Consider the following 72,089-nt stretch of genomic DNA (forward strand, 5'->3'; position numbering starts at 1 on the left):
TTCCTAGCCTCTCCCCAAGTCACCTTGTATGCTCTTCCAAGCTTGAAAAAAGAGGGGACCAGAAAATTGAACCTGCACTCCTCAGGCCCCTCTGCACGCCTCACCAAAACCCTCCCACTCCTAGAGTTTGTCTGAGACTGGACGGCTAGGGGAATGCCAGAACTCGGGAAGTGCAGGGTTTGGGGAACACAGGCCTGGAAGAATTCAGGCTTGGGGTATATGCATTTGGGGAATGTGGGTTACAGGGAATGTGGCGTTCAGGGAACATGGGTTCAGGGATCAAGCATTTGGGTAACATGGGGCTCAGGAATGGTGCCATGCAACTGGCGTTATTCATGGAATGTTGTGGCTTTCAGCCCTAGGGGAGGGGTTTTGCCTTCCTACAGCTTCAAAACCCACGGTTTTACCTTGAGCAAGCACTACCTTTGTCTCAGTATCTCCAGATTAACATCCAGACACCTCCTGCTTTGTAGGTTTCCAAAACTGTCTACTCAGGCAGGATTCTGTCCCCACTCAGCCAGCTTTTTGCAGGAGAGATGAGGAGGGCACACACACTGGGACATCTTCTTGCCCCTCCTCCTCGGTACAAAGCTATTGATATGCAGGAAATGGAAGGCCAAGAATGTGCCTCTTGGGCAGGGAGGCTGGAGGTCTCCCTGCCTTATGGGACTTCACAGTGAGAAAGACATCCTCTCTGATCATTTTTGCAGTACTATCCTCTGGCATGGAGGCAATTCTGGGCTCAAATTTTGGTCTATAAGGCAATTCTGGGCTCAAATTCCTGTTCCTGCCTCAAACGTGTACTTCTTTTTCTAGATCCTTATCCCCTCTAGGCCTCAGTCTTCCCTTTCTGTAGGATGTGCTCCCACCCACTCTGGGCATCTCACCATGATGGTGATGTATGAAAGGAGAAGATTTAAAAACAACTTCCAGGGTCAGGAAAGGTACCCAAGATTAATGCTTAGAAATCATGATCAATCACCAAAAAGGAAATAAAGTTATCCCTTAGGCACAGGGACATATTATGTGCTTTCAGATTGTTTTCCTCATCCATTGGGGATGAGAAACAGACATGGAGGTCATATGTAATTTCTCCATGGACCCAGGCCCTAGAAAACCTGGCCTCATGTCTCTGCTGTGAATACTGATTTGGCACATCAGAGATTCCAAAGGGAATTGAGGTGATTTTGCTTTGCTTTTAGCATCATACATGCATGGACATTAATATTTGTTATTTCTATCCACAGAAGTAATGATAACTGTGGATACAAAACACATCATATTCTGGCCAGAGGATGTTCTGTCAAAGAAGCCTGTGGGCTTGGTCTTGTGACCAATGGCCAAGTAGAGAAGGCCTTTTTCTTGACTCCTGAAAGAAGGAAGCTCTCAAATAGGTTTCTCATTGTCTAGGTCACCTCCATGGAGGGTTCAGCTATGGGAGATGGAGTCTGAAAGAGGAATTCATTGAAGACAGTAAGGACTTCCTCAGGACAGGAGTAGATGTGTGCAAGATGCTGACTACAACACCTTTCACAGATTTCGTGTGGCAGATGGCCTCAGCCCTGGCTGCTGTGATGTGGTGCTGGGGCCACTGCTCTCCCTGATGTTTTCTCCATCATGTTTCTCAAGACTTACTTCAATCCTCAAAATCAATTGCTCTAGCTTGGAGTCCTCTGGATTGTCCTTTAGGTTATGCTCCTCCATGGCCCCATGGATCATGGCTGAAGCCCTATATTGGCAGGTCAGCTGGGAGTGTCAGAGGACAGACCATCAGGAGTTGGAACCTGGAGCAGTGTCCCTAAAGACCAGCAGCCAGAATGCCTTTGGAACTGTGTCAGCAATAAGAACAGGGCTCTGAGTTTCCAGGAAGTTCTGGGTGAACAGGGGACTCACTGACTTCTTATGCTCCCCTGGGAGACCTCCAAAGAAGGAGGTAGGTCTACTCCAATACTTTGAGACTCCATCTCCTATAAAAAATTCCTCTATCCCACAGACCCTTCTCCTAAATGCTGAGCCCTCTCCCTTGGGTCCTCAACTTGCCCAGCTCCTATGGCCTCCAGGGAGTCCCAAGGACACACGGACACCATAAAAGAGTGTTGGAGGTGGATGTAGATGTCCTGGACAGTATCTGATCTCACTTCAGCCCCTGATCACCACACCTTCACCTCTGGTCTCCTTACTACACCTCAGATAGTCTAGTCACATACTGTGCTTGGGGCTTTCTAGCCTGTCCCTCTTCCTTCCTTTTAGAGGTTGTCCAAGTGAGGTGATCCCAGGCTGTGTGACCTCAAGACAAACTACAAATCTCCATCTACCATCCTTATCCCTGATCGCTTTTGATACCCATTCTTTGTTCCTTCCAGATATGATTGATAGTCTATCCTTCCCAACCCACTAGCCATGGCCACCCTGTGAGGGTATGTATCAATCATCCCTCAATCACTGCCTGAACCAGTGAGGAGCATGAGGGCAATGCCACCTTCCCAGATCACCAGGATGCTTTTGTAATTGTTGCCATTGCATATCTTCAGGCTAATGCAGATGAAGCAGGAGTCACTTGCTTGTTAGTGTGGTCCTGGACCAGAGGTTCTAGGGTGCACAGTGTGGCTATAGGCATGGGGTTGGCCAAAGAGTGGGAAGTACTGCTGGAGACTGGGTTGGATCTGGGCAATGCAAGGCATGAAGTGGGAGTTGATACACCAAAATGTGGTGTATCAGCAAGATCAGGAGAATCCCTGGAGCTTAGAGGAAACCCCAGGCTGGTGTTGGTCTCCAGGGGGCTTCAAGAGGCTGTCTTTGAAGGTAGGGCTACTCCATCCCATTTGTGGATGTGGAGAAAGGAATGCAGGTACTGGGAAGGGAGGAACAGGGAATAATCCTTCAGGGAGAATCTGTAGGCAAGCACCTTCTTCTCCTGGCCATCAGGGGATTCAGGATAAAGATCATGTGGATTTATTGATCATGGTTGGAGGAACTGACAACATAACAGTAAAGTGAGGTGGTTTCTTCCCCACTGCTGAGGTCAGACCCATGCTGGATCTGAACACTGGAATGGAAGATACCACTACTGCTGGATTTGTTGCTGGGTCTCTGGTGTCTGGGAGGAAGGGTAGCACACTGGAATCCTCCACAAGACCTCATCCACACTGTCATGCTCCCACTGCCCTCTGGGCTCCAGGCACCCTGCCATGTGCTCCCTCAGTCCACAGTAGCCATGTGTTGGGAGCAGTCAATACGAGTATACACTGCATTCAGCAATGCCGGCAACATGGCCACCAGAGCAGAGCCCACTTCCTTGTTCTTCTCCCTCCCTGCTCCTTTGTTCTCCGTTTCCCACCACTGCCCAGACCGATAAGATAGTGCGCAGGCGCAAGATGTGAAACTGAAGTCTGCCTTCTACCTCAGCAACAGAAATAGCCAATCCCTAGCTTCCACCTCCACCCACCGCCCTTCCCCTTCCCAAGAGTATATATGCTCAGTCCCCTCAATAAAATGTTGCAGCTTGATCAGAACACTGTCTTGCTGTCATTCTTCGTGTCTCTTGTCCCACCATTCTTTCTCGGCAGGTTTCGAGCCCTTGTTGCCGTCCCGCGGGCCGGGGCAGTCTGGCGCCCAATGTGGGGCTTGACAATTCCCTGTAATCGAGAAAAGAACATCGCTCCACCCAGGAAGGGAGTACTCCCAGCATATCAGCTGACGAAAGGCTCCCAGCGGCGGAAAGGGAACAGCTCTGCACCAACCCGTAAATCCTTCAGTCATTGGCGGTGGCCAAGTGGGTAAGTAAAATACTTCATTTCACTTCATTTCTTTATAATCATGGGACAAGCAGAATCTTCACATTCATTGTTTATTTGCCAGGTAAAAGAGGCACTCAAGACACGAGGAGTTAAGGTTAAAAAGAAAAGTTCAACTGAGTTTTTCAAGTTTATTATCAAAATCTGTCCATGGTTTCCCGAGGAGGGCACAATAAACGCAAAGTGTTGGAGTAGAGTAGGTGACTGTTTAACTGACTATTATAAAACTTTTGGACCTGAAAGGGTCCCCGTCACTGCCTTTAGCTACTGGCGGCTAGTACAAGATGTACTAGGAATCACCCCCAACCTCCTGATAAAAAGAATTTAGTTACAGAAGGGGAGACTGCTTTAAAATTTGATTCTCAACCCCCTTCGGGTTGCAGTAAAAAGTCTGAGCATCACTCACAACCCCATCACTTACATTCAAACTCACCCCTCAGCTTAATTTCCCTTGATGATAAACCCTCCACACCTTCTGCCCCCTCCCCTGAGGATGAGGTCTGTGAAAATAACCCAGAAACTCCCAATGAAGATGTAAGTTGTAATCTTGAGCCGCTCTCACTTCCCCCATTTAACCCCCCCCTTATGTAACCTCTTCCAGCCGAGATCCCCCGCTTGTATATCCAATGTAGTAGGCAGATTGTGCAAGGCTGCAGAAAGACTGTTTGGTGATACCAACACAGAAACAGACTTTGTAAAGCAAATTGCCTTTGTAAATGCAAATGTGGCTTATCAGGCTGCAGTTAGACCTTACAGAAAGTAGGAGAACTTGTCTGGTTACATCAGGCTTTGTTCTAAAATTGGCCCCACCTATCAACAAGACCAGCCACAAGCCCCAAAATCCAAACAAGCTTATAAGGCAATCAACTCTGTTCCAGCAAATGCCCACCCCTTTCACAACTCCTCGGGCTCCCTACTATCTACATGACAATGTAGCTCTGGGCTAGTGAAGGCTAATACAGTTAATCCACTGGTATGAGAGAAAAACGTGGCAACATTTGTGTTTTGTTTTATTTCCATGCTAATTCTGATTGGGTTTATTTAACCAAGATAATAAAATGAGTACAAAATTTTTATCAAGGTCTAAAAGGAATTTTCAGTTTTAAATCAATTATTATCTCCAGAACTTCAAGTCTCAGTATAGTCTTACAGTAATTATCCAAAAATGTGTACTAATGATCTGCCTAACTGCTGCTCAAGTTATTTTAACTGATTGCTGATAACTAATAAAAATGTTTCCAAGCACAAGCTTTCATATTACAGGCAACATGAATTCCAGAAGAAATCTTGAAAGGTACAATCTAAGATGTGCTATATAACAGAGGATTTAAAAGCAGCTATACCAAGAAAGTAAAGAATTATGAGTCGATTGTAAATAAACTGTATGTTTCTGTTAATGTGTTGTAATTGTTTTGTGTTTGTCTGTTCATTCAATGTCAATGTATATTGTGATACCTCCGGTTGGTAAATATAAATTACTAGAAATTTTTAAAAGAGCTCTATTCAAATGGCCAAAAATTAAATAAGTGCTTATATCAAAACTTAAGTTTATTATATTAATACATAAGTTTAAATGTTAATAAGATATCTACAATAATAAAAATTGTAAGTCTTGATTAACAAAATTAACTGTACGTCTTCAAAAAAGGTTGTTCTTGCCCAGATTAAAATGAATAACTTATTTTTCTTCACAGGATAATATAAAGAATGTAAAGCTTAAATGAATATTAAAAAGGTTAAAAGTTTGTGAAAATGCTAACTGAAATGTAATAAGTTTTGCAAAAAGGCGTATTTTGTCCTAAAGTAGGATGGCTAATTTTTCATAAACTCTTGAAATTTAATTTGCATGTGGCAAGTTGTAAAAGGTATTGTAATAACTTTAAGTAAGGGAATGTGTTCTGTAAAAATAAAATTTGTCTTCAATAGTCTATATAGTTATAAATAATTATAAAACGTTTAATAAAGCATTGTTTACATTAAGGTATTAAATGGCTAATTCCAAAAGGTCATTCTTAAATATATATAAAACTGAATTGATGATAATAATAATAAAAGGTAATTTTATAACAGGAAAGATTGGCAGCAACCAGCCTCCCCTGCCAACTTGCTTCTAGGAAACTGTTTCTAATATTGCATGCTACTAAGTATTTAAAGAAAAGTTCATTATTTTAACAAGCTTGTTTAGTGTTCACAGTATTATACAAGTTTGCTTAATAACTTTGTATGTAGGCTATATAGAATTTGTTTTTGCGGCAGCTTGCTCGGTCGGTAGAGGTGGGGTCTGGCTGCGGACGAGGGGTCAGTCCAGCTCTGGACGAGGGGTCGGTCCCGCTTGGGATGAGGGGTCGGTCCCACTTGGAACGAGGGGTCGGTCCGGCAGCAGACGAGGGATCGGTCTCACAAGGGGTTGCGCGGTTCGGCTGACAGGGTCGCCCGGTGAAGCCGGTGACGAAGGGGTCACCCGGAGAAGCAGGCGACGAACTGGGGACAAGGGAGGCCAGGCCCTTGTCGGGGGCTCTCAGGACTGGAGGGCACACGGCAGAAGAACTACCGCGGAGACAAGGTAAACATGCAAGTCCACTTTATTGAGGGAGAGGCAACAGTTTTATAGGGGCTGGGGAAGGCTGATTGGTCGAAGCCATGCCCTGTTCTGATTGGTTGCCGGCGAAAGGTCAGTGGGCGGTACTGGACGGGGGAGGGGTGGTGGTTAGGGATTGGCTGTTGCTGTTGCTGGGGGAAGGGGCAGGGTTTAGGGATTGGTGGCTGCTGTTGCTGGGGTGGAGGGCAGACTGGATTTTTCCGCCCACGCCTGGCTGTTGCTGCTGTCGGGGGAAGGGAAAAGGGCAGACTGGATTTTTCCGCCCACGCCTGGCTGTTGCTGCTGTCGGGGGAGGGGAAAAGGGCAGACTGGATTTCTCCACCCACGCCTGGCTGTTGCTGCTGTTGGGGGAGGGGAAAAGGGCAGACTGGAATTTTCCGCCCTGCACCTGCGCAGGGAGAAAAAAGAAGAAGGGTGCCGCCCCACAGGCAACGTGTGGCGCCATCCGGGAGGAGGGGCAGCCACGGAAGCATGGCTGCCGAGAAGGGGAGACCCGAGGGCACTCTGAGCCCATGCCGAGTTCCCTTCAGGGGTGGCGGTGGGCCCGACCAACCACCGTATTAAGGGGGCAGCAGCTTGGCCTACCGTGGCCGCTCCCCTGCCAGGCCAGCAAACCACGCTTCAGCCCGAGGGGTGACCGCATTTCCCCCTTCTTTTCAAATAAGGGCCAGGATGGCAGCAGCAACAAGTAGCCAAGGCCCAAGAGGCAGTAAGCAATGAGGGAAGCGGGGCTGAAGAGGGAGGTGAGTATGACGGGGATATAAATGTACAATTTAGGGGGTGGTATCTTGCCATTGCAAGCAAGGGTGGCCAATGTCCAATTCTTGTTGATCTCGGCGGCTATAAGATCCATCTGTTGTTAAAAGTCCAGGATGACAGTGCGTTGCAGGTAGTTGATCTCTCCTTGGCAGCGAAGACATTGTAGGAGAGGATTACTTTTTCCTGCCAGAGGCTTACTGTCCAATTAAAAGGCTGATGGCTGGTTGGTGAGTGCAATGGGGAGTGTGAGGAAAAGAAGGGTGACGGTTTTGGACAAGAGGAGGCTTGGTGAAGTCATTATGGGAGGAAGATAAGGAGTAAAGCATAAAAGAGGATAATAAACAGAAAGGCGATGGAGAGTAGAATTCATTGGCTGAGGTTCCAATCTTCTGGTGCGGTAGCGGCTAGACAGATGGTGGAAAATATTATCAAGAAAGCAAAGGTTATGAGGAAGAAATAAAGTATTAAAGGCTGTGGGGGAAGTGAGAAGATCATTTAGAGGATAGGGTTGAGAATGGTATGTTTAAGACAGAAGCTTTGTGGTTTGTAGGAGACTGCTTTATAAATGAAGGAGAATGAGGGCAGTAAATATAGTAACGATAGATAGGAAGATGACAGTGAGGAGGAGTCTTTGTTTAAGGTTCCAATCATCCGGCGCAACAGTGGCTAGGCCGATAGCGAGGGGTGTTGCTAAATAGACAATGGCTGCAAAGACAAAATCATCTTCTGTTTCCTTAAGAATAACTTTTCTTTAAATACTTAGTAGCATGCAATATTAGAAACCGTTTCCTAAAAGCAAGTTAGCAGGGGAGCTTGGTTGCTGTTAATCTTTCCTGTTATAAAATTACCTTTTATTATTATTATCATCAATTTAGTTTTATATATATATATTTAAGAATGACCTTTTGGAATTAGCCATTTAATACCTTAATGTAAACTATTGAAGATAAATTTTATCTTTACAGAACACATTCCCCCATGTAAAGTTATCACAATACCTTTTACACTTGCCGCATGCAAATTAAGTTTCAAGAGTTTATGAAAAATTAGCCATCTTACTTTAGGACAAAATACGTCTTTTTGCAAAACTTATTACATTTCCGTTAGCATTTTTACAAACTTTTAACCTTTTTAATATTCATATAAGTTTTACATTCTTTATATTATCCTGTGAAGAAAAATAAGTTATTCATTTTAATCTAGGCAAGAACAACTTTTTATGAAGATGTACAGTTAATTTTGTTAATTAAGACTTACAATTTTTTTAAAATTGTAGATATCTTATTAACATTTAAACTTATGTATTAATATAATAAACTTAAGTATTAATATAAGCGCTTATTTAATTTTTGGCCATTTGAATAGAGCTCTTTTAAAGATTTCTAGTAATTTATATTTACCATCCGGAGGTATCACAATATATGTTGACATTGAACGAATTGACAGACAAACACAGAACAATTACAACACATTAACAGAAATATATTATTTATTTACAGTTGACTCATAATTCTTACTTTCTGGTATAGCTGCTTTTAAATCCTTTTTTATATAGCATATCATAGATTATACCCTTCAAGATTTCTTCTGGACTTCATGTTGCCTGTAATAAGCCAGGAGGGAATCTTTTACCTTCCTGCTCCACAGCAAAAGTGATCCTATCTATAAGGCGAGTATAGGTGTCCAGGTCCCAAAGCTGACACGTGGTAAGCCACGGATTAAAGGGGAGAAGAAGGTCCCAATATACTTGAAGCTGTTTGAAAGAGATCTTACACCGGTGATTGTCTAGGAGACCGGCAAGGGCCTGAACTTGTGGGGCTTGCTCAGCAGATAGGATGTTACCCATTGCTAATGGCCTTTTGGAGCCGATAAGAAAAGGGGCCCTTACCTTGAGAGCGCGGCGATGGGAGCCGAGGTGCGCGGTGAGATGAGGGGTCGGAGCCGATGGGACTCCGACGGTGGTCGCGGGCCAAGAGAAGGCCCCGACGAGGGGAGGGTGGGACGACGAGCAGTGGAGCAAGGCAAATGGGAGCAAGCGCAGAGGGGAGGAGGCAAAGGTGAAGGCAGGGGTGGAGGTGCTCAGGCACGTGCTCCTGAGAGTTTTATTGGCACCTCTTAATCATAGCGGGTCGGTATAAGCCCCCGACATGGAAGGAGAAAGCCATCCAGCGATTCTCCCAGACCGCCGTGGATCGTATGAGGTCACCAAGGTTCAGGAGCAGCAATGCAGAGCGAAAAGATAGGGGTGAGAAGAGAGGAGGGCGTAGGGCTATGGTAGGGTTACTTCAGACGTGCAAGTGCGTGCTCCTGAGAAATCCAAGGCTCCTCTTAATCATAGCGGGTCGGTATAAGTCCCCGACATGGAAGGAGAAAGCCATCCAGCGATTCTCCCAGACCGCCGTGGATCGTATGAGGTAGCCAAGGCTCAGGTAGCAGCAATGTTGCATGAGAGAAGTCCCAAGGTGAGAAGAGAGGAGGGCGTAGGGCTGTGGTAGGATTACTTCAGACGTGCAAGCGCGCACTCCCGAGAAATCCAAGGCTCCTCTTAATCATAGCGGGTCGGTATAAGCCCCCGACATGGAAGGAGAAAGCCATCCAGCGATTCTCCCAGACCGCCGTGGATCATATGAGGCAGCCAAGGCTCAGGTAGCAGCAATGTTGCACGAGAGAAGTCCCAAGGTGAGAAGAGAGGAGGTGGGGGGCCGCCAGGTTATGGAGTGAGGCTGTGGTGGAGTTGTCTTGCCCCACGTTGTGCTGTGGTGGGGTTGCTTTGCCCCACGTTGGGCGCCAACTGCGGCAGCTTGCTCGGTCGGTAGAGGTGGGGTTGCACTGCCCCACGTTGGGCGCCAACTGCGGCGGCTTGCTCAGTCGGTAGAGGTGGGGTCTGGCTGCGGACGAGGGGTCGGTCCAGCTCTGGACGAGGGGTCGGTCCCGCTTGGGACGAGGGGTCGGTCCCACTTGGGACGAGGGGTCGGTCCGGCAGCAGACGAGGGATCGGTCTCACAAGGGGTTGCGCGGTTCGGCTGACGGGGTTGCCCGGTGAAGCCGGCGATGAAGGGGTCGCCCGGAGAAGCAGGCGACGAACTGGGGACAAGGGAGGCCAGGCCCTTGTCGGGGGCTCTCAGGACTGGAGGGCGCACGGCAGAAGAACTACCGCGGAGACAAGGTAAACACGCAAGTCCACTTTATTGAGGGAGAGGCAACAGTTTTATAGGGGCTGGGGAAGGCTGATTGGTCGAAGCCACGCCCTGTTCTGATTGGTTGCCGGCGAAAGGTCAGTGGGCGGTACTAGACAGGGGAGGGGTGGTGGTTAGGGATTGGCTGTCGCTGTTGCTGGGGGAAGGGGCAGGGTTTAGGGATTGGTGGCTGCTGTTGCTGGGGTGGAGGGCAGACTGGATTTTTCCGCCCACGCCTGGCTGTTGCTGCTGTCGGGGGAGGGGAAAAGGGCAGACTGGATTTCTCCGCCCACGCCTGGCTGTTGCTGCTGTTGGGGGAGGGGAAAAGGGCAGACTGGAATTTTCCGCCCTGCACCTGCGCAGGGAGAAGGAAGAAGAAGGGTGCCGCCCCACAGGCATTGTGTGGCGCCATCCGGGAGGAGGGGCGGCCGCGGAAGCATGGCTGCTGAGAAGGGGAGACCCGAGGGCTCTCTGCGCCCATGCCGAGCTTCCTTCAGGGGTGGCGGTGGGCCCGACCAACCACCCTATTATGGGCGCAGCGGAATTAGGCCTACCGCGGCTGCTCCCCCGCCAGGCCAGCAAACCACACTTCAGCCCTAGGGGTGACCGCATGTTTTTATTATTTAAGAAACAGAAAATGATTTTGTCCTGAAATAAAATGATTAATTATTGGAAAGAGTAGAGTATAGGACGAAACCTGAGTGAATGCTGAAACTGCAGAAGGTTAGAAGAAAAGGAATTTTTACAGTTAAAGTTAAATAAAATTTAATGGGTCTATCTATAAAATTTTACAGGCTTTGGTGTCGGGTAGTATGCTGATGCAAAGTTAAAAATTTTTGTTCTTTCTTAAAGCCTCTCACCATTAATCTGTTTTGGTAAAAGTTCTTATCCTCAGTCAGTATACAAAGAAAGTCTGTCTTGTGTTTCTTGTGCTTATCGTTTCCTAGGTATTCCAAGAAGGAAAGCTTTATCTCTTAAAGGAACATAACGTTCAAAACTGCTTTCTCAAAACCTAATCCTGAACTGTAGCCTTTTATTCCAAACTAATTATAAGAGATTTGTTCTTTTACCTTGAAAGAAAAATTAAAGTAATAATTAAGTTCATTTGATATGTTATAAGTCAAACAAAAGGTGTTTTAAGGTGTTATAAAATTAATAAGTTTTTTCTTTCCTTTAACCCTCTGTTAATTAAAGTTGTCTGAGTGAAAGTTTTCTATAAATGCTTAAGAGTGTATAAAGTTACCAATATTTCAGCATAATATTTTTAAAAAAGGGTACAATGTGGTTGATTATGGTTTTAATTATTATAAAAGAGTATATGTCACAAAAACAACCTCTTATCATAGATTAAAGTAACAACACTAGTATGCAGCAATCCCAAATACTGCTAGTTTGTTGCAAAAAGTTAAAGTCCGGCTGTATGGCTATCACTTTGTTTTAAAACTTGCTAAGACTTTCTTTAGTGTCTTCTTAGACAAATCAAGCCAGCTGCATTCCTCTATCTGTAAAAAACCCAACAATAAACTTTTGCAGTGCTTTTCAAGGCTGTGTGCATAGCCCAACCATCCTGTACAGTATTTACTGATAGTAATAGTAATGGAAAAGCAGCATATGTTACTTTTCAAAAAGAACAGGTTTAGCCAACTCCTTATTCATCTGCTCAGTGCACAGAGCTTTGAGCCATCATTAAAGTTTTACAAATGTTTTAAGAGCCCTTGAATATTGTCTCTGATTCTGAATATGTATGCCTTACTGTCAAGCATATTGAAACAGCTCATATCTTTGCTACTGATGAGTTATCTCAACTTTGCGCTGACTTGCAACATCTCATTAGGTTAAAATCTATTTACATTATTCATATATCTCTCATGCCTCTTTGCCTAGTCCTATGACATCAAATAATGCTCGAGCTGATTTATTGATAAGGTGTTTACAAAGTGCTCATAATTGCCATGCTTTAACTCATATTAATGCTAAAGGCCTGTGAAATAAATATCAAAAGTTAACAAGACTACAGGCACAAGGAATTATCTGTACCTGTCCCACCTGTGGACCCTTAACTACAGTGTCTTTTCAGGCTGGAACTAATCCCAGAGGCCTGACTCCTAATCAATTAAGGTAGATGGATGTTACTCACATACCATCCCCTAGTAAACTATAATCTGTTCACGTTTATATTAACACTTATTCTCATTTTATGTGGGCTACTGCTCAAAGTGGGGAACAGTTTCATCATGTTCACTCACACCTCTGTTCTGCTTTTGCTATAATGGAATGCCCTCTGAAAATTAAAACTAATAATAAACCTTCTTACAATTAGTAAATCCTTCAAATCTTTCTGTTTAAAATATGGTATTGAACATGTTACCGGCATTCCTTATAATCCTACAAGTCAAGCCATAGTTAAATGCAGCCATCATACTCTAAAAACTATGATTTTAAAACAAAAAGGGGGAGATAATGGTATTATGACACCAAAAGATTAATTAGCAAAAGCTTTATTTACTTTACATTCTCTTAATGTTTATAATTCATTAACACCTGTGGAATGTCACTTAGAAAATGTCAAAAATCTACAGTAGGCACAGGAAATGAAGATCAACCAATATTCTGGAAAGATATTTTAAGCAATGTGTGGAAAAAAGGCAGGATTATAGTAAGGGGGTGAGGCTATGCTCTTATCATTTCAGAAAATGGAGAACAAATTTAGTTATCTGCGAAAAGGATTAAACTCCAGAATGAAGAGATGGAGTCTTCTACAACTTCTGATGATGGTGATCATAAGTAATAAGGAAGCTGCCAGTAATTACACTTATTAGGCCTATGTACCTAACCCCCCATTACTTAGTGTTAACCTGGAAAAGTCCATTCTTTCATATATATCTGAATAAAACCCATATATTCCCTATACCAATTGATAATCGATTGCCAATTAAACCCTATTAAGAAAAAGAATCAATAATCTCATATTACCATTTGATTATCAACGCTTATGCATTGGTAATCATCCTTCCTGTATGTATGTTAAAAATTGAGCCATAGCTATCTTCAAAAATAATAATACTCAGTTTATTGTGACTTTATTTCCCTCTTACGATTTAATCATGACTAAAAATCCTACTTATGATTGTCCACAAAAAGACAGTAGGGATAAAAAAGGATGGCAAGAATGCCATATAGGAAGAAAATCTGTCATTTTTAATGATTCCTATGGAATAGTGTGGGAAAGTACCCCTATGGGGAGTCCCATTGAATATAATGACAGATTTATTTGGCATGGTCTAAATAGTAAAGGACAACAAAAATTAATTTTTACTAAAAATAATAGTGTTTGGAAACAGAAGGGGAAATGAATCCCTTCTCCATGGTGTAATATCACATCTATACACAAGCAGAAGTATCTGTGGAAAGTTTTTCTAGGAATAGCTCCTACTATAGAATGGATTGGGAATAATAGTAAGAATAGTCAATATCTGCATTTAAATCAAATTCATCTTGAGGCATGTGTAAGAAATCCTTATGTGTTTGTGGTTGGAAAATTACTATAACACAAAAATGTACTATTCTATAAAAATGAGGCCTTGCATCCTAGTAGCCATTACCCCACAACTAACATACTATGGAGAAGGCAAACTAAAAAATTTTACTATCCCCATCTGTGTCAAAGAGAGCCGCCTTCCTCCCTATATTGGTAAAAAATTAGCCTCACAGGTTCAGTCGCTGCAGCTGCCACAGCACGTGGTGCTCTTGGTCATGGCCTCATCAGCTTGCAATACTTTGAACAACAACAACAAATTAGCCTAGAATCCAGTGTGCAGTCTCTTAAACTCTATGCAGCAGCAACTAACATCCCTCACCCAAGTAGCTTTACAAAACCGCAAGGCCCTTAACTTACAGCTGAAAAAGGGGGAACCTGCCTTTTCTCCAGGAAGAATGTTGCTACTATATAAATCTGGTATTGTTGAGCAAAATGTTAAAATACGAGAATTGCGGGAAGGGATACTGCCCTCCCAGTCATCCTCCTCCCTGATGTTAGTGTTATTAATGGAACTGAACCTGTACCTATCCCCAGCATGAACTACATTGCCGGCCACTCTAGAAGAGCTGTGCAACTTATCCCACTTTTTGTTACCTTAGGCATTTCTGGAGCCCTAGCCACTGGTACTGCGGGGTTAGGACTCGCTCTTACCCAATATACAAAATTATCTAAGCAATTAATAATGTCCAGGCTTTGTCGAGCACTATACAAGATATTCAAGATCAAATAGACTCTCTAGCTGAGGTAGTGTTACAGAAGAGGGTTAAATCTGCTTACAGCAGAACATGGAGGAATATGTCTAGCTCTGCAGCAACAGTGCTGCCTTTATGCCAACAAGTCTGGCATTGTTCGAAATAAAGTTAAAAGGCTTCAAGTGCAACATTCTTAATACCCCATAATAATACAAAATGACTGTATTCCTCCACTGGCCTCACCCCATGTCTTAGCATCCAAGCCCTCAACACCACCCATGAAACCTGCATGCTTGCTATTATACTCCCCCACATTTATTTTTATAATGATAACCACTTCTTTAACTCCTGGCAGCACCACCTCCTACCAGCCTATGTACAAAAAAGAGAAATCATCACTGCCATCACAATCGCTTCACTTTTAGGTCTCGCTGGAGCTGGTACTGGAGTAGCAGCCCTAACTACACAACAAACTTCTTTCTCCTCTATCAGGCGAGCCATCGATGAAGATAGAGCCTGCATCGAAACCTCCATTTCCCATCTAGAAAAGTCCCTAAATTCATTATCTGAGGTTGTCCTCCAAAATCGCAGAGGGCTCCTGTTCCTTAAGGAGGGAGGGATTTATGCGGCATTAGGAGAGGAATGCTGCTTTTATGCTAATCATTCCGGCCTTATTAGAAATAACATGGCTCAGCTCAGAAATGGACTAGCAAAGCGTAATAAAGAGAAGCCCAAGGAAACTTCTCCTGGGGATTCAATGGAATCCTTCCTTACATCCTCCCTATACTAGGCCCATTAATAACCATACTTCTCATACTGTCTCTCGAACCTTGAGTCATAAAAAGAATTATCCAGTTATCAAGGACCAAATTGACTCCGCTCTTGGCAGGCCTATCCAGGTGCATTACCACCGGCTCCATCTCACTGACCAGGGTGTGTCTATGGACCATCCAGATCTGCCTCCCCTCCTGGATGAACTCCCTGCCAATAAGCTGCTGAGTGCAAGGCACAGCACTGCAGGAGACAGTTAGAGGTAAGCACAACCTAACTGATCTCTGAGAAGTATGCCTCATTGTTACAGGGGTGCGCTCTGTTTGCCAAGGCCACTAGGCAGGGTGCTTCGACCACATTCAGCCTGCATAGACAGGCAGGATGCGCCGATAGCATTCTGACTGCTCAGGGAGCTGGGCTGGCTAGCCAATGACGGGCAACTGAACCGACCTAACAGTCAACCTAAGACAGGGACATGGCCTTTTGCTGCCATGCCTCCCCATGACGTAAGAGTGGTCACATGTGTGAGTGAGCTGAAACAGCTCACCGGGTGTGGTTCTGACCTAAATCAGGCACAGCCCCCCCCTCATTTCATTGGCCTCCACTGCACAATCTATAATACCCCTTCCTGAAAAAATCAGAGCCGTCTACATCAGGGAAATGAGGCCTCTACTTCCCTCAGCTAGACGTACGAAAAATACTGTGCTAATAAAAGAAAAAGGGAGGAGATGTTGGGAGCAGTCAATACGAGTATACACTGAGTTCAGCAATGCCAGCAACATGGCCACCAGAGCAGAGCCCACTTCCTTGTTCTTCTCCCTCCCTGCTCCTTTGTTCTCCGTTTCCCGCCACTGCCCAGACTGATAAGATAGTGTGCAGGCGCAAGACGTGAAACTGAAGTCCGCCTTCTACCTCAGCAACAGAAATAGCCAATCCCTAGCTTCCACCTCCACCCACCGCCCTTCCCCTTCCCAAGAGTATATATGCTCAGTCCCCTCAATAAAATGTTGCAGCTTGATCAGAACACTGTCTTGCTGTCATTCTTCGTGTCTCTTGTCCCACCATTCTTTCTCGGCAGGTTTCGAGCCCTTGTTGCCAGCCCGTGGGCCGGGGCAGCCATGGACACCAGCCTCTAGAGAGATCACTCAGTAACATCCATTTTCTTGAAGGGAAAACAAAGTCCAGCACAATGGGGTACTCATCCTTATCACAAAGCTGGTCAGAAGTGGAGAAGGGACTCTGACAGTAAACTTTCAATTCTCTGAAACCTATCCTAACCCAAAGCAACACTGAGCCCCAAGGCATCTGCAATTACTTGCCCTGAATTTGGCATCTAGGTGGTTTTGGTCTGAAGTTTGCTATTGGTTGTCAGGGATGGGAGCCCAATTCACAAGACAGGTGGTAGTTACAGAGCTGGTGTCTGCTATGAGTCTACTCAAAGACACACCTCAGGATTCCCTCCCAGAGCCTCACCTGAAAGAGTATTTCTGAAGTGATAGGGGAAGCCACAGGACTGATGACAACCAAGGACCTGGCTGCACTCAGATGACCTCTCACAGGCTGGAAGATGCTGATGCCAAGGGAATCCTCAAGAGTACAACTTAGACCTAGCAAATGACACTCACTGGGAGGAGGACTTTATCTCAACCTAAGGATGAAACATGTAGGAAGGAAGTGCACTGTTCTGGGACATGCCAGGAAAGGACTGTGCCACTAGATAGGAAGAGTCCGGGGACAGTGCAAGAGACATGAGCACAGATTCCAATTCTAAGGACTGATTAAAACATAAGACTGAGATCCAGAACCTGGGATGGGGACTGCCCTTGGGTGACCAACTCTGGCCACCTCAATCCAATGCTTCACAACACTGGCTCTATTTATGTACTTCAGACTCCGGTTGAAGGCAGGTGATGACGGTGCAGATAGCCACATGATTGAACTGAGTGGCAGTGATGTGGATGGAGGGTAACAGGGGCTCCTTGTCCTTCTTGTGGTGCTGGAACCAGATGAAGCACAGACAATTAAAGGACACCACCTTCTCGGACAGCTTTGGGGAGGATGGGAGTGTCACCCAGTCATATAACACCCAGATGCAGATTGCAATCCCCAAGCCATGGAACAGTGTTCTCATTTGCAGTTCTGCAGGAGAGGGTGTGGCTTTAGCCTGGTGGGGTTTTCTGAGTTTGGTTCTCTGCCCCTCAAGTTGACCAGTACATATGAGAACAGGATACTTTGCTGGCAGGGAAGTGAGTTCTGTATCTCCATCAAGTACATTCTAACTCCTTATAGGCATCAGAGAGGGGTCCACACCCCACATGAGGAGGAAGCAGCCTCTACCACTCCTGATATTTCCTTTGGTGCCTCACATTTGTTCAGATGTCCATCCCCTCTTGGGGCTAAAGCCAAGTTCTTCATTTGTATGCCTACCCTCATGTCCAGTATCCATCAGTGTCTAATACGTTTTGAGGCTCTGGAGATCTCCTGAATGGATGGATGGGTTAGTCATGGACCAGGTTGCAGCTCTAAAGACTCCCCTGTTCTTCCCAATTGGCCAGACCCCTGACAAGCCTTCATTTGTTCTATCTCTATCATTAGTTTCCTATGATCTACTCAAAGAAAAAGCCTTCAGAATTAGAAATTTGCCACTTCCATCAGGATGGAGAATGGTGGATTTGTGATTTAGACTCAGGTCACTGGACCCCAGTTCAGGGAATGGCAAGTCTAGGAGAGAAAATTCCAGAGAAATTCCTTCCATCTCCATTCTGCTGAACCCAGCTGCTCACCACATCCATCAGTATCATCTATTCTGCCACCAACTTGGGAGGGAATGTCAGGAAGTGAGACATCACCTAACTCAGTCCAATCTCCAGGGTCTCAGGTGAGAAGCAAGATGGCTCTTGAGGTGAATACAGGACTGGCACAGATTTCAGACCCAGAGGTGGCAGTGGAAGTGGCATCATATCTACTGCCAGCTCTGGCACTGGTGCTACTACTGGTGAAGTATCTGCCTCCTCACTGTAGTTGGCAATGACACAACTTTTGGAGTTGACAGTGGAGGTGGAAATGAAGCTGCCTCCAGCCCTGGACATGGTGCTTCTGCTGTTGAAGTGGATGGCTCCAGATTAGAAGCTGTTAATAACTGTACCTCTAGAGGTGGCAGTAGAGATGGCATCAGAGCATCTGCCAGTTTTTTTTTAATATTTATTTATTATTATTTTTTAATTACATTAAAAAAAATATATGAGGTCCCATTCAACCCCACCGCCCCCGCCCCCCACTCCCCCCACAGCAACACTCTCTCCCATCATCGTGATACATCCATTGCACCTGGTAAGTTCATCTCTGAGCATCACTGCACCCCATAGTCAATGGTCCACATCATAGCCCAGACTCTCTCACGTTCCATCCAGTGGGCCCTGGGGGGATCTACAGTGTCCCGTAATTGTCCGTGAAGCACTATCCAGGACAACTCCACGTCCTGAAAACGCCTCCACATCTCATCTCTTCCTCCCGTTCCCCACACCCAGCAGCCCCCATGGCTACCGTTCCCACACCCATTCCACATTTTCTCTGTGGACATTGGATTGGTTGTGTCCATTGCACACCTATGTCAAGTGAGGGCTTAGATTGCACATGGGTACTGGATGCACTCTTCCCGCTTCTAGTTGTAGACACTCTAGGCTCCATGTTGTGGTGGTTGACCTTCTTCAACTCCATGTTAGCTGAGTGGAGTAAGTCCAATAAGTCAAAGTGTAGGAGCTGAAGTCTGTTGAGGCTCTGGGCCTGGGTGTCATATTATCAGTCCAGAGATTCAAATCCCCTACATATATCTTAAACCCAGCACCAACTACAATTCCAATAAAGTAGCATGCAAGTCTTGTGAAAAGAGATCCCCTCTGAGTCCATTTCCATCACGCAGAAACACCAGCTCCAAAGAAGGGCCATCTGTCATGGCAGTGAACCCCTTCTGCCATGACCATAGAACCCGTGGGTCTCTTTATCCCTCAAAAGAACCAATACCTGGGGTTGTATCTACCTTATCTGTCTCTTAGACTCTGTTCAGTTGTACATAGGGGTATTCCTTCTGACAACCTCCAGACTCTTTTTTAGAGACTCACAGCCTTATAATCTCATTTCTCCTTTCCATTTCCCCCTTACATTAGGTCAAACCGCTTCCCGAAGTCATGTTATTATATGTAGACAGGTATATTCTGCTGTTCCGCATTGAATCTTTAATTCAAGGTCATTTTCTAGTTGCTTCTTCAGCTGGTATGTGGTAGTGATCCCTCGGTGCCAGGGAGGCTCATCCCCGGGTGTCGTGTCCCACGCTGGGGGGAATGCATCACATCTACACGCTGAGTTTGGCTGTGAGAGCGCGTCTGCCAGTTTTGTATGTGATGTTACAGCTGGTGATGTTACAGGCTCCAGCTCTGAAGTCAGCAATGATGCAACCTCTGGAGGTAGCACTGGAATCAGTGCCAGAGGTGCCTGCAGCTCTAGAGTAGGAATGATGTCTTGTGCCACTGATGGAAATAGTGCTGGAGGTGTCACTGAATTGGTTTGTAACCCTAGGTCTGACATATAGCAGGAAAAGGAAGAAAATACATCAACAGGACTGGCTTTCAATGGGCCTTCCCAAATATAGGAATGATTGCACTGTCTGTACCAGCAGCCCCACCCACACATGCCACCCCCGGGAAGTCTTCCCAAATTTCAAGATCTCAGGTTGATGATCTGAGTTACTTTTTACTAAGGGCATTAAGACAACCTCTGGAGGTTCCTTTTAGTGTGACCTAGCCCCATCCCTTTCCCCACAGGTTACTGTGATAGCCTCACGGATCCTCACCCTCTATCTCTGTCTCACTGAGCTCCTTGGCCTCCAACTGAGAAAGGAGAACTTGAGCATGACTTTCCAAGGAAGACCCAGGGAGGCCAGCCTGTTCTACAGCCACCAGCTGCTTGAGGCAGGAAAAGTCTAAAGGCTGGAAGAAATCCTCTGGGTACACTTCCAGAAATGTGCATAGGGTACAGGAAATGGTGCATGGGTGAGTGAACAGCAGCGTGAGAGGAATGACCACTGCTGCCACACAATCCTCTGATGACAATCTTCCAGTGACAAAACCCTATGTCAGAGAAGCTAGACTTAATTCTGTTTCTCCTGAGCCTCCGCCTATTGGAATATGACCTCCATGAGGACAGGGAGTCATTCTCTCTGTTCTGCTAATTGCACAGCAATGACAACAGTTTGAGCTTCATAAAAATGTGACCCATGAGGGACAAGAGCCTGTCCTCCTGCCACAGTCTACCCTGGTCCCTTGGGGCACCTCAAAGCATTGTTTGTGCATTGAGGTCATGCCTCATCCTGTTCAATCCATGTTTGGGGCACTTCTGGCCCCTGACACTGGCCTCCCACAGGGCATGGGCACAGTCCACCCCAGCCCCTCAGCAACTAGGTTCCCAGGACTGACTGTTGAGGCAAATTTGTGAGCTTCTGTCTCACCACACCTCCAGATCTGTGTCACTGGCAAGTGGTGGGGTGGGGAACAGGCAGATCTGAGGGAACCCTCTGATCCTGTGCACTAGAACCTCTCCACAATTCTCCTTGCATCTTGTCCTTCTGCAGAGAATTCACCCCTGGCTTTTGTTCTCCAGTGGGAATCATAGGAGTCAGTGTTCTGCTCAGTGTATGCTGCCAACGGCCCCAAACTACGCATTCTGCCTGGGAAGGAGGCCCTCACTCCTCAACCGGAGCTCACTTACATTTTAGACATTCCTGGCATTCTCCAACCCCACCCCCAAATGTATGGTTATCTCTATCTGGAGGAGACATGAGGGTGCAACTTACAAATACAGGACATAAAGGTGCATGTCCTGTTGCTATTGTCTAGTGTTGCTGCCTGACTCCCTGACTAGTGGGGAAGATTAAATGTGCATGGACTATTCCAACTTTGTTTAGTGAATTCAGCTAAGGACCTTAGAAAATGCCTTCATACAGGGATACATCTTAGATATTTGCTGAATGGAGACCTGAGCTGCACCATTCCTGAGAAGTAATGGGGTCCCAATCTCCTCTGACAGCTGTCAGTGATCCTGGCTCAGGCTATGCCAAGTAAAGAACCCACATAGATGGGCTATCAAACTTCCATTCAATGGGAATTCAGGATCCCAAAGGACATTTGAGGCAGAACTTCAAGTGGAGAGGAAATTACTACTCGTGGTCAAGACCTACCCATAAAACATCCTTTCTTTAGAGGAAGCACAAGAAAGCACCTTCAATGGCTCTGCCCAGTTAGTATTGATGAGAACCCCAGAAGGTTGTTCCTACTACCAACTCATTTTTCAAAGAAGCAAACTGAGGCTAGAGACATCAGCACACCCACAACTGGTGAGTGGAAGAATCATCACTGCAATAGAAAGAAAGGTGCTCAACTTGTAAACAGCTGGTCCAGCACCCATTTGATGGAGTTTGAGGCCTGGTAATTTGTCAAGAAAATGTTTAAGTAGGCTCTGTCACCCTTCAAGATGACAGGCACCAGGGCCTACCTGAGCTTCTCCCTGTGGTCACCCCTCGGGCTGAAGTGTGGTTTGCTGGCCTGGTGGGGGAGCAGCCGCGGCAGACCAAGCTGCTGCCCCCATAATAGGGTGGCTGGTCGGACTCACTGCCACCCCTGAAGGTCTCCCCCTCTCGGCAGCCATGCTTCTGCGGCCGCCCCTCCTCCCGGATGGCGCCACACGATGCCTGTGGGGCGGCACCCTTCTTCTTCTTTCTCCCTGCACAGGCGCAGGGCGGAAAATTCCAGTCTGCCCTTTTCCCCTCCCCCCGACAGCAGCAACAGCCAGGCGTGGGCGGGAAAATCCAGTCTGCCCTCCACCCCAGCAACAGCAGCCACCAATCCCTAAACCCTGCCCCTTCCCCCAGCAACAGCGACAGCCAATCCCTAACCACCACCCCTCCCCCGTCCAGTACCGCCCACTGACCTTTTGCTGGCAACCAATCAGAACAGGGCATGGCTTCGACCAATCAGCCTTCCCCAGCCCCTATAAAACTGTTGCCTCTCCCTCAATAAAGTGGACTTGCGTGTTTACCTTGTCTCCGTGGTAGTTCTTCTGCCGTGCGCCCTCCAGTCCTGAGAGCCCCCGACAAGGACCTGGCCTCCCTTGTCCCCAGTTCGTCGCCTGCTTCTCCAGGCGACCCCTTCGTCGCCGGCTTCTCCGGGCGACCCCGTCAGCCGAACCACGCAACCCCTTGTGAGACCGATCCCTCGTCTGCTGCCGGACCGACCCCTCGTTCCAAGTGGGACCGACCCCTCGTCCCAAGCGGGACCGACCCCTCATCCAGAGCTGGACCGACCCCTCGTCCACAGCCAGACCCCACCTCTACCGACCGAGCAAGCCGCCGCATCTCCCCTGTGGTCACTTTGTCAGTGGGCACCTGGCTGTTCTGGGCCCTCTTCAGTGTTACCTTTTTTCCACACTGGGAAGAGGAAGAGCAGGAGCACATGGTCCACTTTTGCCCCATGAGCCCTAGGAGCATGGGGCAGGGCAGACCTGCATTGCCCAAGCTATCTTTGTCTTATTGCAAAAATAGGACAGACATGGACATCAATAACCCCAAGATTGCTGCTGGAAGTCCCTCCCCAAGATTTTGCCATTCAGAACAAAGACTTCCTTTGGAAGCCAGGAGAAGCCCTAGATATTCCACAAGGAGTTTATCATTAGGCCCTCATGAGGGATTAATGGGTGGGGTAATTATTCACAAGAGTAAAGAGCTGGGACTCCCCCTATGCCATTAGCAAAGGGGTGGAATAATTAACAGTTCAAATAGCAGACACAATGCCTGAACACTCTCTTGCCTTTGGACCCTGATTCTGGCCACCTTCTTCCCCTGCTGGGATCACTACACAAGTAAACCTGGGGATTTATAATCTATAATGGAGAATTGTAGTCTGTAAATCAGCCCTCTTTATCACTTTTCAGCCCCTTCCTCTTCACCTGGGACCAATGGTCAGTTATTTTCTCCCATTTGTCATCCCTCCCTGCCTGAAGAAATTACTGGCCTAACTCAAAAAAAAAAAAAAAAAAAGAAAGAAAGAAAGAAAAGTGGGGCAGGAGTGCCTCTAGCAGAACAAGTTCCTGAGCTCTAAAATAGCATTGACATGAGAGAATAAATTATTAGAACCTTCCCATCATGCTGGTAGCTGATGAGCAGTAAAACCTCCCTGTTTCACTGCCCAGAAAGACCATGATCCCCATGAGCCCTCATAAATCATTCCCTTCCTGAGATTAGGAATCCTCAAGGGGCTGCTCAGGGTCATGAAGATTAGAACTTAGATCCATTAATGTTGGGGACACATGATAGTCCTTCAGTCTTATGGGACATGGATGGAAAGGGTCTGCTCACATCTCATCCTGCCCACTTTGGATGCAGTGTCTAGACAAGTCAGGATTATGAGAAAAGCTTGGATTTCCAAACAACATAGTGATTTTTCTGTCTTTTGAATTAAAGGGGCTTCTGAGAATTTTCAGCCATGGTGATCCCTGCTCCAACAAATGGGCAAATGCCAGGAGTTCACAGGTGAGAGAATGACCCCCAAAGGGCTGAGAATCTGAACAGAAGCTTCAGAGAAGAGCAAAACCAAATGGTTGGTTGATGTGCTCCACCTCTAATGGTACAATTGCATTGCAAATCACTCAAGTGGTGCCATTTTCCCCCTGCAGCCAGACTGGCCAGAATGAAAGAGAATGCTAACAGTTGGGTCTTGGGTTTGCAGGGAACTGAACCTCTGAATTGTTTTGCTCAAGCTTGTTTGGCTCAAGCTGTTACATTTCCCTATACAGGTGTATGGCCCAGCTGTCTTCCTGGTGTTCTATCCTGGCAGGCAAGGAGAGGGAACAGGTCATTAAGACACATGAAAATGTTCCCTGCAGCACTGAGGAAATGACCTCAGGAAGGAATTCCTTTAAGACTTGAAAGCAGGGAGAAGCTGAACTGCTGCTATATGTAGCATTCCTTATGGAGTATTATTCAACTGAATGAGACCCGTATTCCTGGATTGGAAAGTTCAAGGGGATGTATTATGTTGGTGTGCATTTTACACATGCACATACCATAAAATGAGCCCCTTTAAATAATAAAATGATTACCTTTCCTTAAGAGTCAAGACCATTCTTGAGACATGAAGATCTGTATGGCTTAGAAGAGGTGTGAAGGACAGTCCAGTCAAATTCTCTGGGGGGCACCTGGGTTCAGGGAGTGATAATAAAAGCAACAAAATGCAAAGGTAACCTTGGTATCACTGACAATTAAAAACGATATTGACATCTCTTTTCAGATATTCCTTCAAATGTGTTAAAGGGACTTTCCACCTGGATAAATACAGGGCTTCTAAGAGTGGTGGAGTAGGTGAGGGTTGGAGGCTCAGAAGCCTTTGGGAGTGGGGCTGTGGACCACACAGATTGCAAATCCATTGGAGGGTTCCAGAGGAAGGCACCAGGTAGGATCCAGGCCCTCCAACCATCCCCAGGTATCTCAGGGTCCTGGTGTGGAGATTCCACCCCATGTGCTCTCACCTGGATACTGTGCTGGCAGGGACCCTTGTGCTTCTCCTTGCTGACCTTCTGTGTGTAACTCTGTAAACACAGTGCCAATAGCCAGGAAGGAGTTATCAGGAGGCTGCCTTATGATCACTGCAGGGTGAGCACACGACACTACTTCTGCAAACCAGATCAGGCACAGAAGGATTTCTGAATTCACCACAAACCCACTTGGATTGGGCACTAGATCTAAAATTAATAATCACCATTGCCTTCCCAACCACCACGTGCCTTCCCACCAGCATGTGACTGAGATATGAACCCAAAGGTCCCACCATGTTTTCAAACCCTGACAACCTGGCTTCTGCCCAAGATGGTCTTTTTCCTCTCCTACCACCACTTGCCTTCCCACCAGCCACCCATAAATTGAGATGTGAATCCAAAGGGCCCACTATGTTTCCAAAGCATGACAACCTACTCCTGCCCTAGATGGTCTGGTTCCTCATGCTTCCCACATACTGAAAGGAGGGGGGATTTGGGACTGCCCAGGTAGGGTGAAAGTGGTGGCACAATTTGAATTGGATGATACTGGGCCATGCTATGTTACTTTTGTGAACATCCTGACTAATGACAAGTGTCTTCATGTTGAGGACTGAGCCAATGTCTACATCTATGAAAAAGTGTCATGTTCACAGTATTCCTGAGGTCAGTACTTCTGGACCAAGGAATGCAGAAGGAGAGCATCTTGCTCTCTGGAGTGTCTCTGGGTAATTGAGCTAGGTAGGGGATTCTCTGTGGAATCTCAGTGCCTGGTTAACAGGGTTTCAAGTTCTGTTGTGCTCTATCTCCAAGGAAGTGATATCACCTCCAAAGAAGTGAGATCACCACCCTTACCTGACAGCCCTCATTAGATAAGACCCCCATGAAGTTTCCTCAGGACTGCTGATTCCTCATCCTCCTCAACCATGTCATCCTGTAAAGTGGACAGAGCTTCACCTGCATATCCCTCCCCAGAGTAAGAAGTGCTGGATGCAGACAAGATTCCTGGTATGAAGCAATAGAGCTGGATTCAAACCTGGCTAGAATTTCTTATCATATTCATGGCCCTGTACTCATCATTTTACCTCTCAGTTCCTCCCCAGTCTCCCCATCTACACAATGGGGAACATTCTAGCTTATTCCTTGATCATCAAGGGGTATGTGAGATACTGTAAATGTCATGGGCTGGTGTCTCAATAAGTAAAAGAAACTCATAGGTCTAAGAATTATAATAAAGGATGTTTCATAACATGGACTGCCACACACAGCATTGCTGAGTGCTGGCTGCATGATACATTCCTTTCCATGTCTTTCATTCCATGAGCTCTGTTATTTTCTATTCAGGTTTTCAAATTCTTCTTTTTTTATTTTGTTTTATTTTATTTTATATTTTTTAATTTATTTCTCTCCCCTCTCCCCTTTGTCTGCTATTTCTTTCCCCTCCTCCCATTGTCAATTTCCTGTGTGTTCTGTGTCCACTTGCATTCTTGTCAGTGGCACCGGGAATCTGTGTCTCTCTTTGTTGCATCATCTTGATGCATTGACTGTCTGTGTGTGTGGTGCCACTCCTGACAGGCTGCACTTTTTTTGCACTGGGCGGCTCTCCTTACAGGGTGCACTCCTTGCACATGGGGCTCCCCTACATGTGGGGCACTCCTGCATGGCACTGCACTCCTTGCATGCATCACCACTACATGTGGGCCAGCTCATCACATGGGTCAGGAGGTCCTGGGTTTGAACCCTGGACCTTCCATGTGGTAGGTGGATGCTCTATCCATTGAGCCAAAACCACTCCCCAAGATAATTTTTGAAGTTCCTGATGCTGTAGCTGAAGCCAGAGGATACACCTCCACCCATCCTGTCAGATATCAACAATAATCAGAACATACTTTAGTTGACCCATTGGAGGCATTTCAGTGTAATCAGCCTAAATGCTCTGGAATGGCCTGAGGTCTGGCTCTCTCCCCACTTGTTATTGCTTCCTTAAAATTTTCTTATTGACCTTTTGGCAGATTATGGCATTGTTCATTTATTTGTTTAGCCACAGTGTAAATACCCACACATCCAAAGTACTTAAGAACTTAAGATCCGGATAAAGCATGACCTGTACTCCCCAATTACTCCTTTGCTGTAAGATAGCTAATATATCTCTCATTCCTTGTTTATTCAACATTTGCCTACCATCTGGGAGGAGCCATCTTCCTTGATCATCTAAGGTTGCTCCTAACTGCTCCAGCTTTTTTACCCTTTTTTCAGAGAATGTAGGGATTCCAAACTCTTCAGGAGTGGAGGGTATCAGAACCATCAATTTCAAAGTGGGACTTAGGAAGTCTTCCTTAGCCTCTTCATCTACTAACCTATTGCCTTTTGCTTCAAACATATGACCTTCTGGTGTCCATTAACATGCATCACTAATATTTCTCTGGGCAAGAGTAGATTGGTCAATACTTGTTTTATTAATTCCCTGTGAACTAGCCCTTTTGCTTTGCTGTTAATCCCCTTTCTTCCAAAAATTTTCCAAATATGTGGACTACCCCAAAGGCATACTTAGAGCCAGTGTAGACTCTAACATTATTTTCCTCTAATAATTTCCTTGATTTACTACATACAATTCACAAGTTTTGAACTGACCCATTTTGGGCAATCAGCCAGCTTCTTTCATCACACAAGTTAGTCCATCTACAATTGTATAGCCATTGTTCCTCCTTCCTTCTAACACCCTGGAGGACCCACCTATGAATCATATTTCCCCTGAGTGCAGGCAAATTTCCCTTAGGTTGAACCAGACTCAGGCTTGTTATTCAATCATGTCTAAACAGTCATGCTCAGGAGACTCTATCTGGTCAGATCCCTTCCAAAGGAAGGAGGATGGATTTAGGCTATGGTCTGTTGTCAATATCAAATTACCTTTCTTCATTAGGATGGTCTCATACTTCAGAATTCAGGAATTCATCATCCATCTTCCCACCCTCTGGAACAAAATGGTCCTGACCTGATGAGGGGTGCTAATAACTAAAGCTCTTCTGAAAGTCAGCTTCCTGATCTCATCTTCCAGGAGAGCAGTTGCTGCCACAATTTGGATGCATCCAGGCCATGCTCTGGAGACAGGATTCAAAATTTTGGAAAGGAAGCCTAAAGGTATCCTTTGACCTCCACAGATTTGGGTCAGAACTCTCAAGACTGTTCCCTTATTCACTGTAACAAACATGTGGAAAGTTTTCTTGAGGGAAGGAAGGGCTAGAAAAAGGGCCTGTGCCAGTGCTGATTTGAGCCCCTTTAAGGCCTCTACTTCCCTCTTTTTTCTGTCTAACTTTTCAGATTTTTTCTCCAACAGCCTTTGATACAACCCCTTATTTTGAGATGCATAAATCTATCTACAATCTACAATACCCCACTAATCCCAAGAATTTCCTTAGTTCCCTTTTTGTCTGAGGAAGGGGTAATTCAAATATGGCCTGAGTTCGCTCTAGATTTATCTTCCTCCTTCCCTCACTGATGAGATGTCCCAGATACTTGACTTCCCTTTTTACAAATTGTAGCTTACTTTTAATTCTGAAAAAAAAAGAATTACTCATTAGCATAATACAATCAATACGATTACAGTCACAGGTTTCTTCCATTCAGTCAGACTCTTTGTCACCAGGCCAGGACAGATGGTTGGGCTAAGCACACAGCCCTGGGAAAGCACTGAAAAAACCACCAGTGGCTTGTTCACATGTAAATTCAGGCTGTATTGGCTTATCTAAGAAAATACTAAAGAAAGCCTTAGCAAGTTCTAAAACAAAGTGATAGTGATGTAATTGTATATTACTTTTTCACAACACACTAGCAATATTTGGTACTGCTGTATACCACAGTGGTGTTACTTTAATTTATGACAAGAGGGTGTTTCTGTGACATATAAATATTGTTAAATTTCCAGGAATTTTATATACTCTTTAAGTATTCATATGAACTTTTTATTCATACACATTTTAATTAACACAGTGTTAAAAAAGAATCCCTTTTAATTTTATAACACTTTTAAACACTGTCCATGCAACTTATATTAAATGGACTCAACTATTTTATTACTTTACTTTTATTTTCAAGGTAAAAGAAAAATCTTTTGCAATAATTTGAAATAAAAAGATACTTTTCAGGATTTGACTTTGAGAAAGCAAAACATTAAAAGTTGTCAGATTTGAATATGATATTCTTTAAAAAGTGATGTCTCGTTCCTTCTTTAAAAAACAATGAAATGATAAGATTAAAGCACAAGAAGCTATTTTGATAAAAACAGACTTTTTTATGTTGATTATTCAGAAGAAAAACTCTTTATAAACTTCAACTAAAACATACTGATGACTTAAGAAACTTTGAGAAAGAACAAAATTTTAACTTTGCATCAGTTATTTAATACTAAATATTTAAATTTTAACAGACCCATCAAATCTTACTCAACTTTAACCATGAAAATTCCTTTTCCACAAACCTTCAGCACTTCCTTCCTGTCATTCAGGTTTTGTTCCACATTTTACTCTTTCTTAATAACCAACCATTTTATCTTAGGACAAAATTACTGTCTATTTCCTTAATAAGAACACATTTTATACACTCTACATACATAAGTTACTAAAATGAATTTGGAAACTGTCTCCAAGTAAACCTCTTACAACATACAATTACCATCAACACTAAACAAACTTGTCAGAATAATAATTCAATTTGGTTATATGCAAACATAATTTTTCATTTTTTAAAACACTTAGTAACATGCAACATGAGAAACAGGCTTTTAGAGGCAAGTTGGCAGAGAAGGCTGACTGCTAACAGGTTTTCCTGTTACGAAGTTACTTTTTGTTATTATCAATTCAGTTCCTGTTTAATAATGACTTCTTGGAATTAACCATTTAAATACTTTAGTTTAAACAATGCTTCCACAAACTCCCCACAACTATCCATAATTACAAAGTTTATAGTCACTTCATCCTAAGACAAGTTTCATCTTCACGAAGTACATTCCTCTAAACAAACATCAAATTTTAGTAGAGCTCTTCTATTATCAATTTAATATTACCATCTAGAGGTATCAAAATATGCACTGACACTGAACAGACAACCACAAATAGAATTATGACACGCCAACAGAGACATAAAGCTTAATAATCTGACCATAACTCTTACTCCTTTGTTATGCCTGTTTTTAAATCCTCCATCATTTCACCTCTGAGTCTAACAACCCCCATCCCAGGAGGGGAGGAGGAACACAGGGAGGAGGAAGGTTCAATAAAGGGTTTCAGGCTTTAGCTTTTGCAGACTTAGTTTCCAGGTCTGGCATTTTAGGTCTCATGGGATAGAGAGTGGTCTCTTTTCCCTTCAGTTAGCATGTGGCATAGTCAGACTCCTCATTGGAAAATGGTTTCTTTTCTTTAATATAAAGTACCAGGTCAGCACATAGCCAATCCTCATCTGCCCTGTATCTTGGCCAAAATCCATCAGGTGGTAAATGCTTTTCTTGGTCCAAATGGAACAATGATATTTAATCATTTTCATTTTCTTCTTTCCTTTAGTCTGACCATTATTGATCTAATTTCAACATCTTCCCTAATGCACTATCCAGAGTAAAGTCCCCAGGGGAACCTACAGGTACCCCCTTTCCTCTTTCCCTAGCTGGCCAACTCCCCCTTTCCCCATTCTGAGTCTTATCTGGGTTTCTTTTCCTCAGATCATTTTGCTCTGTGGATCTCAAACACACACAACTGACCCCAGATCCTTTCACTTCATGTGTATCTAGCCCTTTCCCTCTCAGGAGAAGGAAAGCATGAATTAGGACTCCACACTCACTTCATATAGTATGCTGTGTGTCATGGACTCATCAGAATTTTCCCACCAAGGTAATACTTAATAGCCCTTTTTCTTTCTCATCTTGGTCCAGGCATGGAGTTACCTGGTCAGTGAGAGATAGGTTTTCCCTTCCTCTTTTCTCATCCACAGTCAGTAGATCTAAGCATTTGGTCTAGGTCTTTTCAGCTGTCTGAGGCAGGTCCCCAATGGCAGTGACTAAGACTGCTCAATCAGCAGGGTGTGTCTTCCCCTTATCCACCCCAGGGGTCCACCTCCAAAGCTTCAGATCCCAGATGAGAACCCCAAAGTTGTTAGAAAGAAAGCTATACTTAAAAGAGAATGAATGCTTACCCAATCTAGCCAATAACTCAAAAGGAGATGTTAAAATGGTGGTGAAAAAAGATCATCTTGGGAATCTTCAGTTTTCCATAAAATAACTGAGAAAGTAAGTTTTCCTGTAACACTAAAATAAAATACCCACTAAAATAGAATACCTAAAATAACATACCTTAATTGTAAAGGTGAAGTAGAAAGCAAAGTATCAAAATAGTTAATAAGTTCATTTGATATGATATATATTAGATTGATATAAAAATCAGAAGAGATAGACTTCAGCATTGTCCAACACTTGTGCTTTCAAACCAAGCCTTCAATACAATGCAGGTTGCCTCTCCTTTTGAGTTATTGGCTAGATTGGTCACTGACACCTAAAACAATAAAGGAATCTACTGCATCATTTTTTGTGCTCCTGAAGTGGATGGGAACTACATTGTAGTTTCAAAATCCTGCAGCAGCTATGATGGCTCAATATGGCCAGATGTACAATGAATGTTGCCTCCAGATTGGTGTTGTTTAATAGTGCTGAAGGGTGCTATGCACCATGTCAGTGGAATACTGGAGTCTACCTTCCTAGCTTCTTTAGGATAAAAGGTGCTGTAGCATGCTGGCTATGTGAAGGACACACTGAGTGGAATAGTAATTACCAGAGTGATATAGGTAGAACTTAAAAACAATTGGCATTATGGCCTGCACCCATGGAGAGATAACATGTAGGGTATTGCAAACCTGGAGCTTAGATCCATTTAATTGCACCTCAAAGAAAAACTTATGCATTGGGTAGTGCATTAATCAGTACTATGTACTGTACCTATCCTAGGCATATATCTAGTATGCCTGATGATTATGGTGGTATCTTTCTATTCTAGACCATATGCAGAGGGATATTGAACATGTTAAACATTCTGGTAAACTTCATTTTCTAAGTAGTTAATGAATGGCCTGTAAGACAAAGGAATAGCTGCCTTGCCTGAGAGCAGTGGGGGCAACAGCCATTTTAATTTTAAAAAGCTACCAAATTATCTTAGTGGTGACCTCTAACAGTATTCACCCCAACCAGATGAAAGGCATGTCTAGCCTGGGTGTCCCTCCTAGCCCTTATTCCAGGACCTGTCCCACTCATACCCTGTGGAGGACTGGCAAACACACATGCCATCCTTCAAAGGCTGTGTTTTCCCACCAGAAAGGAAGTGGCAAAAGAAGTGGCTAGGACCCACTTCTGCTTAGCTTCCTCAAGGTGGTCTATGGGTAATCTTTCCTCACTCAGGACCTGGAAACCAGGTTCTGATCAAAACCTGGCAGGAGAACAAACCTCACTGTCAAGCAGAATCAAAGTAGAGCTCTGTGGTTCTGATCACTCCCATGGCTATTAAAGTTAAAGGAATTGCTGGCTAAGTGCACTTTTCCTGAGTGAAGCCAGCTTCCCAAGGAAATGCCTACTCACCAGAGGCATCTGATGAAACACATTGGATGGGCTGAAATATCTCTTTAGGAGACAAAGCTAAGTAGTGTCAGTCAAAGCCAGATGTTCCCTATAACTTGGGCTCCAAGAATATTCATTCATGTGTATAACTGCATATTTGATTTTACATTCTGAATAGAGCTCTTTTAAGAATTTTTACTTGTTAATTTGATATTACCATTCTGACATATGAAGGTATATATTTTGAACAAATAGGCAGACATGAATAGAGTTTGACACAGAAACACAACTTATTAAAGTTAGTTAAAACTTTCATTTCATTCTCTTATGAAATAAGTTTAACTGTAAAATAAGTTGAAAGATTTCTTTGAAAGCTATTTTTTAATTAATCTAATTTCCACTGTGACTATGCGGTTTTGCATAAGAATTTCATTACTTAATTATTGGCTTATAGCCAAAATGTCCCCAATGCTTTAATACAATTTTCCTTTGCTTCAGAACTTTATTTCCCACTTTGACTTTTTTTCTTTAAATATTTATTTATTATTATTATTTTTTAATTACATTAAAAAAAATATATGAGGTCCCATTCAACCCCACCGCCCCCGCCCCCCACTCCCCCCACAGCAACACTCTCTCCCATCATCGTGATACATCCATTGCACCTGGTAAGTTCATCTCTGAGCATCACTGCACCCCATAGTCAATGGTCCACATCATAGCCCAGACTCTCTCACGTTCCATCCAGTGGGCCCTGGGGGTATCTACAGTGTCCCGTAATTGTCCGTGAAGCACTATCCAGGACAACTCCACGTCCCGAAAATGCCTCCACATCTCATCTCTTCCTCCCGCTCCCCACACCCAGCAGCCCCCATGGCTACCGTTCCCACACCCATTCCACATTTTCTCTGTGGACATTGGATTGGTTGTGTCCATTGCACACCTATGTCAAGTGAGGGCTTAGATTGCACATGGGTACTGGATGCACTCTTCCCGCTTCTAGTTGTAGACACTCTAGGCTCCATGTTGTGGTGGTTGACCTTCTTCAACTCCATGTTAGCTGAGTGGAGTAAGTCCAATAAGTCAAAGTGTAGGAGCTGAAGTCTGTTGAGGCTCTGGGCCTGGGTGTCATATTATCAGTCCAGAGATTCAAATCCCCTACATATATCTTAAACTCAGCACCAACTACAATCTCAATAAAGTAGCATGCAAGTCTTGTGAAAAGAGATCCCCTCTGAGTCCATTTCCATCACGCAGAAACACCAGCTCCAAAGAAGGGCCATCTGTCATGGCAGTGAACCCCTTCTGCCATGACCATAGAACCCGTGGGTCTCTTTATCCCTCAAAAGAACCAATACCTGGGGTTGTATCTACCTTATCTGTCTCTTAGACTCTGTTCAGTTGTACATAGGGGTATTCCTTCTGACAACCTCCAGACTCTTTTTTAGAGACTCACAGCCTTATAATCTCATTTCTTCTTTCCATTTCCCCCTTACATTAGGTCAAACTGCTTCCCGAAGTCATGTTATTATATGTAGACAGGTATAGTCTGCTGTTCCGCATTGAATCTTTAATTCAAGGTCATTTTCTAGTTGCTTCTTCAGCTGGTATGTGGTAGTGATCCCTCGGTGCCAGGGAGGCTCATCCCTGGGTGTCGTGTCCCACGCTGGGGGGAATGCATCACATCTACACTCTGAGTTTGGCTGTGAGAGTGGCCACATTTGAGTAACATGAAGGCTGTCAGGAGGAAAACCCCAGGCACAATGCTACTCTAGGCCTTGTTCTTATTGCAGGTGCATAGGCTCAAAAGTGTAGCCATTAATATCAAGAGCCCACTGTTGGGCCCTCCTTCCTTCCTGGTTCTTGCCGTTGCACCTGGAGGATTGCCGCTGCTCTCCCAGGGCCCACAACAGTGACCCCCCGGCCAGGAGCCCAGTACCCCCCCAGCTGTTGTTTTTAATTGTTTCCACTATGAGTATATATAGACATTACCATATACCCTGGGCATATGCCCTGTATAACTCCCTGTCAACCATATATATCCTGTCAATATCATCCCATATCAGTATTCCTCCGCTGCCATTGTTGAACCACTCTGTGATCCAAAACTTCCCGTAAAGTGAATCCCAACATAATGTCAGCTTCAGAAGAGTCTTAGATCACCAAAATTCATATATACAATATACAGTATTTCCCCAGATCCACCATAAAACCTTTTCCCTTCCACAGCAATAATCTTTTAACTTATTCATATCATATTTCCTGAAACTGATGTACAGATTCCGAAACTATAGTTTTCAAACAAGGTAACATTTGTGCTTACTATGTGGTCCATACTTTAGGTTGTACAGTTTTCTAAATTTTTTAGTTATCCTATGTTTTGTCTTATGGTTTTCATTATTGGTCTGTCGTCCCCTATATGTTTTTGGTGTAATATTAGCTGTTTTATATTCATCCTCGTGTACTCTCACATAACTCCTCTTTTGCCCCCTTATTTACCTTTGTTCTATCCATTGCACGTCCGTTTTCCCCTCCCCTTAGGGCCCACAACGCCTGCCAATCTAATGCCCTGGGAGCCGTCCTTTCTCACGAGAGATACAGTTGTCTCTATTCGACGGCATTAGTCTTCCCCAGGATATGGGTCCACCCCACCCTATGGTAGAACCCACCTTGGCAAAATGAGCCTTCAGCTATTCCCTCCGGAGTCCGTCCCGCATCAGACCATACCCCCTGAGCGTCCTAACCAGGTGACCCTCCTACTTATACTTTGATACGTTTTACTCAACATTTAGTTCTCAACGAACTTCTGGCACTCTCCCATGTTTGTATGTTGCCCCTCCCTCCCACCTATTTCTTGGACCATATTACCCCTCTTCCCATCCCCAGCCCCCCTCAAACCCAGAAAACCCCACCCGAAGGTAACCCCTTGCCCCCATTTTGTTCCTTCTTTGTGCTCATACTTACCCCCAGCTCATCACAGATTCCACCCCTACAGACATTAACTCACATCCTTCCTCCACCCCCCGATTTCCAGTAAGTCACTTTTCCAGACTCTAGCTCTCTGAGGCAGTTAACTTATTTCATATCATTGAGGTCATATAGTATTTGTCCTTCAATGCCTGGGTTGCTTCACTTAACATAAGATTCTCAAGGTTCATCCATGTTATCACGTGCGATTGTAGTGTATTAGTTCTTACAGCTGAGTAGTATTCCATTGTGTGTATATACCACATTTTATTGATCCACTCATCTGTTGATGGACTTTTGGATTGATTCCAACTTTTGGCGATGGTGAACAATGCTGCTATGAACATTGGTGTACATATATCGGTTTGTGTCCTTGTTTTCAGATATGATGGGTATATACCCAGCAGTGGTATTGCTGGGTCATATGGCAAATCTATGGATAATTTTTTGAGAAACTGCCAAACTGTCCTCCAGAATGGTTGGATCCTTCTGCATTCCCACCAGCAATGGATGAGTGTTCCCCTTTCTTCACATCCTCTCCAGCATTTGTATTCTACTGTTTTTTTCATGGCTGCCAATCTTATGGGAGTAAGATGGTATCTCATTGTAGTTTTGATTTGCATTTCCCTGATAGCTAGGGATTTGGAGCATTTTTTCATGTGCTTTTTAGCCATTTGTATTTCTTCTTTGGAGAAGTGTCTGTTTAAATCTTTTTCCCATTTTTTAAATGGGTTGTTTATCTTTTTGTTTTCGAGATATATGAGTTCTTTATATATGCAAGTTATAAGTCTCTTATCAGATATATGGTTGCCAAATATTTTCTCCCATTGTGTGGGTTCCCTTTTCACTTTCTTGACAAACTCCTTTGAGGTGCAGAAGGCTTTAATTTTGAGGTAGTCCCATTTATCTATTTGTTCTTTTGCTGCTCGTGCTTTTGGTGTGATATTCATGAAGCCATTTCCTATTACAAGGTCCTGTAGATGTTTCCCTACACTGCTTTCTAAGGTCTTTATGGTCTTGGCTCTTATATTTAGGTCTTTGATCAATCTTGAGTTGATCTTTGTATAAGGTGTGAGATGGTAATCCTCTTTCATTCTTCTACTTATGGCTATCCAGTTCTCCAGGCACCATTTGTTGAATAGGCCATTCTCTCCCAGTTGAGAGGGTTTGGTGGCTTTATCGAATATTATATGGCTATATACATGAGGTTCTATATCTGAACTTTCAATTCGATTCCATTGGTCTGTGTGTCTCTCCTTATGCCAGTACCATGCTGTTTTCACTACTGTAGCTTTGTAGTATGTTTTGAAGTCAGGAAGTGTGATTCCTCCTATTTCGTTTTTCTTTTTCAATATGTCTTTGGCTATTTGGGGCCTCTTTTTATTCCAAATAAATTTCATAGTTAGTTTTTCTAGTTCCTTAAAGAAGGCTGTGTTGATTTTTATTGCGGTTGCATTGAATGTGCAGATCAGTTTTGGTAGGATAGACATCTTAATAATATTCAGTCTTCCAATCCATGAACAGGGAATATTCTTCCATTTATTTAGGTCTTCTTTGATTTCCTTGAACAAACTTGTATAGTTCTCGATGTATAAGTTTTTTACCTCTTTAGTTAAATTTATTCCTAAGTATTTGATTTTTTAATTTACTATTGTGAATGGTATTTGTTTCTTGATTTCCTCCTGATCTTGCTCATTATTGGTGTATAGAAATGCTACTGATTTTTGCGCATTGATCTTATAACCTGCGACTTTGCTAAACACATTTATGAGTTCTAGGAGCTTTGTTGAAGATCTCTCAGGGTTTTCTATATATAGGATCATGTCATCTGCAAATAATGAAATTTTTACTTCTTCCCTTCCAATTTGGATGCCTTTTATATCTGGTTCTTGTCTCAGTGCTCGAGCCAGTACTTCCAAGACAATGTTAAATAGGAGCGGAGACAATGGGCATCCTTGTCTTGTTCCTGATTTTAGAGGGAAGGGTTTCAGGATTTCGCCATTGTAAACAATGTTGGCTTTAGGTTTTTCATATATACTCTTTATCATGTTCAAAAAGTTTCCTTGTATTCTGATCTTTTGGAGTGTTTTTATCAGGAAGGGGTGCTGTATTTTGTCAAATGCCTTTTCTGCATCTATAGATATAATCATGTGGTTTTTTTCTCTCAATCTGTTTATATGGTGTATTACATTGATTGATTTTCTTATGTTGAACCATCCTTGCATACCTGGGATAAATCCCACTTGGTCATGGTGTATAATTCGTTTAATGTGTTGTTGAATACGATTAGCAAGTATTTTGTTAAGTATTTTTGCGTCTAGGTTCATTAGAGAAATTGGTCTGTAATTTTCCTTTCTTGTGGTGTCTTTGTTTGGCTTTGGTACTAGGGTAATGTTGGCATCATAGAAGGAATTAGGCAGTGTTCCTTCTGTTTCGATTTTTTGGAATAGTTTCAACAGGATTGGTGTTAGTTCTTTCCGGAATGTTTTGTAGAATTCACCTGTGAAGCCGTCTGGCCCTGGGCTCTTCTTAGTTGGGAGATTTTTAATGACTGATTCTATCTCTTTGCTTGTGATTGGTTTGTTAAGATCATCTATTTCTTCTTTCATCAGTATGGGCTGCTTATGAGTTTCTAGGAATTTGTCCATTTCCTCTAAATTGTCATTTTTGTTGGAATATAGTTTTTCAAAGTATCCTCTTATGATAGTCTTTATTTCTGTGGGGTCAGTGGTGATATCACCTTTCTCATTTCTTATTTTGTGTATTTGCATCTTTTCTCTTTTTTTCTTTGTTAGTCTCGCTAAAGGTTTGTCAATTTTGTTGATCTTCTCAAAAAACCAGCTCTTGGTCTTGTTTATTTTTTCAAGTGCTTTCTTATTTTCTATTTCATTTAGTTCTGCTCTTATCTTTGTTATTTCCTTCCTTCTTCTTCCTGTTGGGTTACTTTGTTGTTGTTTTTCTAATTCCTTCAAATGTGCAGTTAATTCTTCAATTTCTGCTCTTTCTTCTTTTTTGATATATGAATTTATGGCTATAAATTTCCCTCTCAGTACCGCTTTTGCTGCATCCCATAAATTTTGGTATGTTGTGTTATCATTATCATTTGTTTCAAGGTAGTCATTGATTTCTTTTGAGATTTCCTCTTTGACCCACTGTTTTTCTAAGAGTGTGCTATTTAATTTCCAAATTGTCGTGTGAAGTCTGGGTCTCTGTCCCTTGCAAATTTCCAGCTTGACTCCACTGTGGTCAGAGATATTGTTTTGTATGATTTCGATCTTTCTGAATTCATTAAGCCTTTCTTTGTGGCCTAGCATATGGTCAATCTTGGAGAATGTTCCATGTGCGCTTGAGAAAAATGTATATCCTGCTGTGTTTGGGTGTAATGATCTATATATGTCTATTAGATCCAGCTCTTCTAATATACTGTTCAAATGTTTTGTTTCTTTAGTGATTCTCTTTTGAGATGTTCTGTCCAGAGTTGATAGTGGTGTATTAAAATCCCCCACTATAATTGTAGATGCATCTATTCTTTCACTTAGTTTTTCCAGCGTTTGCCTCACATATTTAGAGGCGCCCTTGTTAGGAGCATAAATATTTATGATTGTTCGATCTTCTTGACAAATTGTCCCTTTCACTAAAATATAGTATCCTTCTTTGTCTCTCACAATTGTTTCGCATTTAAAGTCTATTTTGTCTGATATTAATATAGCTACTCCTGCCTTTTTTTGGTTGTTGTTTGCTTGTATGATTGTTTTCCAGCCATTCACTTTCAACCTCCATGAGTCTCTGGGTCTAAGATGTGTCTCTTGTAGGCAGCATATAGATGGGTCATATTTCCTTATCCAGTGTCCCAGTCTGAATCTTTTGATAGGTGAGTTTAATTCGTTGACATTCAGTGTTATTACGTTTAGAGAGTTATTTATGGTAGCCATATTTTGGTTGGATTTGTGTTTGTTATATTTTGTTTGTATTATTTTATTTTCCCCTTCTATTTTTGTCTTTCTTGTTGCTTTTACACTCTCCTCCATCTCTGACTGTCCTGTTTTTTCCTTTCTTCCTGCAGAATTCCCTTAAGAATTTCTTGAAGGGGAGGTTTCTTGTTGATATACTCTTTCAGTTTCTGTTTATCTGTGAATATTTTGAACTCTCCATCATGTTTGAATGCTAGTTTAGCTGGATAGAGTATTCTTGGTTGGAGAATTTTTTCCTTTAGTACCTTGACTATATCATACCACTGCCTTCTTGCCTCCATCGTTTCAGATGAGAAATCAGCACTTAATCTTATGGAGTTTCCCTTGTATGTGATTGTTTTCTTTTCTCTTGCTGCTTTTAGAATTTTTTCTTTGTCTTGAGCATTGGATAATTTGACAAGTATATGTCTTGGGGTGGGCCTGTTGGGGTTTATGACCAGTGGAGTGCGCTGTGCTTCTTGGATATGTACATCTGTCTCTTTCAGTAGATTTGGGAAGTTTTCATTCATTATTTCCTGCAACACTCCTTCTGACCCCTTTCCCTTCTCTTCTCCTTCTGGAATGCCTATAATACGTATGTTTGAGCGTTTTGCGTTATCATTCAGGTCCCTAAGTCCTATCTGGATTTTTTCTACCTTTTTATTGACCACTTCTACTATCTGTTTGATTTCCAATGCACTGTCTTCCACATCACTAATTCTCTGCTCTGCCTCTTCTAGTCTGCTGATATTTGCTGCAAGTGTATTTTTGATTTCTTGAATTGTGGTGTTCATTTCCATTATATCTGTTATTTTTTTGCGCATGTCTGCAATTTCCCCTCCAAGTGTTGTCTTCACGCTGTTAACCTCTTTCATTACTTCATCAAATTTGTCGGTGATAAATGTTCTGAGATCTTTCATTGCTTGTGCGAAGTCCTGCCCCCCTTCCTGATTTTCAGTTTGTTGATTGGATTCAGCCATGTTTTCCTGATTACTGGTTTGGTTTGTAGATTTTTGTTGCTGTCTTGTCAACATTTTTTCTTGACGGGTTTAATCAGTTCCTTAGCTTCTTTGTCTAGTCTTGGAGATTAATTAGCTGTTGTTTTTGCATAAGTGTTATATCTTCTCTTTGTCACTTTGTTCTTCTTATTCCAATTTCTTATTGCTAGTTAAGCTCACTTTAAAGGAAAGTATTAGTGCTGGGGAAAGTCAATTGTGTAAGGGAGGAAAAAGTGTGAAGTAGTATTGGTGATATATGTTTACAAAGCAACAATATGAGTTCTGGGAGGATGGAGGTTAGATCATGTAAATTGTGTAGAGTTATAGTAGTAGGAAAGTACCTATAATCAGGTAGACGACTGAATATGGGAGGAATGTGGTACGTACTAAGAGGCTATTGTTTTCGTGAGAGAGGGAAAGAGAAAAGAAAGGTAATAGTTTCAGGGACAAATACCAGATGGAAAACTAAACAAAGGTATTAGAAATTAAGAGTTAGACACTTTGTGGATCAAAGAAAGGGAGATGGAATATAGGAGAGATAGCAGATGGTGGAGGATATCAAGTTGTAGGGGAAAGGGGATAGTGTAGATAGGCTAAATCTATTCACAGAGAAATGAGGCAGTGGAGGGTGAGGAAACCCAGCAAATGTGAGGTATTTCCTGTAGGACCTATTGTATTGTTAAGGTAAAATAGTATAAGAAGAATATTGGGGACAAGAAAGAGAGGATTAAAAAAAGAAAAAAAAAGAACAACAACCACAACAAAAAATAAAAAAAAAAAAACAAAAAAAACAAAGAACAGAAACCCCGCCGCCAGGCTCGGCTGGGCTCAGCTGGGCTCCGGTCCCCCGCCCGCCGCCCGCCGCGGCTCGGCTGGGCTCGGCTGAGCTCGGCTTTCCTGCCCGCTGCCCGGCGCAGCGTGGCTGGGCTCGGCCCCCCGCCCGCTGCGGCTCAGCCGGGCTCGGCCGGACTCGGCTTCCCCGCCCACCGCCCGCCGCCGCGGCGCAGCGCGGCTCGGCTCTCCCGCCCGCCGCCCGCCGCGGCACGACTAGGCTCGGCTGGGCTTGTCTCCTTCGCCCGCCGCCCGCCGCGGCGCAGCGCGGCTCGGCTCTCCCGCTCGCCACCCGCCGCGGTGCTAGCTGCCTCGGCTCCGCCTACCCAAGGAGGGAGTCCTCCACACGTAGCTGGGATCTCCGTGTATATTTCACAGATGGATTCTCTCTGTTACCTTCCCTCCAAATCGATGTCCAGACACCTCCAGACCAGGAAAAATCCCGAAACAGCCCGGTCCCAAAGAGTCTCCGACGCCTCCCAGCCGATTCCCCCCAGGAGCTAGTAACCGGGAAGTTCACTCAGCCGCCATCTTGCCTCCCCCTCCTGAAAAGTCCCAAATTATATCTTATAGACCAGTCCTTTCCGTTAACTTCCCACCAACTCGATGTCCAGACACTTCCTGCCCTGAAAAAATCCCGAAAAAGCCTGGTCCCGGAGAACCTCCAGCGGTGCCCAGCTGCCTCTTCCCAGGAGAGACGGCAAGGCAAGCTCACTCAGCCACCATCTTGCCGGAAGTCTGCGAAAAAAGCAATGTTATTGTGAGGAAGTAAACAACATACAGGTGACATGATTCTTTCTATAGAAAATTCCAAAGAATTCACAAGAAAACAATTAGAACTAGTAAACAAATTCAGCAAAGCTTTAGGCTACAAGATTAATATACAAAAATCAGCTATGTCTTTATACTTCAGCAATGAAAAGATCATATAGGAATTTTTTTTAGATTCTGCAACAGCTTATAGAAGAAATAGCTTGGGATCCATTTAAACACTGAAAAATATAAAACACTGCTGAAACAAATTAAAGAGAACCTCCAAAATGACATGATGTTGCTTTTTCATTGATAGGGACATTTAATATTAAGATGTCAATGCTAAACAAATCAATTAATGCAGTACCTGTGAAAATCCCTGCAGAGTTTTCTGAAGAAATGAAAGAGCTGACCCTTAAGTTCATGTAGAAAAGCCCCAAACCCTAAATAGTCAAATCAATATTACAAAAGAAAAGTTTGAGTTATCACATTTCCTGATTCCAAAACTGAATGCAAAACCACAGTAATCAAAGCAGTACAATACTAGTATAAAGATAGACATATGGACCAGTAGAATATAATTGAATTCAGATATGTTTGTCATGTATCTGTGGCCAACTGCTTTTTGACAAGGATTCCAAGTATATTAATTGAGGAAGGAATGTCTCTTTAACAAATGGTGCTGGGAAAACTGGATATTCACTTGTAAAAGAATATGACATATTAATCACTGGTATTGAATGGAGAATTCAGAAATAGCCCTTCACTTCTATGGTCTTATGATGTTTCACAAGTCTACCAAATACACCCAGCTGTGACAAAACAGTCTCTTCAGCAAATGGTGGTGGGAGAATAGAATATTCACATCCAAAAGAATGAGAGAGGACCCATCACACGCCTTATATGAAAATAAAGTCAAAAGGGATCAAGGACCTAAATATAAAAGGCAGGATTGTAAAATTCCTAGAAGAAAATATAGGAAAACTTCTTCAAGATCTTGTTGTAGGAGGTGGTTTCTTAGATTTTACACCTAAAGCACAAACAATGAAAGAAAAAATAGATAAATGGGACCTCCTCAAAATTCAGTATGTTTGTGCTTCAAAGGACTTTGTCAAGAAGGTGAAAGGCAGCCCATTCAATGGAAGAAAATGTTTCCAAACCACTTATCAGATAAGGGTGTCATATCCGTCATATATAAAGACACCCTGCAACTCAGTGATAAGAAGACAATCCAATTTAAAATTGGAAAAAGGCTTCAGTAGACACTTTCCAAAAGAAGAAATACAAATGGCCAAAAAGCATATGAAAACAAAATCATCAACATCATTAGCTATTAAGGAAATACAAATCAAAATTGCAATAAGGACAGCTCATTGATTAGCAAGTGTTAGCCTACCTCCACTGCCACCTCTGCCACCTCGGAACCACAACTGTGAGTCTGGAGGAGGTGATGGAGGCAGCGGCCCATCGACTTGGCCCTGAGGCATTTCCAAGATTCTTACTCTGCCGTTCTGGGCGGCACAGAGGCGAGCACATGTGCTGGCGGTCTAGGGGAATCCCTCCTGGCCGGCTACGGGGAAGCAGCTGCATGGACTGCTCAGAAACGACTCCTGTAACTACTGGGTGGGCATCGGGGAGCCCGGGCGTCCTGACTGATAATAGCTCTGGTGGCTAGGAGGCGTCAAAGGGCAATGCCAGGTATTATAGAAGAACGCACCTGGCGTTGTGATTTTTGCCCTGACTCAGGCCTCTGGGCTTGCGCTACTCCGAGGTCTTGAGCAGCCACTCCCACCAACCCTGGAGCCTCGTGAGCCTTTGCCCAAGACAGCGACTGAGTGAAATGAGATGCACCCAGTTTTCAGCAAACTAGAGATTCTCAGGACTGAATCCGAGCTGTCAAAGAAAGGGGGCATTATATTTACAACTCAAGATCCAAATGTTTTATTTGCGTTCTTACCTAATTTCCCTCTTGAAACTGTCCCCATCTTGTCCATCCTGTCAACCCTCAAAATTGTATTCTTTTTTTTTTTTTTTTTTTGAGTGGTTACTTTCATGGAAGTGATTAAGTTGCTTAATTGTTACCGTAGGTCCCAATTTGTCTCCCCTCACCTCTACATAACTTGAGCTACATACTCTCTGGGTCTTGATGTCTTTTTAAAAGGAGTACCAGAGGAATGAAACCCGGACCTTGTACATGGGAAGCAGGGCTTCAGCCACTGAGCTACATCCGCTCTCCAATGGGAGTCAGTTTTTTCCTTTGTTTTTGGAAGGCACCAGAATTCTACATGGGAAGCAGGTGCTCAACCACTTGAGCTACATCTTCTCCCCACCTCGATACATTTTGATCTTTGACCTGTAATAGCCCTCAAAGGCAATCATACCCTCAATGAAAATGAAATCCTACACAACAGTGGGTGCTCAGTAAAAATAAGCGGCTCTCTGAGGCTTTATTCAGCAAAGTCTACCAACACTACTTTACTCACCCAGTACAGTGGTTCCCATGCTTGAAGGTGTCCCACATGTCATTGGTCCATGTTTTCTTCATTGGGGGGCAGATGGGTATAGAATATCATTCAGTGCTGATGCATAATAACAACTTACATAATAATTATCCCTCCAGTTTCTTGGTCCTGTATTAAACCAATACTGATACTGAAAGTATCATTCAGAGGAGTCAATTGCATTCTCTGCAATTTAAATGAGACTGTTAAAGATTCTGGACTAGAGTCTACAGATACCTTCATCACATACAAGAATATTTTCCCACTCCTTAATCAGTTTTATGATGAAAAAGCAAGATAAATAAAAGGTAAAGTTGTTTACATTTCCTTTAAGTTTGCTGTTTGATTTCCTGTATACCTATTCTGATTCACATATATACACACACTCTAATTCAAATACATGAATTATCACAAATTTTAGGATTTTTCCCGCTATTAAAAAGGCTATTCTTGAGACATAGGTAGTTACTGAATCTAGGTTGAAAAGATTGCGTTATATATATATATTATATATTTATATATAAATACATAATATATATATAAAATTAAAGGGATATTCTGTTTTTAAAAGCAATTATAAGGTATCATTTCACACCTACTAGGATGTCCACTATTAAAACACATGAAAATTACAAGTGTTGAAGAGGATGTAGAGAAATAGGAATACTTATTCACTTTTGGTGGGAATGTTAACTTATATAGCTACTTGAAAGACAGGTGGTTCCTTGGAAGTTAAATATAGATCTGCCATATGACCTAGCAAGTCCACTACTAGGTATATACAATACTCAGAAGAACTGAAAGCAGGGACACTAACAGACTTTTGCACACTGATGATGTTTAGGGCAGCATTATTCATAATTGCCAAAAGAAGGAAACAACCCAGATGACCATCAACAGAGGAATGAATAAACAAAATGTGGTATATGCACATAATAGAATATTATGCAATTGTAAGAAGAAACAAACTTGTGGTGCATATGGCAACATGGATGAACCTTGAGGACATTATGAAACAGCATCATCAAAGTATTAATACTGACTATAGTACAAATCTGACATTTGGGGTATTTTTGCCCCAACCTACCTTGTTATTTTTCATAAACCATACAATTTATCTAAAGTATGCAATTAATTTCATTTGGCACAAAGAACAAGATGCACATTTATCACTTCAATCAATATTAAAGCATTTTCATTACTTCAAAAAAAAAACCTGAATAAAAAATCAGTCCACTATCTTAACCATATATTAGGCCTACTAACTATTATACAAATCCTACTATTTGCTCTCACCATTTCTATTCATTTCCAAACCTTTACATTTTATTTACCAATTCTGCACAGATTTCACCTCAGCTTTCCATTCTCTAATCACAGTCTATTTTCTGGTTACTTACATTTTAGCTATTAACTCCATGAATTTGCTCACTACATATTTAGTTCATAATAGCAAAATCACACAATATTTGGCCTTTTATTCCTGTCTTGCTTCACTCAATATAATGTCCTCCATGTTAATCCATATTGCTATATGTTTCGTGACTTCTTTTCTTCTTACATCTGAATAATCTTCTATCATGTGTATATATACCAAAGTTTTTATCTCCATTCATCAGTTGATGGACACATGGGTTTGTCCAGATTTTGGCAATTGTGAGTAATGATGCTATAAATATAGGTGTGCAGATGTCTGCTTTGTTACTTTCAGTTCTTATGGGTATATACTTAGTTTTATTGATGGGTCACATGGTAGATCTATATCTAACTTCCTTAGGAACTGCCAAACAGACTTCCACAGTGTCTGTACCATTCTACATTCCCACCAAGAGTGAATAAACAGTCTTGTCTCACCACATCCTCTCCTCATCCTTTCTGTTTGGTTAATACTGACCATTCCAGTAGTGTAAAATGATATCTCATTGTAACTTTGATTTGCATTTACTTAACAGCCAGTGATGCTGAACAATTTTGCATGTTATTTTCATCATTTGTATTTACTCTTTAGAAAAATGTCTATTCAGTCTTTTGGCCCATTTTTTAATCAGTCCATTTGCCTTTTTATTGTTGAGCTATAAGATCATGTTATATATCATGGTGTCAGATATGTGATTTCCAAATATTTTCTCCCACTGAGTAGGCTACCTTTATACCCTCTTTACAAAATCCTTTGAGGTGCAGAAGTGTTTAATTTTGAGGATGTCTCATTTATCTTAATTTCTTTTGTTATTCATGCTTTGAGTGTAAGGTTTAAGAGAGCTCCACCTACTATAATACTTTGTAGGTGTTTCCCTATGCTATCTTCCAGGGCCCTTTTGGTCCCAGCTCTTATGTTTAGGTCTTTGATCCATTTTGAGTTTATTCTTGCATAGGGAGTGAGATCGGGGTCCTCTTTCATTCTTTTGGTTATGGATATCTAGTTCGCTCAGTACCATTTATTGAAGACACTGTTCTATCCCAGAAAGGTGGATTTGATAGATTTTGAAAACTCAGCTTACCATAGAGATGAGGGTCTATTTCTGAATAGTCAAGTCAATTCTTTTACCAATGTGTCTACCTTAAAGCCAAAACTATGCTGTTTTGAGCACTATAGCTTCATAATACACTTCAAGGTCAGGAAACATGAATGCTCTGATTTCACTCTTCTTTTTTAGGAAATTTTTTGGCTATTCAGAACCCCTTTCCCTTCCAAATGAATTTGGTAATTGACCTTTCTATTTCTGTAAAGTAGGCTGCTAGAATTTTGATTAGTATTGTATTGAATCAATAAACTGATTTGGGTAGAATTGACATCTTTAAGATGTTTAGTCTTCCAATTCATGAACATGAAATGTTCTTCCACTTGTTTAAAACTTCTTTAATTTATTTTAGCAGTGTTTAGTATTTTTCTGAATAGAGATCTTTTCCATTCCTGAATAAGTTAATTCCCAGATAGTTGATCTTATTGTACTATTGTAAATGGATTTTTCCTTGATTTTTTAATCACCTTGCTCCATTACTAGTGTATAGAAACACTACTGATTTTTGTGTGTCAATCTTGTATCCTACCACTTTTCTGAACTTATTTATTCCCTTTAATAGCTTTGTTACATATGTTATATATATTTCTGGATTTTCTAAATACAAGATCATGTCATCTGTGAATATTGAGAATTTTACTTCCTCTTTCCTATTTGGATAATTTTTATTTCTTTTTCTTGTCTAATTGCTCTAGCTAGAACTTCTAGCACAATGTTGAATTGTAGAGGTTCACTGGGTTCTGGGCTCCTGGCTCCCCTTCCCTAAGGGAAACTCAGTCTACAGTACATAGCCACCTACATGCCCCAGGACACAAGTTAAATTGTAACAGAACTCCCCACTAGGATACAATATGCAGATTGTGCTGTTAGTTGTACTCTTCTCAAAACTTTACATTCCCCTTCTGTAATAACATTGTTAGACCTCTTCTGTGGGTTTCATGTGGCCCTAACAGAAAGTCTGCTCTGCTACCCTATGGACTGTCTTTGTCTCAATCCCTTACACTGTTCCTCATTTTCCGACCTCTTCACAGAGCCCTTTCATTCTCTGAACTGCTCCCTTCAAAGACCCTCTTAAGGAAGATTATATGGCTCAAGCATTTGGGTGCCTGCCTACCACATTGAGGTTCCAGGTTCAGTTCCCAGTGCCTTCTAAAGAAGATAAGCAAGGCAGCAAGCTGACATAATAGGCTTGTGCAGTGAGCTGGTGTAACTAGTTGATAAGACAAGATGATGGAACAAGATGATGCAGCAAGAAGACACAATGAAGAAACACAATGAGAGACACAACAAGCAGGGAGCAGATGTGGCTAAGGTAATTGGGCACTTCCCTCCCACATGGGAAGCTCTGGGCTCAGTTCCCATTGCCTCCTAAAAAGAAGATGAGCAGACACAGAGAGCACATAATGGACACAGAGAGCACAGAGTTAGCACAAACAATGAGAGAAGTATAAATAAATCTTAAACAAACAAACAAAGAGACGTTCTGTTTGTAAGTCCCAATAAATCTTATGTCTGATTCAGTCCTGAGTGTTTTTGGTCCTCTGGCTGCCCTGACTCAAACCCTCCAGGAGCTGAGTTGGAACAAATGGTGAACCAGTCAGGAGGCCAAATGACCACTTGTAGTGACACAGGAAGGGAGAATCCATGGGGGAAATCCCAGGTTGACCTATAGCATCCATGTGGGGAGGGATGGCTGCCCTCCTGGACAAGTGGACCACCAAGAGAATATGGAGATGTCCTAAAAACTCCAGCAGGTATCCTGGCTGTGCTACAGTAGGTAGCAGAGAATCTACACTTAAATAAAAAGAAGGTAGACCACCAAACAACAGTGACTATAGCATGGCCCTTGTTAGGAGATTGTAGAATATATGTATAGGTAGATAGTAGACAGTGTAGATAGATGGTAGATAGGGAGACAAATATAGATGGTAGCGAAATTTTGAGTGGCTCACCCACTAAAACCAAGTGATTGATATTCTCAAGCATCACTTATTTGAACAGCTTTCTCCGGGATGTGTCTAGAAGGTCCCACTTTTAATCAGTGAAGTCTACAGCAACATAATTGAAGGTGACAACTCCTAAAAAATCACAGAAGCTTGGGTTCACACAGGGCCATCCCTACCAGTGTCCTGAGTGTGGTGCCCAAAATGACAACACTGAGGAAGCAGAGACTATATATATAAAGGTCAAAATATATTTGGTGTTCCAATAACATCATTATCAATGCTGAACTGTCATCTTCTTTTCATATACAGTTACAGACACATACACACTCTGAGTACGTAAAACTCCATTGTAAAGTAATAGCACATGACATGTGGTAGTATACACCTGGAAATTTCCCAATAAGCATGTAATTATGACTTCTTGCTGCTGATTACAAAACTTTCATTTGAGCGTTCATAATTAAAACACTTGTTTCTATTAATTTCAAGTAAATCGACAGATTTATCATAAGGCTATCAATATCCTTAGCATGTTACTTCTAAACAATGAGTATGGTTAAATTTTACCCCATATAGATGTCTTCATTTAACTCATTTATAAAATCATTTTTAAAATGTTATGCATTTTGAGAAATCCCATCAGTGATATGTGAAGTGCTTTCTACTTAAATTCAATTCACAGGTGTAATATTCATTAAAATGACAAGGAACTTCGAAATAATATCCAGATTTCTGCAGAACTGAAGAGGTTTCATACGGAATTCAGGATCAGTAAGTGCTGCCTCTATCAACCATATCTAATTGGGTGCTCATTATCACGTGTAGGTGCAGGTGGTTCATGATCACAAGAAACTTGTGAGATTGTTGTACTGAAAGATGGCCCTAGCCTGACCATTCCTATTGTATAAGACCTCCCATTCACAACTTTTTCTGAGGTTTAGGAACACAAGTTTCATTGTCTGTCTTGTATCTTCATCTCATCTGTTAAAGAAGATCCTTCATTGCTGCCGTTCTCACCAAATCTTCAAAAATATTCACAGGGACACAAATTTCATTCAACTATTATATACCTCCTGAATGCACAGCCACAATGAAGGGAAAAATTCTTTCTATATATTGCATCCATTAATAAAATTAGAATAAAGTTGACTTATAAAAATTGAAGTTGGACAATTGGGAACAACAGATGTAAGGATAATTTCAGTTTTCTGAATTTTTGAATACTTCAAAATATGCAAACATATTCCATCAAAACTTTAGTTAAATTAACTGGAGAAAATAATTGATTACTCATTGCTTTTTATTAATTAAACTTCTCTTTTGCTTCTGGAAACAATGCACAGACCTACACCACAGTATTTTTAAGAATGGATTGATTGAATACACTTGCTGAAACTCAGCCTTCCTGCTAACTGCAAACTTCTGTTCTTACTCATCTCTGTCAACTTTCTTCACCACATGGCTAAGCCAAATTTAGTAACTAACATGATTAATGATTGCATTAGTTCTCCAGTGTGGCCATGGGTTGGCTGTGAAAAATAAATCTCTTAAATGAATTCACAGCTTGATGGTGATAGAAAAACTATTGTAATGGTAGGAAAGAGATTACTTATTGATGAGTTCCTAAATTACCATCAATATTCTAGAGTCATTTATAAACTTAACTGAAGTTTGGATCTTTGAATACCTCCTGAATGCCCTTGGAAGAGCCATACCAATAGGAGATACCTGACATTAGCTCATAACAGATGTGCAGTTTCAGTTAAAGACTTCCATGTGCACTAATGGTTACATTTTCAATAGCTCAGCTGACAAGCATCTTCCTCTGGATTTTAACTTAAACCAGACATGCAGTACATAAGCAAAGCTGCAAATGGAGAAAGAAGCCTTAATACTCAAGTCTTGAACACAATTTCCAAACCCACCTGTCATGAATGCCAAACTATTCACCTAGGAATGACCCTATCCCCCAAAACAGGAACATAAAGTGTGCACCAAGAGAAATAAGGAGATGACTCTCTTCTCCCAGAGTCAAAAGTTCAGAAGTGTTGGCTTCTCTGGATTAAAAGGTGAAATGAATACCTCATTGTACAGATAAACTTATGAAAGTCACTGAATTACAATTATTGATTAGGCCTTGATGTTCAGAGGCTTTCAATTCCAACCCTTATTCCAAAACACAGGGATCCCCAACCCATGAAACATCTGGAAATAGGTCTCCACTGAAAAAGCAGCCTGGAATTTCTCAATATTAAACTTCTTGGTATTTGTACTAACATTTGTTCTTCAACATCTAAACCTGTCTTCTGGACTCCCACTTCCTTCCTTCTCCACCCTAACCTGACCTTCTGGATATACTTGTTATAAATCATCTCAGTTCTTCCACATGTGGTGTCTAATAATGTAACTCCCTCAACACAGAGTTCTAGATCTTACCCCAATGGATTTGGATATCAAACAAGAAACTTTAGAATGTTTTTTATTATGAGATTGATCAATTCAGGGTATTGATCAACTGGAATGAATCAATGACTCCCATCATGCAATTATAGTTTTGAAAGGCCCCTGCATCAAAAAATAGCAGAAGTATTTGCATCTTCATGTTATTTTCTACAATCTTCTTTGGATTAGGAGGCTCAGAAGGTATAGAATGAAGGGATCTGGTTGAAAATCTATTTGAAGAGTCTAATATTTTAGTGAGGTGGTAGCTGAAATCTTGTCCTATATTAATCACCATCAGCTCCAACATCCCTACTTTTCATTATATATGTGAAAGGATGTGTATACTGTATATACTCCTCTAAAATATCATTCAATAATTACATACATTTCAAGAACAAATAATGATAAATTGTCATAAACAGAAATTTGACTTAACTTAAGCATGCAATGGATTCAACACAAAAGAAATCAACCAATGTAACGCTCCACATTAGTAGACTGAAAAAAAAAACCAAAATCATTTAATTTGATGCAGAAAAAGCATTTGACAGAACCTAACTCATAAAATATGAGATTTAATATAATTAAGGAGGCAAAAGTCCTCAAATGATTTTGAGATATAATACAATGCAATACCTATCAAAATCTCAAAGGCCGTTTTTAAAGAATGTACAAATTGGCCCTTATAATTTTGGAAATATGAGACTCCAAATATTTAAAATTATATTGAAAAAAAGAACATAACTGGAGGATAACCTATTTTCTATTTCTGAGCATAATGCAAATCTACAGTAATTAAAATAGGGTGATATTAGCACAAAGTTCAAGACATAAAACCATGGAATAGAATTGATACTCCAGAAATATACACATCCATCTATGGTCAATTAATAGTCATCATACAATGCTCAGTCTCCACTAAGGTCTTGTACTTAGGAAAGAATTCTGTTTTCACAAAATGGTGACAGAACAACTGAAAATGCATATGCAAAGTATTAATTTTGATCTTTATATTAAAATATTTACAAAAAGTTAAGTAATTTTGAGAGCTAAATATAAGAGAATAAAGTATAAAACTCTTACAAGAAAATATAAGAGTGAATTTTCATTATTTTGGGTGAGGTAATTGAAGTTTAACTATGACAATAAAGGCACTAAAGACAAAAAAAGATAATTTATATTTCAAAAAAACTTAAGAATTTTGTTCAAGATTTCTGCTCAAGAAAGTGAAAAGACAACTTACAGAATGGGAGAAAATATTTTTCAATCATATATCTTCAAAGGGTCCAATATCCAAGATGTATATAAAAATGGTGCCCCTACCATTTAACAAAAATACAACTAATTTAATTAAAAATGGGCAAATTATTTGAATAGACGTTCTTTCTAGGAATATATGCAATTAGCCAACAATCACATGAAATTATGCTCGACTTCTTTAGTCTTTAGGAATATGCAAAACAACACCACAAAGAGACATAACTTCACACCCCTTAGAAGACTTATATTTTTGAAAATCTAAAATAACTGTTTGTGAGGATGTAGAGAAATTGGAATATTTGTATACTGCTGGTGGGTATGTACAATGGTGAAACCACTATGGAAAATATTTGATCAGTTCCTCAATAAGTTATACACAGAATTAGCTGATCACCCCAGCAATTCTCCACCTTGAAATATAAATCCAAAAACTGAACTATTACATAATTGTGTAAAAATATTCAGAGGCGCATATTTTACAATAACAGGTTGAAACAACCCAAATACCTATTATTTAATGAATGAATTAGCTCTGCTATTTAGCCCAGACCTTCGAGCCCTGATCATTTCATCTGCAAAGAGAAGTCATATCTTCAACAAGAGCCAATTAATTGCCCACCTGCACTGATAGGTCAGGTGTTCCAGGTACAATTAGAAAATCCAAATGCCTTGATATTTTGTTGCATCTACTCATGTTCCCATTGAGTTCCATAGGAGGGAAGCAACTGCATCAATTCTAGGTTGTAATTGGAGGGAGGGGAGTCCTTGCAGTAACACCAGTGCTGTCCAGATCACAAATAACCCCAGGAATTCGCAATTGAGTACACTGAAATTTGGATTCCCCTCAGAACTCAGTATTTCCCAACATATGCTGCAGTGTCATGTTTCTCTTGCACTGGAATGCAGTGTTCAATGATCAAGTAGCTTTAATTACACAGGGGTTCTACCCAAATAAGCTGTTCTTCCCAGTAGCCTTTGTGTAGTTGTTATTTGATAATGCATTCCAATATTCTCTCTTCTACTTGCTTAGAGGTCATAGGGATCATGAAAGGTCAGTATCATGCCATGGGAGCATGCCCATTGCTGGGCCAAGTGTGCTGTAAATGAGATACATCGATCTGACTGGAGTCTTGTATTTTAGATCAAATAGCCTAGGTGTTTCTTAAGGCTACCATGGTGGTACCAGAATAGATATGCTGCATACGAATTGCTGTTTCATATCTAGAGTATGTGTCTAAAATGATGAGACACCATTGGAACCCTTGACTAATGATAAGTCTTCTAATGTGGTTAAGTTGCCACTTTCATGCAGAGCCTAAGCTCTAGCTGATTTGGCCCACCACATCATGCTGTACAGCCTGAGCTCATTTTCATGAATCACATGACTGTGCTGTGTCATGGCCTCTATCTCTTCTAGAGTAAGTCTTAAAGATTTGTTCACTCCTGACTGAGTGGGACATCTATGTCCTATGCTGTGGTGAGTTCAGGGGGAAATCATTCCAATTTTTTAAGTACTTGGTTGGTTGGCAAGGAAATTCCACTTATGTCTGCTTCAAATGGTCTTTTGCAATGGGTGTCAATAATGGTGACACATTGATCTTTTTCTTAGCTAACCAGCTCTTGCCACAGACCCTGGACCCACATGGAGGAGCCTCTTATAATACAATCATTGATTTGCCAGTCACTTTACAGTATGGATAGTCAGCTTGCAAGAGCCAATCAATCTATAAGTATGTAGCAGAAAGTTGTTGTTGGAGTAGTTTGCACAGCCATTTCCACCATCTGGAGTTCAACCCATTGGACAGAGCACTCTCATCCAGTCTCAGTCAAAAGATGTGCATTCTTGGGGCAGAAGTCTATAGTAACCCAATGGACTCCACCTGCTATGAATTTTGCAGTTTGAACTGTGAACCAAGACACACTATCAGCTGGACTTCCCTAATTAGTCAAGGGAGGGGCAGGACCATACCCTGTGGGCTGTCCAGCCCTATCCAGCAAAGTTGAACTTTGTTCATAGAGCTGGCTAACTCGCCGAGGTCCTACTGAGATTTGCTCTTGCATGTACCATTTACAAATTTTCTCTCCCCCTCCACCTGCCCTGCTGTTTTTGATGTCTGTGTCCATTTGCTGTGTGATCTTCTGTATCTTTTCCTTTTTGTCTTCTGTTCTTGTTTTTTTTTTTTTCTCCTCTAGGATTCACTAGGGTTTGATCTTGGGGAACTCTGATGTGGAGAGAGGTTCCCTATCACCTGTGTCACCTCAGTTCCTGGTTTTCGGCTGCACTTCACCTCGACTCTGCCCTTTGTCACTCTTTTGTTGCATCATCATCTTGCTGTGTGACTCACTTGTGTGGGAACTGGCTCACCACATGGGCACTCGGCTCACCATGTGGGCATTGGCTTGCTGTGTGGGCATTGATGCACCATACAGGCAGTCACATGGGCACTTGGCTCACCACACAAGCAATCAGCTCACCATGAAAGCACTCACTTGGCCACTCAGCTTGCCACAAGGGCACTCAGCTCACCACACAGGCATTTGGCTTGCCATGTGGGCACTCAGCTCACTGTTCAGGCATCCATGCAGGCACTCAGCTCATCATGTGGCCACACGGTTTGCCATATGGGCACTCAACTCACCACACGGGCATATGGCTCACCATGCAGGCACTGGTTCACCTTGCAGGCATGCTTTCTCTTTTTCTTTACCAGGAGGCCCCAGAGATTGAACCCAGGTCCTCCCATATGGTAGATGGAAGCCCTATCACTTGAGCAACATCTGCTTCCCTTTTTTTTTTTTTTTTTTTGAGGGACTGGGTGCCGAGGATTGAACCCAGGACCTCATATGTGGGAAGCCAGTGCTCAACCACTGTTCCACACTGACCTCACTGAGTTGGTTGTTTGTTCATCTTGCTTTTTTTATTTGTTTGTTTGTTTTTGGGAGGCACCAGAAGCCAAGCCCAGGACCTCCCATGTGGGAGGTAGGTACTCAACTTCTTGAACCACATCCACTCCCGACCATTTCCATTTAATGATGGAGCTTTGTTGAAACTGTTCTATTTTGTTAGTAGTATTTTGAGTATCTACGTATCTATAGGTCATTCTGTCAGAGTTACAGAGGTCACTTTAGTGGTTATTTAACTCAGTCTCCACTAAGGCCCAAGGGGTGGAAATGGGTACTTAGTGGTCACCTTTAGTTTGCATGTTCAAAATACCAGGACTGGTACATTCCAACAGCATTTTCTTGTTGCAACAGGCTCCCATCTGTGTAGGTAGGAGTCAGAGAACTGTATTTCTATAGGTCTAAGTTCCATTGGCCCTGGTGGTAGAGGCTGTGTCACTGCATGTTTCTGACAAATTGGTTACAACAGGGGTGGATGTGGGCCGGGGATAGGGATGTGCATGCTAGTTCAAAGGGGTTTGGAGCCTTCCCAGGACTGAGCCAGCCTGGACAGGGAATGGCACTGTCAAGTGCCAAAGAACCAGCCCCTGAGGATGCCTTACCAGGTGGGGTATCAGAAGCCAAGCAGAGGCATGTGTCATTGGAACCTGAAGGGGTCCTTGTCCTCTGGTCAGCCAGACAGATGGTCATGCACTGCTAAGGCCAGCTTACTTTCTGGCCACCATCCTGGTTTCTGGAGTGTGGGTGTGAAGGTGTATCAATATGGCAGGGCTGCCCAGAGGGCTGGTGGCCTCAAGTAGGGTCCTGTGGCCTGGAGCCTGGCACAGGAGGTCTTTGACCTCTCCATCTGTGTGAGGCTCTGCAGGCCCCATTGCACAGAATGACTTGAGGATCCAGGCCACAGCAGCTGGAACCTACGGGTATACTAGCCTGAAGATGCCCAATGTCCTCTCGATATTATGGAGCGTTGAATATTGTTAGTGCTTGCATGGGAGACTGCCTGGTGAGGTAGGCCTTTTTGCAAAGCAGTTTTTCTTTATTTTTAGAGGACCTTAAGATACACAAATGTTACCTCAAAAATATAGGGGATTCCCTTATACCCCACTCCCTCCACTTCCCACTTTTCCCCTATTATGAACATCTTTCATTAGTGTGGTACGTTTGTTGCAACTGATAAACACATATTGAAGCATTGCTACTAAGCATGGTCTATAGTTTATATTACCATTTACATTTTGCACTGCACAGGTTTAAGGTTTATTGGATTTGACAAAAAGTATAATGGCTTGTATCCAACATTGCTTTAATAATGCAGAACAATTCCAGTATTCCAAAAAATGCCCTCATGTTACACCTACTCTTCCCTCTCCCTCCAACTGAACCTCTGAAGACCACTTACATTTAGGATTTTGACAGCTATGTGTCTGTCTCTCTATTTTTGGTCAGCACCTCTAGAGCACACAGATCCCTCCAGTGAAGGCTTCCAGCACCTCAGCTCCTGAATTGTCACCTGACCTAGTCACCTCCACCAAGTACCCTGCCCACCATGACAATAGCAGGCAGCTGCTTCCCAGGTCTGCAAAGAATCAAGCAGCGCTGCAATAGTCCAGTCCTGGTGGGGGAAATGGCAACCCCAACTGTGGAGGCAAAAAGCTTCTCACCTACTAAAACTCTTCTCAGCCATCAGGACCCTATTCCTTCACACCTGCTTGCAAACTGTGCACACCAGGAACTGCCCATTCATTCTCACCACCCAAGATCTTCACTGACTTCTCTAGCACAAAAGGAATGAGCCAAGGGAACATACAATCCCTTTACACCTTGGCCCCATCCTACAGACTCCCCATGTCCTTCAGCCCCCAGTGGACAGGGCCCATTCACTCATCCACACCTCAAGTCTCCTTGAGCACATTCTTGGCCAGTGCCTTCAAGAAACCATGCAGCATTTTCAACAACTCTGTGACACATCTGCAGAGCAAGGGAAAATAACAAGTTATGAGGAAACAGAGAGGCAAGCAGGCAGACAGACAGGAAATGGGGAGACAAATGTATAATCCAGGGGACCATCCCACACAGGCCAGCAGGATTCAGACAGGAAGATGCAGAGAGACCCCTATCAGTGGTGGTCCATTCTGGGGCAATCTAGGCTGATTCCTGGCCAGAAGGCAGCACCCCTGGGCTTTCTTCCCTGGGAGAAGTTGCCTGTATGCTGACTTTGTGCCAGGATCTCTTCTTGGGGATGAGTGGTGAGAAGGTTGTGTGTCTAGCTCCAAAGGATCTTAGCATCAAGTAGGTGGAGACCACTGAGAGAGGAGGGAGTCAATCTAGCCATTAGGGAGGTTTGCAGAGGAAGGGCTCACTTGCTGGGGAGAACTCTTAAGTGTCCACCTAGGATATAGCCTAATGGGAAAAGGAATACCAAAGAGGGGGAAGAGACTGATGCTCCCCTGAGATCTTGAAAATAGCACAGAATTTGTTCCTGTCACCTCCAAACAGATTGCCTGGAGCTCTGCAATTGCCCAGGATAGAATTATCAGTAGCACTAAGGCCTAGAGGGGTAGTATCCTGAGGTGGGTGTGGAGGGAGCATGTGAGGGTTTTGGTGGGGAGCACTGTGCCTAACACAATTGCACCCCCAGTGCCATAGCTCTAAGCTACAAGGGTCTTTCCAAAGAAACCTGTTCCCAGACAGCAAAGGCACAGGAGATTGGATTGGAAGCTCTTCACACTGCACCCAGCAGTAGGGGCTGCTGGTGCTCAGGGAATCACAGGGAGACTCCAGAGCCCTACCTCTCCTTCCCAACCCTGTGAGATCTGTCTTTCTAAGGCCATTCCAATTCTCAACTCCAAGTCTATTCCCTCAGAAGGTCTGCCTCCAAACCCACATCTGCCAGTCTCCATCAACACCCCCATCTGGGGTTTCCCACAATTTTGATCTCACTGCTGAGTTGAGTAGATGCTCCAATGCAGTGAGTTTGTGTTGCTTGAAGGGGTACAGGTGGGCCAGGTGAGAGCTTGGTGCAAGTAGTTCCCACAGCCCTCTTGGTAGATGTGGGCTTCCTGCCTTGGTGATTCCAATTGGGCTATGAGGACAGAGGATGGAGCCTGGCCCAGAACAGGGTACTCACCCTAGGGAGGTTAGTAGCAGGAATGCCATGGCCACAAAGTTGGGAGGGGTGCACCCTGTGGGAAGATAGAAGAGAGGTATGGGACTGGCCTGGTTAGAGCTCACTAGAGGAGATAAATTCCTGAGTGTTGGGCACAGAACAAGGCCGGTGGCTTCCTCCTCACTCTAGCCTGGTGTGCTCAGTCAAGTCCACTGGGTGGGTGGAGCCATGGCCAGATGAGTGACCAAAGAACTTAGGAAGGGCCTGCTGAGCTGGACAGCTGCCCACTGGGCAGACCAGTAGAGAGAGTTGGAGGTTTTGGTGGGGTGGTTGGTAAAGCTGGGTCCCAGCAGGGGAGAACATGAGGTGTGTGGCGGCTGGGAATGGGAGCATTATGGTTGTTTGAGGGAGTGGGTTTTTTTCAGGGACTGAGCTAGGCTGGGCCACGTGAAGCAGCACCAAGGGCCTGACCGCCCAACCTCTGAGGATGTCTGACCTGTTGGGATGTCTGAAACAAAGCAGAGGCAGGCCTCTGGATACTTCCTGTTGGAGTGCCTGGTACCACAGGGAACCCTTGGTCTTTAGTTCACCATATAGGTAGCATGGTGCTGTCAGGGCTGCCTCAACCCCTCATCTGCCTTCTGCTGTCACCCTGGCCCTCAGGGAGTAAGCATGAACCAAGAGTGAGGTGTGCCATGGTGGCTGGGGTGACAGCAGGGCTGGTGGTGGTGAGCAGGGACCAGTGGCTTGGACCCAGCCTCCAGGGTCCATAAACACACCTGGAGAAGGCTCAGCAGCAATGCACAGCACAGGGGCCTGAGGTTCCAGGCTTCAGCAATCAGCAAATATGGGTTTATCACCCTGAATGTGGTCAATATAGTCTGATCTCTAAAGCTAAATCAGGTGAAATCTGGTTAGGAGATGGTAGACAGGCTGGGAATACTATGTTATAGACTGCCAGCCACATTTCACTTTTCATTTTTCTTTTCTTTCCTCCTTTCCTCCTTTCTCCCTTCCTTTTTTCCTCCCTTCCTTCTCTCCCTCCTTCATTTATTCTTTCTGTTCTTCCCTCTCTCCCTTCTTTCCTCAGGGCCCCTTGGGCACATTCATGGCCACTGATCTCTAGAAAATACATCTTTCTTCTTTCTTTCCTTTTTTCTTTCTCTTTCTTTCTCTCTCTCTCTCCCCTTCTCTTTCTCTGTCCCTCTTTTCCTTCCTTTCCTTTTCTCTTAATCTCTCTCTCTTTACCCCCTCTTCTTTTGGCAGCTGCTACTCAGAACAGGGCTCTTTCAATCCAAAGCTTCCTGTTCCTCTGTAACTAACCTGCACCAGGGTATCACCTCCATCCTGCCCCCTGCCCACAGTGGCAAGGCAGGTAGCTCTGCCCAACCACTCATTGAATCTCCTTGACTGGCACAAGCAAGGTTGGCAGGGTAGCCAAGGCCACAGCTGACAAAGAACCTTCACCTGTTACACCTCTTGGCCATTGGGGCCCCTAACTCGCCTTGACACCTGCATTCAAATGGGGCTCAAAATGAGCCACCCATGGAAAGGACAAGTGAGTTTATATGGCTATCAGTCTCCAAAAAAGAGTTGGGAGGTTATCGGAAGGGTCATGCTTATGCACGCCTCATCAGGGTCCCAGAGACAGCCAAGACGGATGCAATCCCAGGTACTGGTTCTCCTGAGGGCTACAGAGACCCACAGGTTCTATGGTCATGGCAGATGGCTCTGGAGTTCAGTGCCCTGTCAGTTGGCCCTACTTTGGAGTTAGTGTTCCTCAGTGTGATGGACTTGGACTCAGATGTGACCTTTCTACACATACCTCTTCTGTCACTTTTACCTGTGGTTGGTGCTGGGGTTGGTGTATACTCAGGAGACCTGAATCTCTGGACTGTCCATGTGACAGCCAGGCCCTGAGCCTCAGCAGACTTGCAACTCCTACCCTCTGGTTTATTGGACTTATCCCGGTCAGGGAGGTGAAGGTCAACCACCACACCAGGGACCCAAGAATGACTACAACTGCAAGTAGGAGAATTGCATCCATCATCCATGTGGAATCTTGATATAGAGGTGGAGTGGACATAACATCCCAGGGCCCACAGGATGGAGGAATAAAATATGAATTAGAGTGGATTACAGATATTCTACTATAGAACTATTATGACTAGTAATGGAAAAAATTGTAGCACTGATGTGGAGAAAGTGGCCATGGTAGCTGCTGAGGGTAGGGAGAGGGAAGAAGAGATATGATGTGGGGGCATTTTCAGGACTTGGAGTTGTCCTGGGTAGTACTGCAGGGACCGATGCTGGGCATTGCATGTCCTGCCATGGCCCGCTGGGTGGACTGGGGGAGAATGTAAGCTACAATGTAAACCATTATCATATGGTGCAGCAGTGCTACAAAACGTATTCACCAAATGCAATGAATGTGCCACAATGATGAAAGAGGTTGTTGATGTGGGAGGAGTGGGGTGAGGAGGGTGGGGGGTATATGGGGACCTCATATTTTTTTATTGTAACATTTTAAATAAAGGAAGAAAAAAAGAAAAGAAAAATAACTGTCATCCAAAACTATTAAAATGTCATCCAAGCCCTGCAGCATATGGATCTCAGATTACAGATACTGGAACTTAAGCCCATATGCCTGTCAGTAATTGGTTTTCCTCTTTAAGCAGGACCTGGAAAAAGGCATTAATAGGTATTGCCGTTGCACTGTGCTGTACTGTGTTGTTGTTGCTTGATCACTTGGTGTTACTTATTCTGCTTATAATCTATTACTAATATTACAGGTGATAGGGTAAGATTTGTCCAAAATGGTTATGTAGAATAATTAAACTTGTAGGCACCTGTTTTGAGCACAGTGCCTTCTGATAATTGATCTTAAATATGAGGGGAACCTGCTACGAGTATAGTGCCTTCTAATAATTTGTGGGCATCTTTAGTGACTATACTTCACAAGTTAGGGCTGTCTTTCTTTTCTTCTTTCCTTACAGCACTGGGAAAGCATGTCTGTTGTTATTTTGTATGTAATAAATTCCCAATTCCTGGGATTGAATGATGTACTCTAAGGAAATTATTATTAAGAATTGTGAATTCATAAGCTTTCTAATCAATAGTGTCTGCTGTTTTAGCCTGGAATTGTGAATGATTAACTTGCCTTTGTCCTTTGGAATGTTCTAATGCTGCTATTACCCAAAAAACACATGTTTAAGAACTAAGTACCAGATGTGATATTTGCAAGTACTGTTTGTATCCCCTGTAAAACTAAAAGCTGAAAATCCTTATGTTCCTATTCAGTGTACCATAAATAGAACAAAGACCCCTCAAGACACCAGATGTCTCCAGTTTAGGGCTTGCCAACCCCGACCAGATGGATTCAGTTACTTTCAAATGGGTCATTCGCCATGAGTTCCAAGTCTCATTGGAGTTCTGAGGTTCAGAACCTCTTAAAAGGGATGGTCCCCAAGCTGCCAGGTTAAGCCTCATCTGAGAGGAAATACTCTGCCTAGGGCTGTTTTCCAGTCAGGAATCTGATCATCTGCAAAAGGGCTCCCCACCCATGTGAGAAATCAGATGTTGAGTTTTCTTGATTTGGTGAGTGGGTGTATATATTTTAATTCTTTCCTATGTCTTTATTACTTTTCTTTTCTGTGCTTGCTCAATTGTGATAATCATTTGATATATCCTGAAACTTATTTGATTGAATAAAGCTGCCTTTGTATAGCAAAAAAAAAAAAAAAAAAAAGTCACCCTTGTCTTTGGCTACCATCCTTGGCACAACAACAATAAAAGGAGGGAATATCCCTTCCCTTTGCACTAGGGCCCAACCTACACAGTCCCCTTGCCCTCCAGGAACCAGGGAGAAAGACCCACCACTTAACCTTGGCCCCCTTTGGCATGTTCATGGCCACCGTACTCCAGAAACCATGTGACATTTTATGAAACTCCCAGGCCCCTATATGTACAAAAGACAAACAGTCTGAGAAGCAGTCACACACATACCAGGGGCCCATTGGTAGGCCTGCAGGATTTGGATGGGATGATGTCTTGAGAGACTGCTGGTGGTGATGGCAGCACATTCTGAGGAATCAAACTCACTGACTTCCAGCCCCAGGCTAGTGGCTTCCTCTCTGGGCCCAGCTGAAGCATGAGCTCCTGGCTCTCCAGTCCATCTCAATTATGAGCTCTCTTCATTGTCTACCAGCTACCCACCAGATCAGATAGCCAAGGTCCCAGGCCTGTGGCCTCCACCCCATTTCACTGCATCCCTTGGGGGATCTTCCATGTGCCAGGATCCATTCTCAGGGATGAGAAGAGAGAGTTGAATGGCTTGCTATCATAGAACTTTAGAGTTGAGTGGGTTGAAACCAATGGGAAACTGCAGGAAGTCACAGTAGGATAGGGATGGTTTGCAGATGGAGAGCTCACTTGCAGGGGAGACCCAAGAATTCCTCCATCCAAGAGATAGCCCACTGGAAGAAAGATTCCCTAAATGGCTGGAAGTACCTTGACCTATGCTTTCCTGAAGTCTTAGAAATAGCATGGGAAGTTTTCCCATCTCCCTTGGGCAGATCTTCAGGATCTCTGTGAACACCTAGGTCAGAATCTAATGTGGCACCAAGATCTATCTGGGATGGTGGTGGGTGGAGGTCGGGATGGGGTGGCATGGGCTTGCATAGTATAGGGTTGAAGGGCAGCATCAGACATAACAATCCCCTAGGCCATAGCTCTTAGCTACAATGCTTTTCAAAGAAAGTGATCCCACATACAACAAAGGAGCAGGAGGTGTGAGTGGAGGTCAGGGTTCAGGACACAGTGCTTATAGGATTCATGGAGGCTCAAGATGACTGCTGAGCACATGACTGTGGATTAAAAAAAATGAGTGACTATTCTTAACAGAAATTATTTTTCTCAGCTTGGCAGGACAGGGCGTCTCAATTTTCTTCTTTATCCAACCTAGAATTTGTGATTGTTTTCATCGTTCCGTCAGTTTCTACCATAGCTTCCTAAAGGGCTTGTAGAGAATAACATTGTAATTTTGTAAATATGTTCATTCTTAGTTACTTTTCTATTTCAGTGCACTATTCATTTGATCAAGGTTATAGGTTTTCATAGAGATCATGCATAAAAAGAAAAGTTCTTATTACAGTTTGATATTTTTGTTATTCCTTTTAACATTTTTAAAATCATTTTAATATTCATCCATTTTTTCCAATAATTATTCAGTAGCTTTAAGTACCTTATAATCTTTACATTTGTTGTACAAAGAGAATGTCACAATAAGTCACAATAAGTTTACTCCATCTTGCGTATTCACTGGCAGCTGGTAGCCATTAGGTAAGTAGTTTGGGTTGCCTGCTCTGCATCTCTAAGGGTAGTTGTCATCTGTCAGAGCAATACTTTTACATTTTCTCAGAAGAGTGGGTATGCATCAAATGTTAGAGGTAAAGAACTAAGGTTTGTTTCTTTCCAACACTGTGTTAGGAACATGAGTCTAATTCGAAACCAAACTATCCATCTCACAAACTACCAGTAAGCATAGATTTCACCATCTTTGGCAAGATAATGCGAGGGTATTAGTTAAAATACCAGGTTTATGCACCAGGTCATAGGAGACTATCACAAAAGTTTACATGCCATAAATTCCACAAATTGTTCCCTCAAACAGGATGTCAGCCATATAGACTTTTGAAATAGAAAATACAATATTCATTTTTCTACATTCAATCCAGGCTATTTGGTCACAATTTATCCTTATGATATGCTTTTTTGTATGAATCCCAGCCCACTTGTTTTCTCATCTCTACCTTGTTGAAAGGTCATCATTCAGTCTCACATAAGACTTTTTGGGCAGGAAGGAATTACTCCATTTAAATGAAAGATCATAGGTAGTATCTTAATCTCAGCTTTCTCTCTCTGACATTTCTGGTTATCCTTATTCCTGGAAGGGATCCAATGATAGTCATTCTTGCCAAACTATGCCTTCTGTTGATTTGGGAATCTACTTTTAACTCCATGACACAGGTAGCCAAAAGTGGCTGACAAATCAGGATAGCTATGAGAAACTTTTCTCCAAACACTCAGCTTCTCACCTTGTACTACTTAGTCTTTCATCCCCATCGGATATACTCATTTTTAACTAAAGTGCCCACCTCCAGGACTTCACAATATGGTCATATAAAAAGATTCATGCAGAGAGGTTGTTGATGTGGGAGGGGTGGGGTGGGTGGGATGGGGGGTACATGGGGAACTCATATTTTTTTAATGTAACATTTAAAAAAAAAAAGACCCATGCATTCTCTCTCTCCAAAATATTAACATGAGCTATAAAAATTAGCCAAAGCAACCATATGGACTCTCGAGAAGATATCAAAGTCATACAACAATTTTAGAATGATTTATACTTCCAAGAAGTTTGGGAGTCTGAAGCATTTGATATGAGTTTGCTCCCACTCCTTTCCCAACCCCAGCTTGGTCATTGTGGAGCTTCTGCAAAGGCAGGATAGGCAATAAGCATAGGAGCACCTCTCCCTTAGTCAAAGAGGTCTCATTAAACATGGAGCAGTGGGCACATATATTCTTAGCAGCATATTCAGTTGAAGTGACAATCTCAGTGACAGGAAGTCAGAGAGGTTCAAGTACTTTACTAGCCTGGGGATGTGTTGTAGGGGAAGCACATGGCCAACTGAGGATCCTTGCAGAAGCAGTAGAGGGCAGGCAGTCAACTATAAATTCCTAGCTGATCCTGAGGCTACACACGCACAAAGGAGCACTAAAAGGGCCTAGCAGAAAGGAAGAGTTAGAGGAGACACAAAAATGGCATGAACTTTCAATAATTCTGTACCAACATAGACCTATGAGCAGAGTATTGAAACCCTAGTGGCCCAATATTGTTAAACACAACCTCTGTCCATGTATTAGCTGACACTTAACCTACACTCAAACAGGTGCAACCCAGAGGAAGTCAGCAAGATTTATATAATATATGCTATATAAAATAAGATACATATTTGTGTTTATATAAATATATATATGTATGTATACATAATTATACATACACATACCAAATAGAGGCATATTATTGAATACTATAAAGGAAAAATAACTTCACAAGCAGGACTGAAATAAAAGTATGAATAAAAAAATCAACAGCAACAGCAACAATAGCAACCATCACAAGTAAAAATAGGAATCTAGAAGTGCTAAAATTTACTATCATCTAAAATGATCAATTTTCAGAAAAAGAAAGTGAGCCATACACAGGGAAATGCAGTGAATAGGAATGGTCCACAATCATCTCCAGAAGTTTGATAAACAAAGACAAACAGCTATTACAAATATGTTCCAAGAACTAAAGTATATGATATTTAATGAATGAAAAGAAAGTGTAACTCAATGAAGAAACAAATGGACATTCTCAAGAGGGGAACAGAAATTTTTAAGAGGGAAAAGGGAAGAAAATATTTGAAGAAATAAAGACTAAAAATTATCCAGATTTAATAGTATACTATATATATATATATCTCTCTCTCAAAACCATACTAGGATGAATACAAAGAAATCTACACAGCACAAATTATGAAAATCAAATAGAAGGAGAAAATCTGGAAAGCAACAAGAGAAAAGTAAGTCAACATAGAGAGGAATATCACTAAAATGGATGGTGTCCACAAAACAGTGGAATGACATGGCCATAGCACTGTAAGGAAAACATTGTCAATCATGAATTCTATATCCAGCAAAATGAAAGTGAAATAAAGATAATCCAAGATAGACAAATACCAAATATTTAGGTGGTTGTCTTAAACAGAATTATTGACTCACAATTTCAGAGATTAGCAGTTCAAAATCAAGATATTATCAAGGCTATGGTTTCCCCTGGAGTCAGCCATTGTGGTGATAGCAACACTTCATCACATGGTGATGTCCTAGATCCCTGCCTATGACTTTCTTCTGTTGATGTTTGCCAAATTAATTCTGCTTATAAAGGGTCCAATAATAAGCATCAAAACTCACCCAGATTTATTTGGGTCACACCTAAATAGGAACTTAGAAAATCCTATTTTAAATTAGTCCACACTTAACTGATAATACACTTCAAACAGCCCTATTTATAAATAAGTTCATATCCCAAGTAATGCAGATTAATAAGAATGTGGCAGGCCTGGGAACAAATAATTCAAGTTATCATACATGCCTTACTAGAAATCTGGAAGCAATTACTTCAGGCTGAAAAGAATTTACTCCATATTGAGAAGCAATAAAGAGAACAAGAAATGATAAATATTTGGGTTACTATAAAGGCCTACCAAGTATACCTTTTCTCATTTCTTGTTTCAATTTCTTTAAAAGATGAAAAATTTTATAATTCAGTTATTATACATTACATGATGCATTTAAAAAATATAGGGAAGCGGACTTGGCCCAATGGATAGGGCATCTGCCAACCACATGGGAGGTCTGCAGTTCAAACCCCAGGCCTTCTTGACCTGGGTGGAGCTGGCCCATGTGCAGCGCTGATGCGCACAAGGAGTGTGGTGCCATGCAGGGGTATCCCCCACGTAGGGGAGCCCCATGCACAAGGAGTGTGCCCCGTAAGGAGAGCTGTCCACTGCAAAAGAAAGTGCAGCCTGCCCAAGAATGGTGCCACACACATGGAGAGCTGACACAACAAGATGATGCAACAAAAAGAAACACAGATTCCAGGTGCCGCTGATAAGGACAGCAGTGGTCACAGAAGAATACACAGCAAATGGACACAGACAGCAGACAACTGGGGGGTGGGAAGGGGAGAGAAATAATTTTTTCAAAAATCTTTAAAAAAAATAAAGAGAATTACCAAGAATTTTGGCCAAATATCCACAGAATCAGCCCTACTAAAAATAAATAAATAAATAAAATAAAAATATATAACACAACAGCATAAAAGGGGGAAGTAGTGAAGATACACTGGAGCAAATTTTTGATATTTCTGGAATTCAGATAGTACTGAATAGATTTCATAAAATAAGATGTATTCCAATCTTTCCATCAGAATCCATAAAAAATAACTAAAGGAAAAGTTAAAATTAAAGTCAATTTAAGGATATGAGCCAATGTCTGCAGGGGTGAAATTTAAGACGAGATGGTGGTAAGTATGAACACAAAGAAGAGATAAAAGGGGGGCAAGGGGTTGCCTTTGGTTGGGGCTTTACGGGTTTGAGGGTGGCTGGGGAGGGACGGATGGGTAACGTTGCCGAAAAGTGGGGGGAGGGAGGGGTAGCATACGAACACAGGAGAGGGTCAGGAGGTGGTGGAGAGTAAAATGCTGAGAAAATCATATCAAAATATAATAAAGAGGGTTACCTGTTTAGAATGCTCGGAGGGGAGGGTCTGATGCAGGACGGGCTCCTGGGGAATGTCTAAATGCTCATTCTGCCAGAGTGGGTGACACCATGGGGTGGAATCCCAAGTAGTGAGAGTGGGGGTGGACCCACATCCTGGGGAGGACTAATGCCATCAAATAGAGGGAACTGTATCCCTCGAGAGAAAGGATGGCTCCCAAGGCATTGGGGCAGTTGAGCAAGTTAGGCCCTGAACACTATTCCATCTATCTCTGGAAGTGGCTCCTCAGGAAACGGAGGTTGGCTGTCACTGTGGGCACCAAGGTGGAAGGGAAAATGGACGTTAAATGTGTGGAACCAAAGTAAATGGGGGGCAAGAGAGGAGTTTCTTGAGAGTACACAAGGATGGATATAAAACATGTAATATTACACCATAACATAAAGGAGATGACAGACTGATAATGTAAACCATAATGTAAAACATAGGATAACTAAAAATGTAAAGAACTGTGTATCCTAAAGTATGCACCATAATGTAAGCACAGATGTTACCTTGTTAGAAAGCTAATATCTCAGACTCTGTACATCACCTTAAGTAAATACGATATGAATAGGGCGTAAGAGTATCACTGTGGAAGGGAAAAGGTTTTCTGGTGGATGTGTGGGAGTGCTGTATATTATATATATGCATTGCTGTGGTCTAGGACTCCTGTGAAGAAATGCTGAATAATTAGGGGGGGGGGGGGAAAAAAAAAAAAAAGGATAGGATGTGGAATTTTTTCAAATCAACATTCTTTATCTAAGTTCTTTATCTAACTTTATCCAAGTTCTTTATCTATCCTTTAAACCCATCGCTATATGCCATTCCCTAGTAAGGGACCATGACATTATATTGGGCTTCAAATTTCGGGGAGTTCTGGATCACAGAGTGTTTCAACAATGGCAATGGAGGGATACTGGTATGGGATACCAATGACAGGTGATATATGGCTGACAGGGAGCTGTACAGAACATATGTCCAGGGTGCATGGTAATGATTGGATATACTCATAGTGGCAACAATTAAAAACCACAGCAGGGGGGGTACTGGGTTCCTGGCCAGTGGTGCTCTGTCGTGGTCCCTAGGGGAGCAGCGACAGTCTCCCAGGTACAGTGGCGGGGACCAGGAGGGAGTGAGGGTTCAACAGTGAGCCCCTGATGCTAATGACTATGCTTGTGAGCTGATAAACCTAAAATAAGAACAAGGCCTAGAGCAACATTGTGCCTGGGAATTTCCTCCTATCAGCCTTCATGTTACTCAAATGTGGCCAGTCTCGAAGCCAAACTCAGCATGTAAATGCAATGCCTTCCCTCCAGCGTGGGACATGACACCCGGGGATGAGCCTCCCTGGCAACGAGGGACCACTATCAACTACCAACTGATGATGCAACTGGAAAAGGACCTTATACGGAAGGTTCAATGCAGATCAGCAGAATATCCATGTCTACATAAAATAACATGACTTTAAAATGCTGTTTGACCTAAAGTAAGGGGGAAATGGAAAGGAGAAATGAGTTTATATGGCTACGAGTTTCTAAAAAAGAGTCTGGAGGCTGGCAGAAGGATTGCCCTCATGCACAACTGAGCAGAGTCAGAGAGACAGATAAAGCAGATACAACCCCCAGATATTGGTTCCTTTGAAGGCTAAAGAGACCCATGAGAGTTATGGTCATGGCCGATGGGGTTAACTACCAGGGCAGATGGCCCCTCTTTGGAAATGGTGTTTATGTGTGATGAATCTGGACTCAGATGGGATCTCCCTTCATAACACTTTCATGCTAATGTGCTGGAGGTGCAGTTAATGTTGGGGTTTAAGATATATTTAGGGGATTTGAATCTCTGGACTGACAATGTGATAGCCAGGTCCTGAGCCTCAACAGACTCCAGCACCTACAATCTGATTTATTGGACTTACCACACTCAGCTAAGATGGAGTTGAAGAAGGACAATCACCACACCATGGAGCCTAGAGTGATTACAACTGAAAATGGGAGGATTGCATCCAGCATCCATGTGGAATCTGAGCCTCCTCTTGACATAGAGGTGCAATGGACACAACCAATCCAATGTCCACATAGAAGAGGTGGCACTGGATTGGGAAAAGTGGACATGGTGGACGATGGGTATGGGGAAAGGCAGGAAGAGATGAGAGGTGGAGGCGTCTTTGGGACATGGAGCTGCCCTGGATGGTGCCTCAGAGGTAATCACCGGACATTGTAAATCCTCACAGGGCCCACTGGATGGAATGGAGGAGAGTATGGGCCATGATGTGGACCATTGTCTATGAGGTGCAGAGGTGCCCAAAGATGTACTTACCAAATCCAATGGATGTGTCATGATGATGGGAACGAGTGTTGTTGGGGGGGAGGGGGGGGTGGGGGGGTGGGGTTGAATGGGACCTCACATATATATATATTTTTAATGTAATATTATTACAAAGTCAATAAAAAAAATTTGAATCATAAAAAATAATAAAAAATAAAAAATAAAATTAAAGTCAATTTAAATGTCACACTGAAAAAATAACTTACACAAATGAAGACAGTCAAGATGAACAAATAAGAGAGAAGACAGAGAAAATAACTAGTAATGTGGGATATCTAAATCCAGACATGCCAGTAACTCCAATGAATGTGAATTACATAAATAGCTCAACCAAAGTTAGAGATTGTCAGACTGGATGAATTTGTAGGACCTAACTATGCACTGTCTACAAGCGATCCAACTTAGATTTAAATACATACTTTGGGTGAAAATAAAATGGGAAAATACATACCATTCAAAAAGTAACCATTAGAGAACTTGAGTAGTTTAAAATAAAACACTGGCACCTATCTCAGAGACAGCCCTGTAAAGACGGAGGGTGAAAGGTATTGTCTCCTGATCTCCCCAACTTAGTTCCTCTTTCTTTATACTGCCAAATTCAGAGGATTTAGCCTGATTTTTAAAAATCATATGCTTACTAATTTGGCTGATTGGAGAGCAAGTTCTCTCTCTGAAAGCCCAACCTATACTACTTTTAGTATACAGTTGGTATACGATGAGTGTTTTTTGAAAAATCAAGGATGGCATCACAGAGGTGGAAAAACAAGGGAGCATATCATATATTAGGAACAGTTATAAGGTGTCCCAAATGCCTTGAGTAGTCTTTTTCAAACTGAATTCATAAAAATGTTGATGAATTTCCAGTGAAAACCAAGAGTTCAATACTCAAAAATTTCATCCTGTGCTTCTTTTTTGGATATTTGCAATGCCCATTACTGTGTTTAAACCAAATCCCCCGCTTTCACAAGTGTGAAGTTATTTAACCCAATTTTATTAATAAGTCAAGAATTGTCCCTCAGAACACTGTTTAGAATATGTGGACCTTTAATGTAAATGTGCTGTGATGAGTTGTTGGGGGCTGAGCATAGAGAGATGAATTGTGGCCTGGCCACGAGATTTCTAATCTGAAATGCTGAAGAATTTGGACTTTATAATTGAGACTATATAAGCCATTAAAAATTTTAGATAAAGGAGTCACATTTTCTAATTTTTACTTTATAAATGTCATAGCATGAGTACAGATGATGAATTTGAGGGAAGCTAGTCAGAGGCAAAGGAACTACTTGAAAGCTTGTGACATAGATGGAGGCTATAAGTAATGAAAAATTGTACTAAGTCTATAACAAAAAGTACAGAAAGAAGAAATGAAATTTAAAAAACATATTTAGGAAGTAGTGTTGGCACTTCTTCATCACTAATTGTGGGAAGCTGCCTCTGGCACAGGTGTTGTATTGGCCATCTTGTTGCTAAGCGCTATTTTTAGACACTAACCCAGTTAATTTTCCGTTTCCCCACCCTCGCTGAAGCAATTAAGTTTCTATTCTTACGCCACTCCCCTGGGCTCCAATTGGGCACTCCCTAAAGAGCACAAAAGGCTTTCCGTGGACGTTGCCAAATAACCATCTGCACATGCATGTGGCACGAGAATCAAAATTTGGTTAACCAATCATTTACTGACACATGTGTTGTCGTCAGTATGTACCACCTCCTTCATCCCTGGCTATAAATACCCCTGAT

The sequence above is a fragment of the Dasypus novemcinctus genome, chromosome 14 (assembly GCF_030445035.2).
Source record: "Dasypus novemcinctus isolate mDasNov1 chromosome 14, mDasNov1.1.hap2, whole genome shotgun sequence".
NCBI classification, from domain to species: domain Eukaryota; kingdom Metazoa; phylum Chordata; class Mammalia; order Cingulata; family Dasypodidae; genus Dasypus; species Dasypus novemcinctus.